This window comes from Hippopotamus amphibius, chromosome 9 (assembly GCF_030028045.1).
Source record: "Hippopotamus amphibius kiboko isolate mHipAmp2 chromosome 9, mHipAmp2.hap2, whole genome shotgun sequence".
Taxonomy (NCBI): Eukaryota; Metazoa; Chordata; class Mammalia; order Artiodactyla; family Hippopotamidae; genus Hippopotamus; species Hippopotamus amphibius.
This window is the reverse complement of record NC_080194.1, coordinates 40,572,927-40,645,015: the sequence shown is the minus strand read 5'-3', so window position 1 is coordinate 40,645,015 and position 72,089 is coordinate 40,572,927. Positions and strand designations below refer to the sequence as shown.

Here is a 72,089-nt window from a genome sequence, read left to right as displayed (position 1 = left end):
ATCTGCTCTTATCATTTTCCTCACCAGAATTTCCATGAGGATTTAATGAAATGATGTGCATAAATAACCCTACACAGCGTGCTATGTGGAGGCCACGTGAAAAGATTTAAGATTAATTTATTACCTGTGTCCACCTCTGAGCTCCAGTTCAGAATGAATTTGGCTTCTTTCCATTCCTGAGACTAGTAAACAGAGCACTTATGACGCCTCCCTGAACTTCTGGTGGTGTCTTAGCCATCACGATTCTACATGATTTCACAGTTCCTCTGCAGAAATCCCTTGAGGCGTGTTATGTAATGCCACCTGGGCTATTCCATCATGATTTCCCTAGAACTCCATACCCCTCCTTCATCTGTCAAATTGCCCTTTCTTCTGCCAACACTTATTTCAAATTTTCCTTCATTTTGATTTAATTTGTGTCCTTTCAGCCAAGTCTGAAGGAGAAGGGATTTGCTTCTTCTCCCAAACACACACACACACATTTTTTATAATATATATATATATTATATATATTATTGTTATATATATATATCATAACACTAAAGAAGTCCTAGGATTCTAGCCCAGTTTTGCCCTAGATCTTCTGACTCCAAAGCCAGTTTCGGTCTCAGCGCTAATACAGTGTTGTGATTTACCTTGAAACAGGGCTGAAGTCTACTGTTGTTTTGGATGGAGAGAAGAACTGCTTGGCCTCTCCATTAGGAGCAAAGAGGGCAGAGTTCTTTGAATTTGTTGGACTTCTTTGGTTTCCTGCATTGTTATTCCAATATCTCAAATACAATTTCATTTGTTTTTTTTATTATTATTTATTATTTTTTTGGGGGGTACACCAAGTTCAAGCATCGGTTTTTCATTTGTTTTAATGCAGTTTTCTGTCATATTTTTTTCATCAATGAGATAATTCTTAAAATTATAGAAACAGCTTGTTATTCCATCAGTGCATTTGTGGTCAGTCCTTAAAATGTCCACAGACCCTTTCCACCACCTCTTCATGTCCCCTTTTCTCCCATTTCTTTTCCTTCATAGGCATATTTACATTTTAACAGAAGAAAACAAAAGCCAGATAGAAATAATTCTTATGATGATGTTTTTTTTCAGGCATGACGAAGAATGTATGGCAGAAGTTTATTTTTAATTTCTAAACCCATTTCTTTCCAAATGTGTATTACAATCTTCAGGAGACCACCTATATCATAAATGTTAAGGATTAGTGTTTTATAATAAGTATTTCTGTATATTTTTTAATATGAATATGTGATTATGTCTAGAAATCTATGATTTTCCATATATTTATAGTTTTACATGATCCTATATGTGAGCTATATATGTAAGTATGTATGTGTGTATGTATATATATACTTCTATAGATGAGTTCTTGTTTTTTAAAAGCTATAAGCAACCCTTGCCATTAAGTGTAAGGAGTTAAAAGATGAAATCTTTGCCCTCAAGGAGTTTCTAATCTGTGAGAATGTTTAATGCTCCCCAATCTCTCTGAAGTGCTGTTAGAGACAGAAATAGGCATACACAAAATGCTTGATCTGAGTGTGTGACAGATGACTTGGGCTCCTCTGCAGACATCAGGACTTCCCTCATCCATATCTACAGAACCTGGTGCCCCCTTTACCATAACCTCACCCAGGAAGACCCCCAGATTTTTCTAACAAACATAATTTCCTATAATCTGGAGCCTTATGAAGTGTATGCCTTTTCAGATCCAAAATGGCAAAATTCCGCAGAAAGAGTAGAGTCTGTGAAATCAGATGCACCTTGCTTGAATTCACAGTTCTAATTTTTCAGCTGTTTGATCTTAGAGAAAGTCATAACTTTTCTTATTCATTCAACATTTCCTGGTTATCTATTATTAAACATCTACTGGTTAAATCCAGCTGTTCCCTCTCCTCTCCATCTGCACTGATGTAGCCCAATCCACTCAGAGGAAATCATACAACCATGTTGAGTACTGTACTCTTACCTTAAATGTATCACCAAAGACCTCATGTACTCCCTCAGAGCGTTCAGATAATCGTTTTTATGTCTCTTCTCCTACTTTCTACTATCTTACCGGTAAGATAGTACAGTTAGTCTTTAGTTCCAGGGTCGATTTGTTCTCTTTACTTTGAGGCTAGTTCTTGGAACTGTGGCAGCTTATATCATGGCTACAGTCTGATCATCATGTAATTAACTTCTTCCACCTGGTGGGGGTTACATTATCCATGAGACAGCTCAAAGGATAGACCTCAGAATATTATTTGTAGACCTTGAAAAAAAATGAAGATCCTTGAATTTGCTTAATGACTAAACTATTATTATTTGGTCTCATTTGACTGTTTTCCTTTGTTTCTGCATTTTTTCACTTCTCTGATTAAACTTATTCTTTGGCTAAAGTTTTTCTACCGACAAAAGGTAGGCTGAGGATATGGGGGGGCAAGGACCATAAGATCCTGCTCTGTTTCAGTAGGAAAGAAACCCAGTTTTGGCAGTTGAGTTTGCAAGCAGGGCATCAATGAGAAATTTAACAGGAGAAATCTGGCAATCAGAGTCATATAGGGTTAACTAAGCTTTATGTGCCTCCCTGGCTTTTGGAGAAACTATGTAAACATGTGGGGGAAACCGCAAAGATTCTGTTGGAAAGTGAAAATAAAGATTGATTTGAGAACTGGTTGATGTGAGTATAAAATGGTTCCACCACATTGGTAAATAGTTTGACATCCTCTTCAAAATTATGGTATGGTTATTGTGATTTATTGAAATTAACCAGCAAAAAAGAAAAGGTTTTAGTGTTGTTTACAGTATTCATCAAGCTAATTTTGAGTTTCCTATTTGATATCCAAGTGGAATTATCAAGTAGGAAGCTGATCTGGAGATCAAGGCAGAATTCAATAATCAGTGTATATAGATGGTACTTAAAGCAATGAGGCTTGATAATATCACTCAGTGGAAGAGTGGGATTAGATTAAAGTGTAGCACAAAAGACCAAATAAGAGATACACTAACATTTATTGATGTAGGAAGAAGATAAGCCATCAAAGTGTACTGAAGAGTGGACATTAAAGCCAGAGGAAAACATGGTGTCACAGAAAAACAAAGAAACAAACAAACCAGAGAGAGAGAGAGAGAGAACAAAATAGCAAACCAGAAAAGAAAGCAATTCAACATCGGGGCAATCTGCCACTGTATTGAATTTTGCTGAAAAGGAGAGTAAGATGAGGAATGTTTAGCAATAAGCAGGCCATTGATGACATCCACAAAGATAGTTGAAGTGGAGTTGGAAAGAACTCTCATTGAAGTCGACTGAGGAGAAAATGGGAAGTAAGTAGGAACAGGGACCACAGACCATAGTGTTGAAAGGCTTTACTGTGAAGCAGAGCAAAAAAAAAAAAAAAAAAGGATAGTATGTGGAAACAAGACTGAGCTCCACATTTTCGTTTTTCTTTCTTTCTTTTTGTTTTTTCTTTCTCTTTGTTTTTTCTTTCTCTTTCTCTTCCTTTCTTCCTTCCATCCATCCTTCCTTCCTTCCTCCCTCCCTTCCTCCCTCCCTTCCTTCTTTTCTCTCTCTCTCTCACTGCCCCCCTTCTCCCTCCTCTCTTTCTTTTTTTAGACAGAATTGTAAACATTAGGCACTAAAGTATATTTGTATTTTGATATAGCTGGTGAAGTACCATCCATATAGGGTTCAGATTGATTCTGTATTTGGATGTTTGCCATCACAGGCTTGCGTTAAAGAAAACTAGATCCAATATGCCCAGAAGCCTGAGTCTATATAGTCTTTGGCCCTGGAGGCATCTCCAGAAAGACTGATGCTCTTGTCTTCAGAGAATCACCCCAGAGGGGATTCTAGACTAGATGCTATTGGTGTTTAATCGCTGGCTGTACCGCTGTGGTTGTCAGCATCAGAAATAACTCCCATCTCCTAGACTGGGCTTTGGGTGAGTTGGAGAACAACCTGAGGCCTGGACAGTGCTTTTTCTAGGATGCTGTCACAGAATGGAGGGGACTGTAGTATGGACAGTTTTTAGCAAAATCTTTAGAGGTCAGTCTTGAGTGGTAGGAGTTAAGGAGGTCAGGTCTGTTGAGGCCAGTCTACTGTTTGTTCTGGAATTTGAATCTGATGACAAAAATTGTCCTTGTGGTTAAAAGCGAATCCTCTTTTTTAGAACCAAATAGAACTTATTTAAGCACAGTGATCAGAGCACTTCAGTTTAACTTTTAGTTTTGGGATTTGGGTCAAGTTAATTACTTATCTGACCCTATTTTTTACTCAAGCATACAGAGGCAATAATAAGCAGTAATTTTCTCATAAAATTTTCATGGTCATTTAATGAGGTAGCATATGGAAAATGGCTAAAAACAAATCCTGGAACATAAATACACACTTAATGTTTTAAATGTTTTTGTTATTAAAGGACTAAATTTAAAATGTCTGCCTATTATTCCTTCCATTGTCTATCTATGACATCATTTAAATCTATTGCTTGTGATTTCTATGTATCTATAAAGAGCCTAGAATCATCAAAGTCTCAGCAAGAATCAATTGTTCACCTCCTTCTCTTTCTTCATTAAAATAGAAATAACACTTCTATCTGTAGATGTGTTATTCTACCAAAGGCTAATTAGAGAAGCAAGAGCCCTGAAAATTTTGCTCTTCCCTCCTAAGTCCAAGCTCAAGGCAAGTAGCAAATATATTCCGTCTCCAAGTGAGAGACTAGTCTGTGGTTCCTACAGAGGACAAATCCAAAGGGCCAGAACTCTGCTTCAGCCTGCAGCACAGACACCTTAAGAGTATAGATTGCTCAGGCCAGTCCTTCAGAGAATAACCTTTCCGCCTGGCTGCCTGGCTGGAAAAGAGCATTGAATGGTACTTCTGTCATCCTCCACCTCCATCCCCATGTACTCATCTTAAGCCACAAAGCTTCTGTCCTTTTGCTGTGAGGAAAGTTTAGGTTTGATCTTCTCCATTGCCTGTCACTAGTACTGATGGGGACAGAATTAACCTGAGTTCAGCTGAGTGTACAAGTTGAAAGTATTGACCCCCCTGTAAAGCATGTCTTTATGCAAGCCCAGATACACGTTCCACGCCTCTTTCTGATCTTGTTTTTCATGGTTTCTTTGCTAAATGTCTTGGAAGGAAAAAAGTTGTTCCTTTTTTTTTTTTTTCTCCATTGTATATTTGTGCCCCCTTTATTGAGATTAACTGACCATATTTGCGTGGGTTTATTTCTGGGAAGTATTTGTTATTATTCTTTTTTTTTAAATTTTTTTATTTTTGGGGGGTACACCAAGTTCAATCATTAAAAGTTGTTCCTTTTGATCCTCTGATTATCATGACTTGTCTAGTACTTAGCAGGCATTCAACAAATACAGAGTCATTAATCAATAAATTAATTAAACGAAAGAATTTTCCTGAATTCAGTATATCTTAGGGAATTAAGAGCCTCATTTGCATCCTCATCTTGAATTCTGGAAGGGCTGTGTGAATCTTTGGGATGAAGCCTCTCAGATGGTCAGTATAGTGTTTCTTTTGTGTCCCTTGTCTCTCATAATCAATGTTCCTTACTCTTCTCTTCCTCTTACTGATTTTTGAGTACCCATGACTCCTACTAGCATATCATTCTTTCATCTCTGATTTATCTAGGACCTGCTTCCAATAAACCCTTTACAGTACAATTCATGATTAAGTGCAGAGTCACTGCGCACCGATCAGTAGAACCCACCATCTTGAGTGCTGCAACGACCATCACCTGCAAGCCACTGATACTTAGTGTTGGGCTAAATTGGCTGATGAACAGGGAGATTTAGGTAATATACAATTTGATAAAAATATATAAGGAATATTTGAGTAGGTAGATACACTTATCAGTATATAAATACATTTCATGGCCTGCTGATATTTTGAGAGAGAATTTTTAGTTAACCAAACATGACAAAGTTTATAGATAATAGATGATCATTGATTATAGCTAAACTTTATTGAGTGTTAATTATTTGCCTGGTGCTTAACTAAATGCTGTATCAATATCCCCAATGAATACTCTTAACTATCCCATGATATCTACTATTATTTTCATTTTAAAAAGGTGAGAAATAAAGCAGAGTTTGTTAAGCAATCTCTCCAGTGTCTTCAGTTTCAATGCTATTTTCCTACCCAGATTTCCAAAAAAGAGACAAAGACAGAAAGATATAGGTAAAGAGAGTCAGATATTATGCAGTATATGAGCGAAAGACACTCAAATCAACTTGGAGCTAAGATTTGTCAAGAGGTCAGCTAGAATGTTGGTATCCTCTAAATTTGTATTCTGCATGACCAATTTTTCAAATTTCAGTAGAATTTTCTGCAATGATGGAAATGTTCTACATCCACACTTTCCAATACAGTAGTCACTAGTCACATGCAGCTACTAAACACTTGAAACATGGCTAGTGCCACTAAAGTACTGATGTTTTAATCAGTTTAATTAATATAAATATAAATAGGCACGTGCATCTAGTGGCAACCAGATTGAACAGTGCAGCACTAAACTATTGACTCTTAAGAAACTTGGAGTAACTCTTTCCTGTCTGCACTTATTCCCAAGCATCCAGAGTTCTCTGCCCCTTGTGTTCATCCCTGGATTTTGTCTAGTGACTTTCCTTTTTCTGTGACTCAGGTTTCTGTTCCATTTTCTTTAACCTAGGTCCTGAAATGGGGTTCAATAATGTGTGTGTATATGTGAACATTTTTATTTGGGAAATTATGAGGTTCTCATAAGGGCCATAATACAAACAAGGTTAAGAGCCATTATAGCACTGCTCTTTCTTTTCATCCTGAACTCTTACCATTTGTGGCTAGACTGGCCCAAAAAAAGTGATATCTCAGCTGCACAAGTAATTGAAATAGAAGAGCTCTAATTGTACGGTGCGAAGATTTGAATATTGATCTTGGTCACTGCGAGTGTTAGGCGCTAATGTCTAGAATGGCTCATAAGTCCATCTAGGCCTTACTCAGAGTTACAGTAGGAAATAGAGTTGCTCGAAACTCAAGGAGGAGTTTACTAGAATAGCCCCATAGTAGTGGGGAATGCAGAAAATGAGAGATCTCTGTGCAAGAGCAGGGAACATAAGTCCAATTGAGTTCTCAACACCAGGATCAATGACTTCATCAATCTGAGCAATGTTTGAACCTGTCTTTTGGGAGATTCTCCAGAGATGGATTTCATCTGACTGAATCAGCTTTTAGCTGTAAAACTCTTTGCAAGTTCTATTTGGCATTCTGTTCTTTCAGGAATAACACAGAAATGGATCTCAGAATTCCTTTCCATGTACACCTTAGAACAAAGAAGTCTAATTGCCGTGAAGAAAAAGGACAGGGTCTAAGTAAATGAGAATGAGAAGACTTGGAATATTTCTGAAAAGGGGTTAAAGCAACTCTCTTCTGGCTCCTCTGGATATTAGTTTTCCACTCCTGCCACAACAAATTACCACAAATATAGTGGCTCAACATACATGTATTTATTTATTTATTTATTTATTTATCTGTTTTTTAAAAATTTTTCTTTTTCATTTGATATTTTTTTCTTATTAGTAATGTATATATGACAATCCCAATCTCACAATTCATCCCACCCCAACCCCCACCCCACCTGGCTTTCCCCCCTTGGTGTCCATATGTTTGTTCTCTATATCTATGTCTCTCTTTCTGCCTTGCAAACTGGTTGATCTGTACCATTTTTCTAGATTCCGCATATATGTGTTAATATACAATTTTTTTTCCACATGTATTTATTATAGTTCTGCAGGTCAGAAGAACAACATGGCTCTCACTGGGCTAAAATTAAGGTATCACCAAGTCTGCATTCCTTTCTGGGAATGCAGGGAAAATTCTACTTCCTTGCCTTTTCCAGGGTCTAGAGGCTACCTACATTCCTTGGCTCCTGGTCCCCCTCCTTCATCTTCACAAGTCCTGTTGAGTCTTTCTCATGCTGCTATCTCTCTGGTTTTTTGCAGCTGGGAAATTTTCCTCACTTTTAAGGGCTCCTATGCTTAGATTTGACCTAATTGGGTAATCCAGGATAAACTCCCCATCTAATGTTCTTAACTTTAATGACATCTTAAAAGTTTATTTTGCCATGCAAGCAAATATATTCATAGGTTTCAAGAATTAGGAGGTGAACATCTTTGGAGACCATTATTCTGTCTACCATAGTGGGTCCTTATAAAATTCCTTGGGAGCCTAAGTAATATCTCCCTCCATCACCTGCTGCAAGCTCAGGTCCTTTTAGTACCATACACGCCTAGGAATGCAGACAGTCAGAAATTTCGTTCCTAAAGACTATCTTTCTGACTCTGTCCCACAACATGCAAGTAGAAAACTTGAGTCTCAAAGAGGCTTTTGTCTGAATCACAATTTAATATTGTAATTAAGATACATACACATCTTCATATCTTTGTTTATGAACAGCCCTTATGTCTTGTTTGTGCCTGCTAACGTTTCATTTCTGGTCATGGCTCAGATAGATGTATCAGATTTTTCCTTAGGAAGGAGCAAGTCAGCGAACTCCTCGATGTTTCTAGATGAATTACTCTCCAATTAGGTGTAGGTGTTGATTGCAGTTTTTTTTTATTCTCCTAGATATTTTAGCACATGGTGGTCAGTAACAGAATTGCTTCACGGGGGTGGGGACATCAGCTTCTATGTCAGACTGTGAACATGAGTTAAAATATTTAAGTCACTCCCTCTTGTGGTTACCATCTCAGTCCTTACTGTCTGTGATTCTAACTGAAGCTGTTTGACTTGATGAGTTCTTCTCTTTTTGCCTAGTCAAATCTCCATTCCACTATGCTGCCATTCAACCAAACTACTGATAACCATCAGAACTTCATCTTGACTGGGATTCCAGGAATGCCAGAGAAGGACTTCTGGTTGGCCCTGCCCCTCTGTCTTCTTTAGAGTTTCACATTCCTGGGTAATGTCACCATCCTTGCTGTCATCAAAGTTGAGCGACAGCTACATGAGCCCATGTATTATTTTCTGGCAATGCTAGCTCCACTGACCTCAGCCTTTCATTGTCTTTCATGTCCACCATGCTCAGTGTTCACTGGTTCAACTGGCGCTCAGTAATACTTGATGCCTGTGTCACTCAAATGTTCTTTATGCACACCTTTGGGGGAGTGGAATCAGGTGTTCTGGTGGCCATGGCCTTTGATCGCTTTGTGGCTATTCGCTTCCCTTTGCACTATGCTACCATTCTCACTCATGAAGTCATCAGCAGGATTGGAGCAGCAGTCCTGCTGCGGAGTGTGGGGGCTGTGCTCCCTGTGCCTTTTCTCATCAAAAGGCTACCTTTCTGCTGCTCCAACATCCTCTCCCACACATACTGCCTCCATCAGGATGCCATGAGTCTTGCCTGTGCTGACACCCGTGTCAGTAGCATCCATGGCTTGCTGGCGGTGATCTTCATCATTGTGCTGGATGCCTTGATCCTTTTGGTCTCTTACTTTCTAATCCTCCAGGCAGTATTGGGCATTGCTTCTTGGGGAGAGAGACTCAAGGCTCTCAATACCTGCCTCTCTCATATCTGTGCAGTGCTGCTCTTCTATGTACCTCTTGTTGGCATGGCTCTCAGCCACCGCCTTGGGAAGCGTTTGTCACCAGTAGTGCATACAGTCATGGCCGATATCTACCTGCTGCTACCTCCTGTGCTCAATCCTGTTGTACACAGTGTTAGGACCAAGCGGATCCGGCAGTGGATTGTCCGAGTGTTCCGTGGGGGCAGGGTGGGCCCTTAGGGCTTTTAGGACTTCTGTGCAAATACAATCAAGTCAGAGAAGTGTATCAAGTATGGCACTGTCCAGCAGAAATTCCTGCAGAGATGCAAATGTTCTAAATCTCTGTTGTTTAATATAGTAACCACTAGCTTCATGTGGCTACTGAGCACTTGAAACTTGGCTAGTGTAATCAAGTAACTGAAGGAACTGAGTTTTTAAATTTTATTTAATTCTAATTAATTGAAATGAAGATTTAAAAAGTCACATGTGGCGGATAGCATCTAATGGGTTATTAGATGCCATTGCATAGTGGTTTTGATGAGAGCAAAACTTATCTTAGCTTGATAAAAATATGAAGTTTTCTTTCTCAAAATGGTGCATAACAACTTTTCAATATTTATATCCAATAAAATTCATTGTTTTTAGTATATAGTTCTATTAAGTTTTCACAGATTATAGACATGTAACCACTACTGATACCAAGATACAGAAGAATTATATCACTCCCCCAAATTACCCCATGCTGCCCCTTTGGAGTCAACCCTTCTATCCATACCCAACCCTGACAAGCTCTGAGTTTTTCCATGCCTATAGTTCTTCTTTTTGCAGAGTGTCATGGACCCTGCAGCTTGTCGTCGTCCATGTCTGGCTTCTCAATCTGCATTTGAGATTCACGCATGTTGTGTGTATTGGTAGTCTATTCCTTTTTATTGCTGGGTAGTATTCCATTGCATGCCATTCTTTAGCAACTTATTTAAGAAAAATTCCAAGATTGTTTTTGCTCCATTATAATCATGCTGGTATTTAATGCTGAACATAAGACATTTATCTTCTTTCATCTTTTGTGTTTATTTATATGTTCTTTGATTATATTTTATAAAAATAGCGTACGCGTATGTGATGGGTTGAAGGCAAGAGAGAACAATATTAAAAAGAAAATAGCAAGTGAAAAGTATGGGAGAATGGTGCATTCAGTGAGCTAGAAGAATAGAGAACTCTATAGAAATTTTAGATTTCAACTTCAACCTTATTTCTGTCCAGAAGACTTTTCTGACATGCCCTTTATTATGTTAGAGTTTCTCACGGTATATATACTATAATTACCTAACAGCATATCTTCCCTGTTATTCTATATACTTCATAAGAACAGAGACCCTTCTTATATTACATCTATCTATCAGCATGCACCTAATATAGTTCAGAAGATATGTCTTTCCTGAATAAATGAATGAGTGAAAACTGTATTTTATCAAGATTGATTTCATGCTTCCTAACTTCTCCATATCATTTAATATTAGTAAGTCTCATTTGAAATTTTCAGAGTCACTCATTTTTTCTGAGAAGAGCCAATGGAAAAGGATGGTATTTACATACAAATCTAAACATTACTTGCTGTAGAAGTTTGTGGTGTAACAATCTCCCTATATTCTCACTGGGATAGGTATCTACATCTTCGCTCAGCGTGTCTGATAAAGATATAATGAAATATGGATGGAAAAATATTTCAGGAGGATAAAAAGTCAGGGATTATTAGATAGGGTAAGAATTATTAATTTACTGCCTACTGTGGAGAGATGAATTCTGGTCAAAATGATGCTAAAACCAGATGTAAGGGTGTAGTTGAGAATTAAACAATTTATGGAATGGATAGATTGAGAACCATGTATTACCATCACATTTTCTGAAGATATGAGTGGAAGCAGTTGACCATAGAAAGTGGTATAGCATATTAAGATCTTTAAAGTAAGATAGACATGGGCTTGAATACCAGCTCTGTAACTTGCTAACTTTTACAGTTATTCAAAACCTCTTTTGAGTTTCAATTTCCTCATCTATGATATAATGGAGAATAATACTTAACCTGCAAGCATGATAATAAATAAATACAACAATGTGTTTCAAGGTTGTAGTGTGATTTTTGGCAAGTATTATGGGTTCATCAAATGCTAGTTTAATTATGCTTAGAAGGGTAGGTGGGCTGCAGATGTGACTCAGTTAATAAGATGGCTTCTTAGGGAAGTTTCCTGGGTAAGAGGAGGAACATGGGAATGGCAAGAGGGACAAAGAGATTTGTTAGAAAGAGTGCATATTGGAGCTGAGAACAAAGGGATGACTCTTTCTGCGCTCTCTTGATCCTGCTCTGACATCAGGGAGCTCCCCCGCTGAGAATCTGTAGCCTAAGGCGGGGTGAAGAGGAATGGTTGTAGCTATCTGACCCAGGCAGGCAGTTTTTGAAGATACCTATTACTGTCAGCCCCCAGGGCCAGGGCTTTGCTCACAGCCCCTGATGTATGGGGTTTGCTTGGGCCTGGGAGCAGGGTTTGAAGCTGTGTCAGGGAGATGTGTCTGAGCTGTCGTAGAGGAACATGCTCTTATGGGTCCCATAACTCTTGATCCAACCAACACACTCACTAATGAAGACAGCGCTCTGTTGCCTGGTGACTCTACTAAGCTTCTTATAAAGTCCCCACTCTTGGGAGCTGGCTTAGTCCCTGCTCTGTGGGGGGATTGAAGAGAAGTTGGTGGTATTTCCTGCTGACATGAGCAGGTAAGAAGAATGCGTAAATGGGAAGAACAGAAGGGGCTAGGGGTTAAAAAGTGAGAAATGCTAGGAGAAGGAGGGAAAGGAGAAGAGCAATGAAATGATGGAAGTTACAAATAAGGTGGGATGAAGAAATAGAGGGGTGTGATGGAGTCTGGAAGAAACTGAGACGGAGATGCAGGACATTAGGGAATGGGAAGAAGGAAGAGAAAAAGAGATAGAACTCAGAACTCTCTGCCTGTGGCCAAGATCATTCAGAAATCAGTGAACATTAATTAAAGATTTCTGTTATTCCAGATCCTCCTTTAGATAGCTAGCATTGAGAGAAGAAAATCAAGCATGCCCAAACCTTTAAGAAACTCACAGTCCAGGAAGAAAAAGGAGCTGGTGCTTGCATATGTAAATTACCAATACCAACCATGCCTTATTATTGAGTCAAATGAAATATCCAACCATAAAGTGGTGCAGAGATTTAGAAGTGGATGGAAAGTTTCAGGTTAATATGGCCTGGAGCTGTCACAGCAGGTTTCAGATCATGGAAAGAACAGATTTCTGTTGAGAAATGAGTAGAAGGTGGGGATTGGTAAATGAAGAAAAGGGGTCTATACCTTACTGATGCCAGTAAGCAGGGATGCTGACCTTTGGATCACTACATTATTGAGTTGGGTGGATCTTACCCATATCATTCAATCTAGCTTTCTGTATGTGAACTGATAGATGTTACCTTCTGCCTGGCCAGTCAGATGGAGTACTGGTGCTGTAAATCACTAGCCTATTCTTCTGGTTAGTGAGCAGTACAGAGAAAATCTTGACAAACCTAGGCACTAAATTTTGTCCTATAACTATTTCAAGTGTATATTGGCTTACTGGGCCTGGAGAGAAAGCCTTCTGCTCCTTCTCCTGCCTACATATCTATATTCCATAGGAAACATTTACTCCAGCAGCAAAATGAGTCAAAACAATTCCCCTTTCCTCCTAACCCCTCACATCATCCCATATCATCTTTTTGTCCTTTATGAAATACAGTTCAAAGAACAGAAGATAACTGATGTCTGATTTATGGTCATCTTATCTCTTGATTACTCTTCCAGTCTAAAACTCCTCTCTGTATCCACCAGCACATAGAGATATACACAATACAAACATATGTGGACATTCACACACATTTTTAAACACATATGGATTGACTCCACAAATATTCTTTTTTAAATAAACCATAAGGTATTGTTCTGTCATCTACTTATTTCTCATCTCTACACCTCCTCTAAGTTATATAGGTATACAACAGAATATAAACCATTCTTTCATTTTAAAGGAAGATATCGTACTGCTCAACTCTTCAACTTCTCTCATAAACCTAGCTTCTCTAATGGTCTATGGTTTAATGGACTTTGAGGTTAGTAAACTTGGTTTTGAATTTTGAATCTGTTTATAACTATTTTACCTTTAATGCACAATTTTACCTTGTCAGGTTCACTTCCTTTCTTTAAAATAGGAGAATAAACATCTATATCAATTTTCCTGGTATTATATAAAATTACATGTAAAGTGGCTAACAAATGGTGACATACAAAATACCTTAATTCTTTTCCTTTTCTCTTAACCTACCTTCCTTCTTCTACCAATCAATGAGAGGATCATTATTCTCCTTGTGTTTCCTGTGTCTAGGGAAACAATTTTCCCTCAAAACTTTGAGTCTCAATCTGTATTTCTGTCATCTAGTCCTTATCTATCTCTATTATCTATCCATCCATCCATCCATCCATCAATATATCTAACATAAGTTAGTTTGTCTGAGTTTTTATCACTGTGCTTGTCTCTGGAGGAAATATAAACACATATGTTTTACGCTTCCAGAGAGCTAGCATTTTAGAGGAAGAAATGTGATCAAGCAATAGAATATCAGTGCTATAAAAACATATGTAAAGCGCAGTTGAAAGAGAGTCAGCAGACTGAGTGATTACTGCAGAGATTCCAGGATGGTTATCACAGAGAAGGAATTCACTCTTAATATCTGTGTTTATCAAATTGAGAAGAAGAATGAAACAAAAAACTCACTAGCCTTCTGTTTTCCTGTCTGGTTAGTCTTCCCTTATTTCCCAAAGTAATAATAACCCTCTGTTGATATTTTTTCTTGGCTTCTCACATTATTCATTCCACCAGGTTGAGACAGTTTTGAACCCAGACACTGTTCTTTACTTATTTCTGCCTCCCTGGACATCAAACACTAACTGGCATTAAAATAGTCATTTAGAGTCTGAGTGGTTGATTTAATTCACCATATTTGTAATCCATATCTCATTTGGCACTAGTTTTTCTGATTCTTAGTGTTTTTTCTCAATCACATACAATATAATAATACTAAATCTTATAGGGGAAAAAGCAATTAGTCTTTTTTTTTTTCCTTTGGGGTAACAAGTGATTTTATATCTGTAACCGTCTATAGTAGACTGAATGAGGGGAAGAAAATAACTAACAATCCCTCATATTTATCCTTATATAACAACTGAAAGGGTCTGATACTAACAAATTCCTTGTACCTACTCTGGCACCGGTGCAGAAAGCCTAGACCACTGAAAAATAAGAATAAGAATATTATGGCTGGCTATATCCACACAACAACTAGGCTAGGTATATCATTCCTTTTTGGCTCTTTCTTGATGACTAAATGTCTTAAGCAAAAAATTAAAAATGAGTAATGACACTAGCACTCATTGAAAGAGTCCTGAATAGAACTGCAATGTCTGTCTTACATATAGCCTCCCTTATGACATCATCTGTGTTTTTTTGCAGCTGTTATTCTATGGACTTTCTCACCCAGTGAACTACTTGATATTCCAATTTGTGATGTCACCTCATCTTGTCTGTCCCTCAGTGATTCCCTTTTAGCTCTTAGTCCCTACTTCCATTCCATTCATGTTTTTTTCCAAAGTCATTCATCACATTTTGCTGAGGGCCTCCCATATCTTTTATATGGGTATTTTGTCTAGCCTTACCTACTATGCCTAGATTAGGATGCTTGAAATCATGTATTCTAGAATATTGTTTGTCATAGGATTCATTAGGGCAATCTACTCACAGTGAGTTGGTTAAAAGTCACATGGTAGATATCTATAGGAAGGAGTAGAAAGAAGTACCAAAGTGTAAGATGGAGAAAAGGAGGACAAGACCTTGTTATTTCAGTAGCCCTGGAAAAGTTCACAAACAGAATTAGAACACAAGATGAATCAAAGTCCCATATGTATGTGGAGTAGGGGAGAGAGGAATTAAGGAAACTATTCCATTATAGGAAACGAAAAAAGAAGCCCGGATACCAAAAGAGACTTCTAATAGAGTCTACTAGGAGAGAATGGCTAATAATTCAGGTATGAGGATATTTCTGGATACAAAATCCTAGCCCATCTTCCAGTAAGAACATTATGAAGTATGCTATCATAGGTGCCAAATGGCTCTTAAGCGCCTCTCCATTATTTCTGGAAACTTTTATAGCTAGGAAATTTAATGCAAAGACCCAACAGTTTTAACTGCAGTTGTTGTTTTGTTAGTGTGTGTGCATGTGTGTGACATAAGCCTATAAGCGCTTTCTACTTCAAGTCAGGGCTAGTCTGGCCAATAGGGTGGGGATGAACCTAGAGAGACTGATGGTTGTAATTGGATAACTGGGAGAGGGTAGAGGAAAACAAATGGGGCCAGGTCTGACAAGAAAAATTTAAGATACTGTAGAGTTGTGTGATAGGTACCATAATTAAAGTGCGGGTTTTGAATACAGAGACACACTGTGTAGTTTGGGAAGAGTTTATAAAAGAGGTAGTGCTTGAAAAAAGGGTCAACATGACAAACACAATTATCGTGGTCTCTCTTTTCAGGGTGCATCCTCAACCCAGCATGGTGATTTTCAATAACACCACATCCTCCCCCTCAACGTTCCTCCTTACCGCATTCCCTGGGCTGGAACTTGTTCATGTCTGGATGTCCATCCCTGTCTGCTGTCTCTACATCATTGCTCTCTTGGGAAATAGCATGATCCTGCTAGTCATCATTGTTGAGCGGCGTCTTCACAAGCCCATGTACTATTTCCTCTCCATGCTGTCAGCTGCTGATCTGTGTCTGACCATCTCCACCCTTCCCACTGTGCTTGGGGTTCTCTGGTTTCATGCCCGGGAAATCAGTTTTAAAGCTTGCCTCATTCAAATGTTCTTTGTACATGGCTTCTCCTTCCTGGAGTCCTCGGTGCTGGCAGCAATGGCCTTTGATCGCTTCATGGCTATCTGTAACCCACTGAAATATGCCACTGTCCTCAAAGACAAGAGGATCCTGGTGATTGGACTGTTCATCTGCATACGACAAGTGATTTTCATCTTTCCCATTGTTCTAGCCTTGAAGAGTGTATCTTTCCAGGGAGGGAAGGAACTTTCCCACCCATTTTGTTACCACCCAGATATAATCAGATACACATATTCCAACCCCTGGATCAACAGCTTTTGGGGCATGTTTCTTCAGCTCTACATGACTGGTACTGACTTATTGTTCATTCTTTTCTCCTACGTCCTGATTATCCGTACTGTCCTGAGCATCGTGGCCCCCAAGAAGCAACAAAAAGCTCTCAACACTTGTGTGTGTCACATCTGTGCTGTCACTGTTTTCTATGTGCCTATGATCAGCCTGTCCTTTACACACCGCCTCCTTAGCACCACTTCGAAGGTGATCTGTAGTGTTTTGGCCAATATTTATTTGCTCTTACCACCTGTACTGAACCCTATCATTTACAGCTTGAAGACCAAAACGATCCGCCAGGCTATGCTCCAGCTGCTTCACCCTAAAGGTTCACGGGGCCACAATGTGAGGGGTCTTAGAGGATCGTGGGAATGAAGGGGAGAAATTGTCAGTACATAAATTATATTTAAGTAGGCGAGCAACCTGTATCCATATCAACCTCAGACATTTTGGTTACTAAGACAATTTCATTTAAACTAAAGGAGTGGGAAGACAAGAATAATTTTCCCCTAAGGTTATCAGAGTTCAAACAGACAAACAACAATTCAAACCCAAATTAATTGTGTATAAGTCCCTCAAATATTTAAAATGACTATGTGGACTCCTGGGCACAGTAAGATTAAACACATACATACACATACACACACACACACACACACACACACACACACACAGAGTAAGATCATCTTATTCCAGTTAAACAATTTATCTGCTTAAAAACATGGTAATTCTTAGGCCCAAAACAAATGACAATAATTTTATCTTTGCATTCAGCTGAACAAAACCATTTATTTCTGTGGTCAAATATCCCAGGAGGAATGAAGATTCCTCCTTGAGCTGGTAAATGGAAGAGTTACGTGTGTGCACAGAGGGTAACACATAGAAATCTGTAATTTAAAACTGGGTAACTATTGCACACTGGCTTTTTTTCCTAGAGTCACCTCTAAACAGCCCTGCCTCCTTATGGATACACTCCCTGAACCTCTATTTTTTTCTTTAATCCTTTTCTTCCTTCACAAAAGTGAAACTTTTTTTAAGTTAATTTTTATTGGAGTATATTTGCTTTACAATGTTGTGTTAGTTTCTACTGTGCAGCAAAATGAATCAGCCATACATATACATATACCCCTTTTTTTGGATTTCCTTCTCATTTAGGCCACCGCAGTGCATTAAGTAGAGTTCCCTGGGCATACAGCAGTGGTCCCCAACCCCCGGGCTGCGGACCCATAGTGAGTCCCATAGGCAGGAAGTGAGTGGCAGGTGCGCAAGTGAGGGAAGCTTCATCTGCTCCTCCCTATCACTCCCCATCTCTCGCATTCCTGCCCGAACCATCCCCTCCACCCCCATCTGTGGAAAAACTGTCTTCTATGAAACAGGTCCCTTGTGCCAGAAAGGTTGGGGACCACTGCTATACAGTAGGTTCTCATTAGTTATCTATTTTATGCATAGTATCAATAGTGTATATGTGTCAATCCCAATCTCCCAATTCCTCCCACCCCACCCCACCCCCCGTCCCCCTTGGTATCCATACATTTGTTCTCAACATCTGTGTCTCTATTTCTGCTTTGGAAATAAGATCATCTATACCATTTTTCTAGATTCTAAATATATGTGTTAATATGTGATATTTGTTTTCCACTTTCTAACTTCCTTCACTCTGTATGACACTCCCTAGGTCCAGTTCTGATTGCTATTTGTTACAATTCCAATGAGTCCAATTTATAAAAACACACATTGCCTTTTATTATTTTTCCCACTGCTTAGACAGCCTAATACAGTTCTGATTCTTATTCCATACCCCTCTTCAGTGTCTACCCTACCTCAGGACTGTACCTTATCTTTATTCGCCCTGGTTTCTGGGGTTGTTCATTTTCTACCTAGCTGTTAGGCTCCTTGACCTTTTGGTGTGCTTGTTACCATAGAATTGTACAGTGATTTTGATGCTTTTTAATACAAAATCTTTGGATTACCTCTATAAACAATATTTATTTTGTGAAGAAGTAACCTCAGTACAGGGTTGATAGGATATTGGAATAATTCTCCTAATTTTTGTTTCACACACAGTTATGAAATTTTAGTTCCACTCAGAAATTCATGTCTGAGCTCAATGGACCAAACACATGTTCCGATCTGAGCTGCCTGTCTCCTCCCTCTATGCCAAGTTCCTATTCCTAGCAGACAGAGAATACCATTCCCAAATTTTGGTTTGTTTGCCTCAGCTTTCTTTTCAGTTCCCACACTGACAACTCTGTGACTCTGCTTTGCCCAAACCCCAACCCCCTTTGCTCTAATCATTAACAGTGATATCCACATATTGTTTACAGTGAACATTATTTGCATGGTTTTCTTTGTATACAGCATATTTAAGTTCTTTTGCTATCTCCTTGGGGTAACTTAACCATCACACAAATGTGTATGACAGAAGCCTGTATTTTAAGTGGAGAGAAACCAATGTATGGCCATACAGAAAGTAGCGCAATTGGAAATAACATTCGGTTTTTCAGGCTCCAAGGCCAGCATCACAGACAGAAGCTCTCTTGGCCTCATGCACTTTGTGGGAAACCTTTGTATTTCTTTATACTACAATTCAGTATTTCAGATTTCAATTTTCCATTCCCATGTTGCTGCCAAGTAAGTGTCTCTTTGGTTCTAACCCTTTCAACAGGATAAAATACAACTATTATGTGAAAGTTCAAGAGTCCCAAGATGCACCTAGCTATAGATGTAGAATATCTATTAATACATCTTGTTGCAGAAAAAGGATTAAGAATAGAAGACTTTTTTTTTATTAGTCAAGAAGCCTATTAGTGAGTCCAGAATAAAAAAATCTTAAGGAAAGAGACTTAAATAAGATAATTTGTGAATTTAGATAGGTGAATTTAGATAGGCGAATTTAGAGGAATAGAGGTGAGGCATAGAAAACTGTCAGAGAATTGGGCATGTTGTAGATGAGGTTACATGGTACTCTCTGAGGATTCCAGGGAATGACATAAAATGCCAAACAATATTTTTCAATATTTATGTTTTTGAGTCCAGACATTACTATGTCTGGAAAGAGGGCTTGTGTAGCAACTACGAAAGGCCAGTGGAGACGAAGAGCTATGAAACGGGAGAGAATAAAATTTTTCTCTTAAAGAGCATCATCCTACAGCAGAAGCCGTGACCCTGAAACCAGCCTGTGGCAGAGTAGACAGCCCAGGCCACACCCTAAGCTAACCATCCAAACATTTCCTCCCAGTTTTCACCAATATCAATGGCTTTTTAACTGCTTCTTTAAAGACCTTTCTAAAAATATTTGTGTGTGTGTGTGCATATCCACAACACTATTCACAATTCATAAATTTAGAAACACATGGAAAAAAAAACACTTTTTTAAAAATTTTATTGGAGTATACTTGATTTACAGTGTTGTGTTAGTTTCAGGTGTACAGCAAAATGAATCAGTTATACATATACATATATGTACTCCTTTTTTAGATTTTTTTCCCATATAGGCCATTATAGAGTATTGAGTAGAATTCCCTGTGCTATATTTATCCCTGTGCTTATTAATTATCTATTTTATATATAATAGTGTATATATGTCAATCCCAATCTCCCAATTTATCTCTCCCCACTTCTCCCTTGGTAACCATAAGTTTTTTGTTTTTTGTTTTTTTTCATTTTTGTAAGTCTGATACCAAAATGTGTTGGCAGCAAACAATAAAGTTAACATGAGCTATTGTGAATATACTTATGGCCATTATTTATCTCACAGTGAGTGACTATTAACATATTTCATTTCAGTAATATAGCTGGGTTAGAGTATAAGATAATGCCTCAAGAGTTATAGGGACTTTTTAAAGTATAAAGAATTCTTGAATTCCAAGAGTTTTCGATAAGCAATTATGGAAATGCATAATCGTTCTTCCAGTTTGATGATGGTCAGTATCTAAGGCAGTCTTCCATATGTGTTAATCTCTTACTTCCCCAAATGTACTTCTCATATCCGGCTCAAAATTCAACTGCTCAATATCAAAGTTGCCTGCTTAATGTTGAAAACATTTTCATCAGTGTACTTTATTGTAATTGTTATTAGGACTTGACTTTGCATTTTGGTGTTATTTCAAGCTATTTATTTAATATATTTGGGGTTTTTAAAATTATAAATGTCATATATATGTATATACCTATTCATATATAATTAAAATTGTGACTATTAAGAAATACAGAAAAATATTTAAAAGACCACAATAATCATTCACAATTTTACCAATGAGAAATAAATGATCTATGACCTAATCTTTTGTTTTTAATAAGCAAACGTAGTGCACACACAACATATATTTATAAACCAGGATAACAGTGTATATCTGAATGTATATCTTACTTGTCTGATGTTACTCACTATTTTCTATTAAATCATATTTTACATTAGACTCATCTTCCTCAAGGAAGCTTTCCTCTGATTCTTCACTAAAATAGGCAAATTGCCATTCTTTTATTTGTGCTTTCTTATATATGTGCTTAAACTTACCATACTTTACTCAGTGAATTTAATTATTTATTTGCTTGTTCTCGCCACCACCAGACTATAAGCTTGATGATAGGTCTATGTTTTATGTCTCATTTAATCCTCAACATCTAACATAGTGCTCAGCACATACCACTTTGTTAATACTGTGTTGCATGGGTGAATAATATTTAATATTATTTGTATATCATGGTTTATGTTACATTTCTTATTAGTTAACATTTCAGTAGTTTATGGTATTTTTATTGTAGCAAATAACTCTCAGAATATATTCTTCTAAATACATATTTGATCACACCTAGAATGTGAATGATTAAATTTAGTGGATAAGGTTGCAGGCTCTGGAAACATACTACCTGGGTTAGATTCCAGTTCCTGACACTACAGCTCTGTCCTTGTAAAAGTTAACTTCTCAAAGCTTTAAATTCTTAATCCCCAAAACAGAGAGAACTAATAAAATCTACCTTCCCATATTCTTGCAAAAATTAACAGAGTTAATATAGGTAAATATATAGCCCAATGTTTGGTACCTTACCATATTTTACTCAGTGAACATTGAATATATCATATTATTATCTTCTGAATGATAACTATTTAAATGTTATTCATATATCTAATTGCTTTTCAGTAGAAACATACAACAATTTTCCTTCCTGCTTTTACATATTTCTAATTTCCTTAGAAAATTGTTCCCATACAGAGATTAATTAATTTATATTTCAGTAGATTTAAAAAGTATCTTTGTACTTAATTCTGAATTTATTTTAGTTTATTTTTGTGTGTGATTAAAGGTCACACAAATATGTTTTTAAATAGGGTTAATTTTTTCTACCATAATTATTTGAATAATCAATCTATTTTCCATAATGTTCTGATATTCCTTAATCATATATTAAGTTTTCATATCATGTATGGTGTATTGCAGTGTGTTTATTTCCTTGTTTTTTCCATTGATTTATTGAGCAAACTACAAAGAATTTATAGCTGTGTCATAAATGTATCATAAATAGCCTTATTACAGTTTCTATTTATTATTATCTTATATTCTCTAGTTTACTCTTATAAATCTATTTTTGGAATTATTTTGGTAAATTCCTAAAAACATGCTACTGGAAGCTTGATTGGAAATGCATTAAACCTGTATAGTAATTGAGGAAAACAGAAAAATTGAAACCTATTCACTGTTTGGATCAAGAGATGACATTTGCTGACATCTCATGACTTGTAAAGATTTGAATTTCTGAGTTGAGGGTGAACACCAAAAAAAGAATAAGTATTCTCCCTCGTGCTTTTCTTGACAATGTATTTGCTTTTTCTTGTGGTTAAACAGGACGTGAACTGTTTTAGGGGGCAGCTTCCTTGACTTAAAATGTATAGTTACTCCTTACTGATTTTGTACTAGGTTTTCTATCATTTCAGATATTCTGGGTGCTTGTAATTTATCATCATATTCTGAACTGTCAAAATCTTTTAATGTTGTTGTTCTGATTGACTTTTTTTTTTTTTCAAAATGAGTTGGGAAATGTGTCAGACCGCTATCTAGATGTCATTTACATACACTGTACAAGTATTGGAAATATGCCAATCAATTCGATGTGTGCAGTTATTTTAAGGAAATAAAATACAAGTAAGAGAGACAGACATGTGAACTAATAAATGTAACAACTGGAAACCGTTGGGGGCCACAGAAAAAGAATTTATTAATACAAACTGCGAGGAGGTACAAAAAGTTGTCCCTCCTTTCCCTGATTAAACTGTGGACATTGAGACAACATTAGCTATTGAACAATAAGAACTCAGTTAAACTTACCTGGGGATATCAAATTTATATGACTATTTAGCCATCAGAGAACAACTTCTTCAAAATGGTTCTTTGGAACATACAATATAAATTATTTTTGAGTTCAACTCGGAAAGTAAAATATTGAAATTTATTAACAGTAAATTTTTTCCATTTCACAGTACAAATAGTTAAGGGTTGGTTGGCTCATTCTAAATTTTATGTTTTATGCTATTCTAAATTTTATGTTGTATACCTTTGTCCCCTACTAAATACTCACGAATAAAAGGTGAACAAGAAACAAATGAATTTTACAGGAAATAATTTGAGATAATCAGTCATCAATAGTTGGCTATTAATCTTTTTAAGAATGGAACTATATATGCATGAATATGATTTTATATTGCTTAATATATAGTCATTTTTTTCTGCTAGCTTAAAACTATTTCTAGCTTGTTTAGTGTAACTGAGTATGTTGAATACCAAAATACCAAGTTCCTATAAAAGCATGAAAACCATTATTTTAGAACACATATTTTAGAGTAGTTGACCAAGAATATCAGTGCTTTAAAAATTACTGTGTTACTAGCTTTCCTATTTCTTACCAGTAGCAGAATTGTCCCTCTGTTTTCTTTTTAGTAGCTATGACCTCTTGGAACCATTTGTAAGTTAGAGAAAAAGACCCGACCTGACTTAAAGAATGTTACGAAAGAGTTTATTGTCATAATTCAAGGCTATGAGACCTCTAAACTAAAAGAGAATTACTGGTTGTCACTACTTGATGGTTAGAAAAAGAGCAAAGAGAGAAATCTATAAGCAACACATACTTGACAATAGACTGTTTCACTTAAATGGGAAATCAAGAATTCAAATGAAATTGACTGAAGTCCCCTCAATAAATACACATCAGAAGCCTGCATAAAAGAAAATCAGTAACTGGTTTGGGCTAAAGGCCTTAGCCTCCAGCCAGCTCCTCTGATATTCATTCTCTACAATGGAACACAATACTTTGCTTAGAAAGGTATTGTTTTATTCCCCGACCCTGTGATCCTGCCTCACTTTTTCACATACCTTTACTTTAGACCCAATTTCCCCAGAACCTTCTCACGAATTTGCTGTGTCTTCACACAGTAGACGATGGGGTTCATCAGAGGTGGCGCTAGCAAGAAAACGTCCGCAATGAGGATTATGGCCACTGGGGACTTGAGCTTGCCAAAGCGGTGCATGGAGGCCAAAGCAATGATGGGTACGTAGAAGATGAGCACAGCACAGATATGGGAGACACAGGTGTTGAGCGCCTTGAGCCGCTCTTTTTGGGATCCAATTCCCATCACGGTCTTCAGGATGAATATGTAAGACACAGCAATGAACACACTGTCTGTCATCATACAGAGAGCAACAAAGAAGCCATAGAAAAAGTTGACTGTGTTGTCAGAGCAGGCAAGCTTCATGACATCCTGGTGGAGACAGTAAGAGTGAGAAAGCAGGCTTTTCCTACAATAGGTCAATCTTTTGAGAGTGAAAGGAAATGGGAGCACTAAGAGCATGCTTTTAATGAGAAATGCCAGGCCCATTTTGGCCACTCTGGCATTGGTGAGGATGGAGATATATCTCAGAGGGTTGCGAATGGCCAAAAAGCGGTCAAAAGACATGACCAGGAGCACTGAGGACTCCATATCTGTGAATCCGTGGATAAAGAATTCTTGAACAAAGCAGGCATCTGGGGAAATTCCTGTAGCATTGAAAGCAAAGACCCTCAGCATAGTGGGGAGAGATGAGAGGGACAGCCCCAGGTCAGAGACAGCCAACATGGAAAGGAAATAGTACATGGGTGCGTGGAGTGAGGGCTCCGTCCTGATCACAAAGAGGATGGTGCAATTGCCGAGGATGGCCACCAGGTACATGAGGCAGATGGGGACAGAGATCCAAATGTGAACATGCTCCAGTCCTGGTATTCTAATCAGGAAGAAGGTGTTGGTCTCCATTTTAGAGTAATTGAGAGTGTACATGATGATTTGATTGGAAAGTATCTATTCCCAGATCTGAAATGACACTTTCAACATAGGTCTATTTGCTCATCTCCCTCCTTTTAGCACTTTTGTCTGAGACATAAAAAGAGAAAATATCATTTTGAAAGGCTTCTCATATCAAAGAATAAAAGAATGAGGTATTTCTTCTGAATAGACTATTGATAATGTAATCAGATAATGTTAATTGACAAGGAGAACCAGGGATATCGCACTTCTCCATAAAGTCCTGAGAAAAAATACCCACATAAAGAGCATGTCCTGCAAATAAATTCCCCTTTTACTATTAGGCTTTGCCCCTCCCCATCCCTAACCTAATGAAACAATTGATACAGACAGGCTAAATTATAGGGTAGCTCTTTCTGCTTGATCCAAGGTGAGCTTAGAATTAAAAAAAATGAGGAAACTGAAAAATTGAGATTTTAGGATAACAGTAAGTGGTTTCTCCGATTTCTAGAGAGTTTTGCTTCACACATTTTTCAGGCCAGGCCTTGAGCTGACTTTACTTACAAGCTCTCTGTAGAGCTTGCTACCAAAGTTGGTAGCAAAATCCAGCAAGTAGAACCAGCTGTGACATAGTAAAGGTAAAGGTACATAATCAATACCTGCTCAGTCACATCAAGAAGCAAGTAAGAGAGAGATGGCTCTTAACAAGCTGGAAGCAGGAAAAAAGAGGAATAAATCTTTCAAAAAGAGAGAAAAAAGAAAACATTGGGAACTATTACTACGTGCTAGACATTGTGTTAGATACTTTTTACATGCAGATAGTTAAAAAATGTTTGTTCCATTTTTACGTGAACTTGAAAATAAATACTTATCTGTGAAGCCTCATATGCTTACTGATGAACAGGGAATAGTAAAATAGCAGAATTACTTTGAGGATACGAGATATGGTTGGCAAAGTCCTGACCAGTCTGAAACATAATTAGCCTCCTAATAGCAACAGTTATTATAAAAAGGGCACAGTGCATTTGGTTCTCAAGTACAATGACTTATGTGGAGAAATTACTCAAGAATTTCAAGTAAATTAAATGCCTTTTATTACTAAAAGGAATTACCCCAATGTTCATTGCAGCACTATTTATAATAGCCAGGTCATGGAAGCAACCTTAAGTGTCCATCGACAGATGAATGGATAAAGAAGAAGTGGTACATATATACAATGGGATATTACTCAGCCATAAAAAGCAACAAAATTGGGTCATTTGTAGAGACACAGATGGACCTAGAGACTGTCATACAGAGTAAAGTAAGTCAGGAAGAGAAAAACAAATCTATGTGGAATCTAGAAAAATGGTACAGATCAACCAGTTTGCAAGGCAGAAATAGAGACAGAGATGTAGAGAACAAGCATATGGACACCAAGAGGGGGAAGTGGGACTGGTGGTGGTGGTGGGATGAATTGGGAGATTGGGATTGACATATATACATTAATATGTATAAAATAGATGACTAATAAGAAAAAATCAAATCATACAATTTAAATATATGCAGTTTATTCTATGTCAATTATATCTCAATATGACTCTTTAAAAGAAAAAAACTAAAGGGAATTAAAATTCAGGGATGCTTTCTCTCAGATGAATGATATCTCAAACTCTTTACATATATTTTATTTAATTCTCAGAGAAAGCCCATGAAGCAGATACTATTATTATCTCTGTTTTATAATTTAGGAAAGAAAGAAATAGCTAATCATGGATAGACCTAGAATTCAAACCTAGCTGTGTCTTATTCTCTGGCTGAATGCCAAGTACTAACTTATGCTGCACCTTAAAGTAGTTTCTTTTTAATCACATGTGATTTATCTGGCATAGCTATGTTGTTCTCAGGTCCCTCTTCCAGTTAACTTGAGGTCTTAATGTCATCTCACCTGACCTTTCTTCCAAGACTAAATAAAGCCCTCTCCTCTGATTTGAGTCTTGTGGCTAAGATCCTGTTATCCATGGCCTGACTTCTGAATCTGGGATATCTGCCTTCCTAGTCTTTGCTTAGGCAGATACATTTTACCCTTTAACATCTGTCATTTCCCCCTTGGAAAGTGGGAGGCCCACAAAACACCATTGCTCCCTGTCTTCACTTCACTGCTGGCGAACCTCTGGGAGGAAAAGGGAGTTTTCTCAAAAGAAAAAGGGGTCTTGCAAGTCCTTGCTATGAGCTCATCCCACAACCCTCTTTTCCTAAAGAGCAAAGGAAACCTGACCACTGGTCTCCAAGTAAGGTGCTTCTTCTCCATGCAGCAAGGCAGGCAGCAGTTGCCTTGAGAGTTTAGTCAATCGAGTGTTTTCACACAAATGTGCCTTTCAGGAGGACGTGGACACTCACCTCCAACTCGTTTTCCATGGAGGATCACTATGTGCCAAAGGCCTCTTCTGGGGCTCCTGAGCAGCCTACACCCACAGCGGTCTTTAGGATCAGCTGTTTGTTATCAGACTGATCTGTCCGTTATCAGCACGGATCTCTTTGCTACATAGGTAGATCCCTGGCTTTCAAACAGGATCAGGAACACAGTTCAAGGTCCATCTTTTCGTCCCATGCGGGTCTGTTTTAGTGAGTGAGTTTTCCTATTTCCCAGTCCCTACCTCACATAGAGTTGTGACTCTATCCAGCATTTTGTCTAACTGTGCGTGAACAACCGGATGTTTTCTGAGATGAACCACAGGTAGGTGAACTGAATGGTGCCAATGGATGGCTAACAGGACTTTTAGTGCATCTTTTAATTTTCACTGCTTCTTCTGCAAATTTAAGTTAAAAGTATCCTCTTATCAGGTAAACCTAGAACCAAGAATCTCCCCCCATTTCTTCTACTGCAATTTCCTTTTAGCTTCTGAAAGCCTCCTATATCAAAAATTCACCCTTATTCATAGTCCTCTCTAAGTCCTAGTTCATAGAGTACACATGTTTTGGACACACCCCAAGACACAAAGCCATATTATAAAACAATATTATATTAGGGCCCTATTGCACTTACCATATAACCACATAGTGAAAGAGAAATGACTTTGGCTACAGGCTTCTTGGCCTCAGCGTAACACATCTGTTAACCAAGACCTTTATATGCAGATCACAGACTCTTTGAGGTGTCTTTTGAGTTTTGTACTTATGGTACAACAATTCCTCCAGCTCTGCTATCCTTGGTAAACACATGATTTCCCTGAGAAATTTCCTAGAAATTCCCAGAAGAGGGCCTGGCACAGGATTGTAGTTTTAACTCATTGGTTCCCACAAGGCCATGAAAAGTTCAGACTGGGATGTTCCACAGATTTTGGACACTTGAACATATCAAGGAGAGCCTGCCAGAGAGATTAGGGAAAGCAGTTGAAGCTACCAAGAAATCATTTAATTCCAAGTTAACTGATACAGTATTTTAGGTTCATCACTTCTTTTTTTTTAATTAATTAATTAATTAATTTTATTGGCTGTGTTGGGTCTTTTTTCTTTTTTTTTTTTTGCTGTGCCCAGGCTTTCTTTTTAGTTGCGGTGAGTGGGGGCTACTCTTCGTTGTGGTGCACGGGCTCCTCATTGCCGTGGCCTCTCTTGTTGTGGAGCATGGGCTCTAGGCGCATGGGCTTCAGTAGTTGCAGCACATGGGCTCAATAGTTGTGGCTCACGGGCTCTAAAGTTCAGGCTCAGTAGTTGTGGCGCACAGGTTTAGTTGCTCCGCGACAGGTGGGATCTTCCTGGAGCAGGGATCGGACCGTGTCCCCTGCATTGGCAGGTGGATTCTCAACCACCGTGCCACCTAGGAAGCCCCAGTTCATCACTTCTTAGTTTCTTTTTATTTTATTGTAGTTAATAAAGATGTTTTCCCTGTTTTACTACTGAAATATAATTTACATAGAGTAAGATGGAAACATCTGAAGTATACGGCCCAATTTTTTATCTACATATGCAACCAAGTAGCATAGAACCAGGGAAGTGCTAAAATCTCCAAATCTGATTATGAATTTGTCTTTTTTTAAGTCCTGTTACTTTTTCTTTGTGTATTTTGAAGCTTTCCTATTACATGTATAAACATGAAGACTGTTATGACTTCTTGATGAATTGACCCTTTTATTATTGCAAAATGTTTTCTTTATTCTTGGTGATATGTCTTGCTTTAAATTCCATGTGCTCTGGAATTTATGGCCACATTCACCATTTGTATTGGAAAGCATGACATATTTTTTCCATCCATTTACACTTAACCTATCTGTGTCTTTTTATTTCACATACAACTTTTGTAGTCAGCATGTTTTTAACCTAGTGTGACAAGGGCTCTTTTATAACTGGGGCCTTTAGCCCATTAGTTAATGTAATTATTAATACATTTGGTTTTATGTCTGCCATTATTTTTTCTTCTTCAATGTCTCATCTGTTTTTCTTCTCTGCACAACTTTACTCACTTCTTTTGAATCTTTAAATCAAATCAGCTCAAGTATGTTTCAGTACTCTATTTTATTTCCTCAATTGACTTTTTGGCTATACTTTTTTGTTTTTGTTTTTTATAGTTGCTTCTTGGATTGTGGTATGCAAACTTAACTTATCAGAGTCCACCATGAATTAATATTACACTACCCCATTGGTAGCATAAGGAACGTTTAGCAGTATACTTCCATTTATCTCATTTTGATCTGTGTGTAATTATTGCTGAGTATGTATTTCTACCTTTGTTACAAATCTCTCAATGGAGAGTAATTCTTTTACTTTAAAAAGTAAATTTTCTTTTACTTTAAAAAGTAAATTATCTTTTCTAGCAAATGAGAAAACATAAAAAATCTTTTATGGTTACTCACATATTCACCCCTTCTAATATTCTTCATTTTTTCCTGTTTGAGTTTCCATCTTGTATTACTTTACCTTAGCCTGGAATGCATACAATTTTGGAATACTTGGTTGGAAATCTAACAGGGGATGGCAGGACATGCCTATTTCAAGGCTCATCTAATCACATTTGACAAAGATGGGTCAAATATCAATAAATAAATGGAATCACTGATAAACTATTTTATTTATAAAGTGCTTTCTTAAACATTTGATATTTGTGTATTATTATTTCCCTTTTGTGGATTCTTAAACTGAGGTAAAAAAAAGATGACGGCGTGGCCTCAAATTGGAACTCAAATATTTTGATTACAAATAACCTGTTCTTTTAACTATATTGCCTAGTCTCTGTGACTGTCATATATCAAGCATCCTCCACTGATGTGATTTCTAGCATTTACCTCTCACTTGAGTAGTTTTCCAATTGTTTTGCCTCACAATTGGTCTCTAGCTCCTGTTGGGGTTCCTGTATTGTTGGAGTAATCATAAAAGATTTTTCATCTTTTCCCATTTGCTAGAAAAGATAATTTACTTTTTAAAGTAAAAAAATTAGCAAAGAGTTAATGTATTAGGTAAAACCCTTTCTATTTAAGTTTCCTGGGAGATTCCAGAGAGCAGACTGTTTTTTTATTCCTCCCAAGGGGCTACACCCCCAAGGGAAATATAAGTAGGCGTGTCTCAATAAAGTGGATGTTAAAGTTGAGAGTTCTTGCTGTTATCTTTCAGGGATATACTGAGCATTCAGTCTTGGTAAGTGCAAGTAGTTAAAAACTTTTTGGAAACCTAAAGCTAGGGCTTTGTTAAACAGTTCATATCTGAAGAAATGACTATGGGAAAGAAGTGGCTTGTGAGTGTGTGTGTGTGTGTAAATGGAGTGTGGATGGGGTTGCATGGTCTGAAGGTTAAAAATGATTTTATTAAATCTGATATTAGGAGAACCCCATCTATTTGATAATATAAGTAATAGTAAGCCTTATTGTCCATTAAATAAAGGAAGAATCTTCTTCGGCCAGTCTAGGACTTGATGTGAAGAAGAAATGGTTAGGAAATTCTTGTTGAAATAATTACTAGTAGTTGGTATTTACTAATATACAAGGATGAGTCAAAAATTATCCGCACTCCGGTTATATTAAAACTTCTATAAATTCTACAGCCAGAATGTGGATAATTTTTGACTAACCCTCATATTTATTATGTAAAGATTATATCAGCCTTTCTAAGATAACTACATGAGAGAGATGCTATTGTTTAAATATTTAACAAAAGAGTAAACATCTTCAGCTTACCCAGATTCACACAGATGGTAAGCTGCAGAGCTGGGGCTTATGCCCGGATGTTTTTACATCAGCCTTGAGGGCTGATTTCTTACCTTGAAGAATGGAGATTCTAAGAAATCTGGGCAATGTTTGATCTGATGACTATCCTCCTTGAAATACTCTCTTCCTCGGGCATGTACTACATTCCACTCTCCTAATTTTTCTCCCAGATCTCTGGATATTCTTGAGCAAGGTGCTCTCAGCAATCTTGCTGCTCTTCAGGGTTCTATCTGAGATTTACATTTTGTATTTTGCACATTTTTCCTAGGTGATCTCATCTACTTTGATGACCACAGATACCAACTATCATGTCAATATTTCTGCACTGACAGCTCTGTTGCGCTGTTTCTCCTGAAGTTCAGACTCCATATCGAAAAGCAGACTCTGTGTAAGAATGAGTTTACTATTGAAAATCTAGGTGAGTGGAGTGAGCATAAATATCCCTTGTTTACTACTACAAAAGAAAGGGAGATGGCACTAAGAAATTATTCTACGTCTTACATTTCTTCCACTCACATTTATTCTTTGCACATTTGCTGAGAACCTTTTATGTTCCAGAAACTACGTTGATGGCAGATACATGAAGACAAATAAAATCCCATCTATACCTTTCAGTACTTAGCAGTCACTGTATAAGGTGGTGATGGTGGGGTTGGGTTAGGTAGGTATACATGAAAACAGTACATTATAAAACAGTGTAGAAACAACCATAATAAAACATGCACAACACAAGAATTCCCTGAAAGACCAAAGTCAGTACCCCTCAGCCAAAGAGGAAAAGAAAAGGGTTAAGTGCTTTTTGGAAATGAGAACTTTTTCTTGGGGAGGAAGGATCAGACCAAAATCTGCTAAATAGATTACATACAGAATGAGTTTCACAGTATTTGAAAATTTACAACTGTCTCCCGAATGTACTTTCTTTGGGCTTGGCATTAGGCTCACTGCCATGGTGGGAGACAAGTAAGAATTGAACAACTGCTTAGAAGCTCCAAGTCTAGCAGATGAGGCTCATTAACAAGCTGACAAAACAGATCTGCATAGAAAGTACCCAGAAAATGTCAAATGTATTGATTAGGGCGGCTTGTTATTTATTGTGTTTTTCTTGGCTATCCTCTAAAGAATTACAAAACAAAATATCAATTCACAATCAATCTTCAATTTAGCTAAATAATTTCCAATGCCCCCTATGTTTTCCATTAAAGATTCATGATTTTTCATCTATTGCAATTTGAACATTAAAACAAATTCTTGAATGAGGTTAACACCTCATGGGAACACTAGGCTTCCTTTGTCTCTCTTTTCATTTTTGTGTCTTTGCCATTTTTTTGCAGTTGAAATTACTAATTTAATAATTTTAATTTATATATGCATGTATTCATCATGCTTGCTAAATATAAATGGGATTTATGACAGTTATCTTAGATTTGTGCATCTCTCCAGTAATTTATACCAATTATTCAATATTGGGATATCCTAAAGCTCAAAAAATTTGGATGTTGCAAGATTGTATATTTTACCTTTGAAAACATAATCTGTGAACTCTTTAATAGACTCTAACAATAAAATCAAAATTTAGTTTAATATGTAGGTGGACTTAAAATTTTTACATTAGAAAGATAAATGGAGTGATTTGGATATTTTTCATTTAGAATTTGACTAATTCAGTCATAGAGATAAAATATAAGATAATCAAGAGAAACAAGATGAACATGATACTACTGTATGGCTTCAACACTTTCTCTTGAAATAATAAAATAATAACCTGGAATGTGGCCCATAGGTGCTTGAGCTAGAAACTATCACATTTCGTGCAGGAGTACAAACGTGAAGGCAATAAGGATATATAACTCCTGAGGATGTATCCATGCTCCATTTCTCCTACTTCTTCATTTGGAAACCACTGTATAATCACTATTAATATTTTACAGATGCTTGTTCATGATTTTTTGAGCCTAGAGTGGTGTTTATACTTGTATAAAATGTGGATAATAAGCACCAAGCTCATAAACTTAAGGCTTAAATTAGTCTGTACATTTACTTTCTAGCATTTGATATTCACCATAGTGTAGATATTTTCAGGGATTTCTGTACAGGAGGACTACTGAAGATCATGTGGAAAAGCTGTAGAAAAGATTCTGAGTATTTCTCACTGACTCAATCAAAGCAGCTCTGCTCTGACATAATTTTCATAGTTGGCTAAAAATGTTGGAACACCATGACCTTAGAATAAATTGTTATAAAAAAATTCCCATGTTAGAGGACATGAGCAAGTTTGAGGGCTTTTGATAAATGTGGGAAGTTGCGTTTTATAAATGTTATGTCAAATATATGTTTCTGAGTATAGTACCTGAAAGAACTGCTCATCCTCCCATGTCCAGCACTGAGTTTTATCCAAAAGTGTTACTGCTTTTTGTTTATGTGATTTCAGATCTGGCTAAAAAGTTTATACTCCCACTTATCATGGTTGTTTGCAATAACTCTGAGGTCCAGCTTTTCCTTCTGACTGGAATTCCAGGACTGGAACATGCCCACATGTGGATCTCTATTCCCATCTGCCTCATGTATCTGGTTGCCATCACGGGCAACAGCACCATTGTCTTTATCATAAAGACAGAGCCCTCACTTCATGAGCCCATGTATTATTTCCTTGCCATGCTGGCTCTCTCTGACCTGGGCCTGTCCTTCTCCTCTCTTCCTACCATGCTGAGAATCTTCTTGTTCAATGCCATGGGAATTTCACCCAATGCCTGCTTTGCTCAAGAATTCTTCATCCATGGATTCACGCTCATGGAGTCCTCGGTGCTGTTAGTTATGTCTTTGGATCGCTTTCTTGCCATTCACAGTCCCCTGAGATACAGTTCTCTCCTCACTAGCAACAGAGTTGCTAAAATGGGACTGATTTTAGCCATCAGGAGCATTCTCTTAGTTCTTCCATTCCCTTTCACTCTAAGGAGATTAAAATACTGTCAGAAGAATCTCCTTTCTCACTCATACTGTTTTCATCAGGATACCATGAAGCTGGCCTGCTCTGACAACAAGGTCGATGTTATCTATGGTTTCTTTGTTGCTCTCTGTACTATGCTGGACTTGACTTTAATTGTTCTGTCTTATATGCTGATCCTGAAGACTGTACTCAGCATTGCATCTCTGGCAGAGAGACTCAAGGCCCTTAGTACCTGTGTCTCCCACATCTGTGCTGTACTCATTTTCTATGTACCCAACATCACCCTGGCTGCCATGCACCGCTTTGCCAAGCACAAAAGCCCCCCTTGCTGTAGTCCTTATAGCAGATATATTCTTGTTGTTGCCGCCCCTAATGAACCCCATTGTGTATTGTGTAAAGACTCAGCAAATCCGGGAGAAGGTCTTGGGGAAGTTGTTTAACATATGTAAGAGATAAGAACTGAAATATTGAGGTAATAAACTATCAACCAATAAGAACTTATTGGCACCTATGTGTTCAGTGCCACAGTGGTTGCTATCTGGAGAACTGGGGGGAGAGTGAAAAGCTGTGCAGTACAGAATTTGTAGTAAAGTCAAGAATATGACATGAAACAGGAAAGGTGAAATAACCATATGACGTGATATGACTCACAGAGGTTTAATTAATGCTTTAAGAGTAATTGAAACAAAACTCTATGTAATAGAACAGTTGGATTTGAGTCAGCCCTTAAAGAATTGATGAAATTTGGACAGATTGAGATTGTTACTCAAGTGGCATTTGTTAACTGTATATATATACATACACACGATGTAGACTCACTATACTAACAAGAAGAAGTAAACTAGAAGGGCATGTAGTAGTTAGGAAGGATGTTAGCTGACTGGAATAGAGCATTTAATTTGGAATAGTGAGAGATAATTTTAAATAATACGACAACCAGATTTTGGAGTACCTAGAAAAGACTTGAAAAGTCTTAATTCAGGAGGCACTGGTGAGACAATTCAATCTCTACAACAAACACCTAACAGGATAAATCAAATTTTAAGAATGGCATGTCTGAAAGCATGAGCAAGATGGGTTGAATTTGAGAAAGATAAAGAGGTCACCGAGAACCTGCTCCAATAATTCGACTATGTGGACTTCCCTGGTGGCACAGTGGTTAAGAATCCGCCTGCCAGTGCAGGGGACACAGGTTCAACCCCTGGTCTGGGAAGATCCCACATGCCACAGAGTAACTAAGCCTGTGTGCCACAACTACTGAGATGCGTTCTAGCGCCCGTGAGCCACAACTACTGAAGCCCATGTGCTCTACGGTCTGTGTGCCACAACGACTGAGCCTGCATGCTACAACTATTGAAGCCTGTGTACCTAGAGCCCATGCTCTGCAACAAGAGAAGCCACCACACTAAGAAGCCCACACACCACAACAAAGAGTAGCCCCCGCTCGCCACAACTACAGAAAGCCCACCTGCAGCAATGAAGACCCACCTGCAGACAAAAAAACAAACAAAACAAAACAAACAAAAAAATTCCAGTATGAAGCAGTGATTCTGGGAAAGGCAGAGAGAATAAAATCATTTAGGATTTTTGTTGTTGTTTCTTTTTTTAAAAAATAAATGTAATTGATAGGAAATTCACAAATTCCACTAACGAATATGTGACATATGTGACTGAACATTCAAAGACAGACATCTTGAAGACAGTTTGAAATAGGAGGTTGGCATGCTGCTTATCTGTCATGACTAGAAAAGTAGCATTGTCTTCATTTGCAAGACTATAGAACTTAGGTGTAGACATGGAAGTAAGTATATGTTTTAACCAAAGCTGGGTCATCAAGCTAGGAAGATCCTCCCTTACGAGATTTCACTAACATTGTTTTTCACCCATCGATTGTTACTGAAGCTGTTTTAGTTCAGATTTAAAACTTTCCCTGGATTATCCAATCATTCTGTACACTGAGATTAGCTACTTGAAAGATCTTTTTAAAATGTAACTGTAACTACACTCAGAATACTTCAATAGCTGTCCAATAAGTTACAAGATAATGGCAAGGCTCTGTATATGCACAAAGGGCTCTCCATCACTTAATGCTGGCTTTTCTCTATTACTTTATCTGTTAATACACTGCCTTGTGCTTCGTCAGTGTAACATAAATGCATCACCGTTACTTACACCTAAACCTTTGCTTATGGTGTGTTTTATGTCAGGAACACTGTATTAATTTTCTACTGTTGCATAACAAATTATCATAAACTTAGTGGCTTAAAACAACACAAATTTATTATCTTACAATTCTATGTGTTAGAGGTCTGACATGCGTCTTACTGGCTAAAATCAAGGTGTTGGCACGCCTGCATTTTTTTCTGGAGGCACCAGAGGAGAATCTGTTTCTTTGCCTTTTCCAGCTTCTGAGGCTGCCCTCATTTTTTGACTCATGGCTCGCTCCTTCCGTATTCAAGTCCAGCAATATTAGATCATTAATGGCTTATGTGATATGGTCACCACCACCTCTATTTCCTTATTCTTACTGTGTTCTCCTTTGCAACGGTGCCAGACACAGTGTCATTCTTAACACACCTTAAACATGAAGATGTGTTCCTATTTTGAACTTTTGTACATGCTCTTCTCTTTACATAGGATCCTTTCCCTAAGATGTCTTTGTGCTGCTTCATTACTTCCTAGAAACATCACCTTCTCAAGAAGAATATTTTCTTGAGATTAAAAAAAAATTACAACTTTCCAGAACACAGCTAATATCCATTTCCTACATTAATTTTTCTTCACAGCACTTTTCACCATCCAACTTACTATGTCTTTTATTTATTACTCATGTTATTGCTTGCCTACCTCTAATAACATCTGAGGCTCCTGTGGACAGTGTTCTTGTCTGTTCTTTCACTGTTCTATTCATACAGCCTGCTAAAACAGGTATTCAATAGGTACTGGTTGAATGAATTACTCCATCTATAGTCACTGTAAGTTCTGATCCCTGTGTATGTGTGGCTGCATCTCAAGACACTCTTCTCCTCTCACTCTACCATTTTGGTGGTTCTCAACAAGAATTATTTGTAGTTTCTAAACATGGAATGCCCTTTGTCATCTCTTGATTCTTTCACAAAATACTTGCTTTAGTAAAAAGGCGATTCTTTTCTCATCTTTACCTGGATAACTCTAATCTGGCATTTAGGACTCAATTTGTAGATCATGCTAAACACTAAAATATTCCAGATACCCCTACTGGACTATAAATTCCTTGAGGGTGGCAAATGTATCCTGTTTACCAATTTATTCCTGGTAACTGTTATAAAAGTCAATCATGAAGTGGTTTTTTTTTTTTTTAATTGGGGTATAGTTGCTTTACAATGTTGTGTTAGTTTCTGCTGTAAAACGAAGTGAATCAGCTATATGTGTACATATATCGCCTCCCTCTTGGACCTCCCTCCCACTCATCTAGGTCACCCCAGAGCACCAAGCTGAGCTCCTCGTGCTATACAGCCGGTTCCTGCTGGGTATCTGTTTTACACATGGTAGTGTATATATGCCAATCCCAACCTTCCAATTCATCCCACATCCTTCCCCTCCGCTGTGTCCACATGTCCATTCTCTAGGTCTGTGTCTCTATTCTTGCCCTGCAAATAGGTTCATCTGTGCCATTTTTTATTACATGCCTTAATAAACAATATTTGTTTTTCTCTTTCTGACTTATTTCACTCTGTATGACAGACTCTAGGTCCATCCAGGTCTCTTCAAATGACCCAATTTTGTTCCTTTTTATGGGCTGAGTAATATTTCATTGTATATATGTACCACATCTTCTTTATCCATTCATCTGTCAATGGACATTTAGGTTGCTTCCATGTCCTGGCTATTGTAAATAGTGCTGCAGTGAACATTGGGATGCATGTATCATTTTGAATTATGGTTTTCTCAGGGTATATGCCCAGTAGTGGAATTGCTGGGTCACATGGTAGTTCTATTTTTAGTTTTTTTAAGGAATCTCCATATTGTTCTCCGCAGTGGCTGTATGAATTTACATTCTCACCAACAGTGCATGGGGGTTCCCTATTCTCCACACCCTCTCCAGCATTTACTATTTGTAGATTTTTTGGCGATGGCCATTCTGAGAGTGAATGAATGAATGAAGGAGGTTGGTTCCACATTCACGCATAAAGGCTGTCCTCTAGGCTTTGCTGCAGTCCCATAGCCTGTTACAAGGATTGCCTTTCTTTTTAACAAGGTCATCAGAGGAGTTTGGGCCTCAGAATTCTCACAGGAGGGTGCAATTCATTCCTTCCCTTTCTCAGCAGTTCTGGGTTACATACACTGCAAAGTTTAACAATTATGATCTTAGATACACAGGGTTTGATCCTAGGTCCCTCAGAGCATTTTAAAGTATTTCTTATGGTCACATTTCAATTTCACACATCAAGGAGTCTTTCTGACAGTGACCTTTAAACATCAGCTTTGCCTAGCACTCCTCTCTCCTGTTTTTAATATCAATTGATTACTTGCTAATTTTCCACCAATTAACGTAGCTGCTTGCTCACTTAGCTCTAGCCATACTGGTCCTTCTGCTTTTCCTACAATATTCTAGGTTTGGTTTTTTTTTTGTTTGTTTTTTTCCACCTCAGGCCCTTGACACTTGTTCTGCCTTTTTGGAATGCTCGTTCTTTAAATCTTTTCATATCTCACTCTGTCACATAATTTAGAAGTTTGCTTGAAAACTCCCTCCTTACAGAGGCCTTCCCTGCTCACACATTCTTGCATCCCTTTCTACCTGTTATCCCACTTTGTTTCCTTCAGAGCCCTTAGCACTGTCTGAAATGCTTACTCATTGACTTTTCTATTGTCTGTCTCTCCCACCAAAATGTAAGTCAATGGCACATTCTTTCATTATTATTGTTTTTTTTTCTACTATATTACTGGAATGCAGACTCTGCCTAGAGAATAGCACACTCAGCAACTATTTGTAGAATGAGGGAATGTTCCTCCACCCACACAGTTCTGTCCATTTAACTTCTGCTTGTTCTTTAAGCTAAGAATATTCCCTCTGGAAAATTATCCGTGGTTCTCCTTCCTCTCAGGGCTGTTTCAGGGCTTCCTCTCTGACTTATCATACATTCTCCATGATATGTTTTTTCTGTGTTATTAGCTTTTATTTTAAGAATGAAAATAACTAAAATTTATTTTGAGCTGAAAAACATGCTAAGATTTATTTTGAAACTTCATATACATCATATATTTAAATTAGAAAGCCTTTCGGGATAGATATTGTTAGATCCATTCTAATAGAAAATTGAGCTCATGTAAATAAAATAATTTTCTTAAGTCACACAGTTAAAAAGTAGAACTTTCCAAGCCTGACTCCAAGTATAGTATACTAAGTATATCCCAATAACTCTTTAATTCATTATAAGATATAAGAGAACATGACTCCCATTGGAAGACTGAAATTGCATGTACATGGCATAGATATAGATTCTAGCTGTGGAATTTTACACAAGCTTCAGAATTTGCAGTGGCTTTATGGCTTTTTTGAAGTTTTGTGTGTACAAAGACACACAAGACATAAACCACCCTTGACACTCAGGCATCTATTCTATTTTATTCTATTTGCTGTGATTAAGTAATCTTTCACATGATGTCACCTAAGGTTCCATGATTGCAGACAGCTTTCTTATGCCAGACAGGATGAGGCGCTGGTTGGAGATGGGGGTGGGGGTGGGGCATGACCCATCAAGAGTTAAATGTCAAATATGCTAGGCAGCCTTGAATGAAACTAACTTCAAGTGAGAACTGGCTCCACATAAAGGTCATAGTAGAGGAAGCTGTCCTTGGCCCTCTGCCCCTCCCTTTCTTGACCCTGCACTAAAATTATGCAGGAACATGGCATCCTCATGCTTCCCTCTAGATGTTTAAAGATCTCCTCGGCAGCATCTTATCCAGGTCTGCTTTCCTTGCAGGTACCTCCAAGTCAAAATTACAAATACTATATTGACCAGTATTATTCAAAATATATGTATTTTTAATCTGGACCGATGCGGGTGTACAGTTGTAATGCACAGATAAGACGGTATAAGGAATTCTCTCTTTTTGGTTCATTGGCTTATGACATTCTGATAGGGTCAGTGCCTTAACCTCTTTCCACTTACCACCACCCACCCCCATGTTCTCTACTCTTCCCTGACTTGCTAGGGAACAACAATGACAACAAAAACAACTTCCGATATTTCCCTAAAAACAGTGTCCTCTCTCTCACCTATGCCTCAGTTTTGCACATGTTGTTCTTCCAGGCTGGACCATAACTTTCCAGTTTGACTGTCTAACTCCTATACATCCCTTAAAGCTGGCTACTATGCCAACTCAGGGAAACCTTTCATGACACTCTCTTTCCCCAGCTGGAGGAAAATATCTTTCTTTTAGCTCCCATATCAATTTCTTTTTACTTTAACAGTTAACATATCTTTGTATAATAAACCATCCCAAACTGTAGTGCCTTAAAAAAGCAAGCATTTCTTTAGCCTACAAATCTGCAGTTTGGGCTAGGCTCAGAGTACATGGACCCTTTCTTTCACTGGGTGCTAACAGGAGAGACTGGAAGCATGGGGGTTGGGACAATTTGAAGATTTGCTGACTCACTAGTAGTTGATAATGACCCAGCTAAGGCTGAGACCTCAGCTGGGTCTACTGGCTGAAACACCTAAATGTGGCCTCTCCATGTGGTTTGGGCTTCTGCTTAGTGTGGTGGCTGTGTTTGAAAGCAAGCACTGCGTGAGATAAATAGAGATATAGATGCACATAGAAATAGAGTTAGAGAAAAAGAGAGAGAGAAAGAAAGAGAGAGAGAGTGAGTACCAGTGAATAACATATCAGCTTTCATGACCTAGCCTTGGAAGATCTTATAGCATCACTACCTAACATTCAATTCATTGAGACAGTTACAAAGTCCAACCCAGTTACAGAGGGAGAAGAAATAGATTCTACCACCTGATGGAGAAGTGACAAGTTTTTGGAAGAGGATGGGAGATCAGAAATGTTTCTGTGGTCATTTTTTGAAAAAGCAATCTGCCACATCGTAACTGCAGTGTATTTTCCCCCCACCAGAGTGAGGGTTCTGTGAGAGCTGTGACTTCTTGTTTGTTGAGTAAATAAATAACAGTATCCTCCACTTCATGCACATTAGATATTATAAAGAATAGAGGAGTAAGGGTACCGTTAAGAAAAGAGTGCCTCCAAGATTAGACCCAGCTAGGAACAAAAGGCGTGGGTCACACGATCACGGATTTGTTTGGTCTTCACACTGTAGACAATGGGATTCATCAGGGGAGGGAAGAGAAGATACACAAAGCCCATGATGACCTGGACCAGATGAGGTGCCTGCTTCCCAAAGCGGTGGATGACAGACAGGCCGATCATGGGAGTGTAGAAAAGGAGCACAGCACAGATGTGGGAAACACAGGTGTTAAGAGCTTTGAGTCTCTCAACCTTGGATGCAATGGACAGCACAGTGTGCAGGATCCGGGCATAGGAGAAGAGAATGAGCAGTGAGTCTATACCCACTGTGGAAACAATGACAAACATGCCATAGACGCTGTTGGCTCTGCTGTCTGTACAGGCCAGTTTCATCACTTCCTGGTGGAGGCAGTAGGAATGTGAGAGGACTGGGGAGCCACAATACGGGAATCTTTTGAGCATAAAAGGCAATGGGAAAATGAGAGCTACACTGCGGCCCAAGGAAGCCAGGCCAATCCTGCCTATGACTGTGGTGGTGAGAACGGAAGCATAGTGCAAGGGGCGACAAATGGCCACAAAGCGGTCAAAGGCCATGGACAGTAACACAGAGGACTCCAGGAAGGACAAGCAGTGAATGAAAAAGAGCTGGGCAAAACAGGCATCATGACCAATATCTCGTGCCCCAACCCAAAAGATGCCCAGCACTGTAGGGAGGGTGCAAAGAGACAGACCCAGGTCAGTCACAGCCAGCATGGACAGGAAGAGGTACATAGGCTCATGGAGTGAGGGCTCTGTTTTAATGATGAAAAGTACAGTGCAGTTGCTCAGGATGGAGACCAGGTATATGAAGCACAGTGGGATGGAGATCCAGGTGTGCACGTGCTCCAGCCCAGGAATGCCACTCAGCAGGAAGGTGGAGGACATGCTGCTGCTGTTCTCCAGGGACCTCAGTGTCATTGTGTGTGGAGGGAAGCGGGGAGCAGGAGTCCCTCCAAACTCCTGAAATGAATTGAGAAAAAGCTAGTGATTGCACCTAGGAAGAGATTTCAAAAGGGAAATAACAAGAAAGGTTAGAATCAAGTCGACTTAGCTCCTCCAGAGGTCATTTCCTTCTGATTCCTGGTTCCCTCTAAACATTTTTTTTTTTTTTAGAGAAAATATTTTCTTTGAAATTTTTTTTCCTTGCTTCTTCAGGCTAAGAGGTGCAGAACATCTTCTCTATAGCGCTTATACTTCACTATAGCAGATATATAAGTTGGTTATATTTAACTTCGTCTACTTCGTATGAGTGGAAGCACTCCTCACATGCCTCTTTCCTGCCAGGACTCTCACTAATGTTTCAACCTTTCTTCCAACTTATCTTATTTTCCCTTGTCTTTTCCCTTTCCTTCCCTATTGCTTTATCTTTTTTTCTTCCTTTCTTCCTTCCCTCCTTCCTCCCTTCCTTCCTTCCTTTCTTCCTTCTTTCTTTCTATTTTTGCTTAACTTCATCAGCCACAAGTAACTGCTAACCTTAGACACCTTCTCACCTTCTCCTCTGATCTTCCTGCTAGAGAAGCCTAGCTCCACGCATAAATGCTACTCAGCTCACAGAAGTCCAGAGAGAACTAGACAGTGCATGAATGGCTCTCTGTAAAGTTATTCTTGACTGCTGGAGAAAGAAATCAAAGCTCTGATACACATATCAGGCAGAAACTGCCATTCCTTAGAAGTCTAGGAATTCAACTGCTATGAACTAGGTGGGAGGAGAGACTGAAGTACCATCAACCATGGCTACAACTCCAATCACAAGGCAGAGTCTATGGGCATCCACAGAACAAAAGGCAGCAGTGCTGGTAGGGCTCATTCTTCTGTCAGTGAAGAGATGAAGGCTCAGAAGAGGGCAGTTATTGGGCAGAAGTCATATGCCAATTTAAACCTCCTAACTTCCAGGGCAGTGATCTCCCCACTCCCCTTAATAAGCCCATTATGATATGAACTCAAAGAGGGTGAAGGCTTTGCTTTGTTGACTTCTGTAAAGACAGTGCTTAGAATGTGCCTTAGTATATAGTAAGTGCCCAGCATTTTTTTTTTAATGCATGGATAAGTGTTAAATTTTAGTTAGCTGTTACTAACTTCATGTATGTTTTATCTCCTTAAAAATTTCTGTGAATAAAGTCTTATTAACAGTACAATTTATAGATGAGGAAACAGAGGCTTAGAAAAAATTGACATTTCTAAGATCAAAGTCAAAGTCAAATGGCCAAAAGGAGATTAGAAGAAAGATCTGATTTTTCTCTAGATTCCAGGCTCTACACAATGGTTACACTTTCTTCCCACCCAGATGACAAGTTACTATCAACTATCAGCAGCTAACGTAAAATTAAGGGCTTAATGGGCCTTCAAAAAAAGTGCTGACTCTCAAAAAAAAAAAATGGTACTGATGAACCCAGGGACAGGGCAAGAATAAAGATGTAGATATAGAGAATGGACTTGAGGATACAGGGTGGTGAGGGGGCAAAGAGGAAGCTGGGACGAAGTGAGAGAGTATCATTGACATATATGCACTACCAAATGTAAAACAGATAGCTCATGGGATGTTCCTGCATAACATAGGCGATAACCTCAATGATGGGTGATGACTTAGAGGGCCAGTATACGGAGGGTGGGAGGGAGTCATGGGAGGGAGGGGATTTGGAGATATATGTATATATACAGCTGATTCACTTTGGTGTACCTCAAAAATTGGCACAAGAGTGTAAAGCAATTATATTCCAATAAAGAGCTTTTTTAAAAAAATAGCTAGTGGGAGATGCTGTATACACACGGAGATTACTAAATACTTTGTGATGACCTAGAGAGATGGGATAGGGAGGGTGGGAGGGAGGCTCAAGAGGGAAGGGATATATGTATATATATAGCTTACTCACTTTGTTTTACAGCAGAAACTAACACACTATTTCAAAGCAATTATACTCCAATAAAGATGAAAAAATTACTCAGTAAATCTACAAAATAAAATATTAAGAAATATAAAAAAAAGTGCTGACTCTTTAGCTAATTTAATAAATAAACATCCTAAAGAAATACAAACAATTATATCCATAGATATTTTCTTCCTTCTCCAAATACCAAAGAAATTAATAGCCAGTGTCATGAACTCACTGTCCCCCTGAAGGTCAGATCAACTCTCATGCAGTGTTCCTCAGCTTCCACTCTGGCCATGAGCAATGCTTGCCACGTTCTTCTTCAAAGTGAATTCAGAAGAGTCGTGATAAACGTACATGTTTGGGATAGGCAAGCTATGTGGTGGTTAACAATATAGCTCAAAATCTAAGGCAGAAAATATTTATGACATGAAAATGAGGTAGGATGGTGAAGAAGAAAGAACTGTAAAGTTGATGGACATCTACTGTTTGCCAGGCACTGTACCAAGAATGTGGCAAAAGAAATGACACTTAGACCTTAGAAAAGCCTTGCAAGTCAATATTGTCACCTCAATTGGCAAATAAGGTGAGAGAAGCTTAGAGAACTTGACAATGTGCCTAATGTGTTAGAGCCCATCGGCAGCAGAGCTGGAATTCAAACATAAATCTCTGGAGCTCCAAGGCACGGTCTGGAAATGTGGAAACATTTAGATTTACAAATCTAGGCAGTTTTAAAAGTTGAGACAGCATGAAATGGGTGGAGATTAAATGACAAATGATAAAGAGAAATATCAAAAGTCTCGGTTCCTACCTTCTTTTAGCTCTCAGCTCAAAACAGATTCTTTGGAATCAAAGCTTGTGCTTCACATTTTAAGGGAGTAGAGCAGACTAGGAATCAGAAAGAGGATTTATGAGGAAAAATTGAAGGAGGAAAAGAAAATCGAGAAATAGTGAAGCCAGGAGATGTCTGCTTGGGAAAGCTCACCTTTAGCCTGTTGACCAAAGAGAAGTTAGTAAGATAACCATTTTAAGCTTTTCTTATTTAAAGGTCTTTAGAGTATCCACCCTCAGGTTTGGTGAGAATTTCATTGTTCGTGACCAGGACGAAAAGCAGTTGTCCAGGGTAGAGGTGGGTGGCAAATTTAACAAATGGTCTTTCTGCCCCAGTTGCTCTGCTTGAAGATCTTTCCTAAAGGGACTTAAACAAGTGCAGCACTTGCTTCTAATTCCATTAGTCATACACTGTGGTCACTCTGGGGGATGTCCTTTCATATCACAGTCTAGCTTTTCTCCAGAGGATCACAGTACTTCCTACCCCTCTGTCTCTTTGCTGTTTGGAAACAACTCCTGACTGTAACCTTGTGTTGAGGCTAAGCAGTAGACACGGAACCCACAGTAACTTAGCTTACCTCATTCCTGCACCTCAGTTTTGTCCGCCTAACTTGTCTGTCTCCCTGGGTCTCAGCAATATTTCTACTGTTACCACGTGTGATACAACTCTCTGAGCAGAAAACTAAGGAAGTGAGTAGATTTGAGCGAGCTGTTGTCTCTTTTCTGGGCGAGTGCTCAAACCAGACCTGAGATCCCACGAAGTCTCGGCAAGGTCTGACAGCAGCAGTCACCGCCTCGGGCAGGCGCCCTCTACAGCCTTTCCTGTGCCTCACAGTCCCTTCTCTTCCCTCCCTCTCCAAAGCTCAGCCTGAGCCTTTGGGGACCTCTTCTTGGTCCCACAATTCAGCATCAAATATCTGCTCACTGTATTGACTCCTTATGTACCAAGGCTAGGTCCAGAGGCTCTAGGCCTTACAGCAGGGGAGAAGGAAGTCTAAAACTAGAGGCTCTGGGGGATGTGGTGAGACTAGAGCGTGGATGCTTACATTCTTGATTTTATGAAACTGCCTGAGGTCCCCACTGAGACCCTTTCAAGGATCTGTAATCAATTCCCTGCTAAGATCGACTGCCTCGCCCTCATTACCTCATACTCTGAGGATAAGAGAGAGAAGAGATTGGTCCTATGAGCTACCTACATGGGAAGCCCAGAGGATATTATGCACTGTTGACGACTTTGTTAAGGTCTGGTGAAAGCTGTGAACAGCCCCCACAACTTTAGGGAAGCAGAGTGGGTGTAGATGGTAGTGTTTCATGAATTATACATCCTAACTGTATATTTATGCCCATCGGATGCGACAGTCTGCATGTTGGGTATAGATAACCACACGCAGCATTAAAAGAGGAGTTTTAATTGAATCTTTTCCTATCACTGAAGGGGAAGAAAGAAGTCAGGCCAAGTTCTTGGAAATATTGTGATAGTGTTGATGCTTATTTTTGGGGTCCCAAGTAACCCTGTATGACTCCTGCCTACACTCAGGGACTCCATCTCCTTTTCCTGCCTCTGATCCACCCAGAACTTAATCCTCTGTTTCTACACATCAAGGAACTAATTGGAGAAACTAATCTATTCTTTTTTTTCCTTTTAAAAAGAATTTTATTGAGATATAATTGACATACGATAAACTGCATATATTTAAAGTGTACAATTTGATTTTTTTATTTCTCATCTATTTTATACATATTAATGTATATATGGCAATCCCAATCTCCCAATTCATCCAAAACTAATCTATTCTTGTACCCTGTGGGCAACATGAGTTCCTGAATGGGTAGTTAAACCTGAGGAGCAGTTTTATGTGTTAGTACAGGGTTATGAAGATTTAATCATCTGTGTTTGGACACTGAAAGCTGATGGAGAAGACATTTTAGAGAAATGACTGGAGGGTCATTTCAGTGCTTTCATTACCCACCTAATTAGCATCCACATACTGGATCTCTTTTGGGAGTATAAAGGTATAAATATTAAGGACTGCCCCAGAATCCCCAAACCACTCATAGGAGATTATTCCAATTCATTGGCCCTTTTGGAATATGATGGTCTTCCTCTTGCAGTCACATTCCATTGATTTTTCATCAGGTACATTGTCGACACATCTGAGTGTTATAAAGCAGTGATTTTCAAATCATAGTCCCCAGATAATCAGGATCTGAATCACTTGCGCTGCTTGTTAAAATGCCGATTTCTGGGCCTCACCCCTGTTGCACAGAGTCAGAAATGAACATTTGTGACAACCACAGAGGTTTAGGAGTTTTTATATATTCTTGTCCCTATGATTTGTTTTCAACTTTGATTCCAAGTTTTTCTATTCCTTCTATAATTAAAAGTGCATCTTCACTATCAACATGGAATTCATTCCAAAACACAGTTACACCTCTTTTTTTCTTTTTTTCTTTTTAGTTTTCTAAGGCTGCCGTATGAAAAGACTACAGACAGAGTGGTTTTAAAAGCAGAAATTTATATTCTAACAGTTCTGGAGGTTAAAAATCCAAGATCAAGGTGTCAGCAGGCCTGGTTTCTTCTCCTCTCCCCTTGCCTTGCAGATGACCACCTTCTCTCTGTGTCCTCACTCGGCTTTTCCTCTAGGGATGAGAATCCTTGGTGTCTCTTCCTCTTCTTATAAGGGCACCAGCCATAAGGGATCAGGGACCACCTAAAAGTCTCATTTTAACTTAATTACTTCTTTAAAGACCTTATCTTTGAACACAATTACATTCTGAGGTACTGGGGGTTGGGACTTCAACATATAAGTTTCGGGGGGAGACACAACGTAGCTTATAGTACCTGTTTATGCATACATCCTACCACTCATTTTCTCATCTAGGTAAATATTTTATAACAGAAATAATACCCCCCATACACAGTAATATTTATTTATAGCCTCTGAATCCAAGCACTGGGAAGAGAGAGATAGTATTAGATGTATTTTGGCAGAAAATATATTTGAATCTCAGATGTTATGGAGAGAAAGAAATATTGAGCTAGAGATAGAGGTAAAGAGATAGAGAAAGGCAGGAAGAGAGAGAGACTGGATTGATCTTTCAATAGCTTTGATTAGAAGAATCATAGAGTTTGATCATAGTACAGGGAAGACAATCCTGTCTGCTGTAAAAATCTCAAATATTCAGTTTCTGTAAAGGAAACACAGGATATGATGTGTTGAGAGACAAAACAAAACCGCGTATCTTTTAGCCCAGAAAAGAGTGTGGAGTGGGGGAAGGTGGAGAGAGGAGGCAGGAGCCAGGGGATGTCTCGTACCCAAAAATACTACCTTGAGGAGAGATAGAACTTGGAGACATTTCAGGGTCCTAAAGGGAATATTATTGAGATAAGACAAACTGATGCTAAAATGAATGTTTTTTTTAAAAATAAGTATTAGTTTTTTAGTTGTTATTGAACAATGAGAAAATAAACAATCAGATTAAAGAATGGGTCAAAGATCTTAAAAGGCACTTCACCAAGGAAAACATTCAAAAAGCAAATAAGCATATGACAAGATTCTCCACATCATATGTCATCAAGGACATTCAAATTAAAACAATGATATATCACTATGTACCTATTTAAATGGCCAAAAGCAGAAACACTGACAATACTAAATGCTGGTGAGAATGTAGAGCAGCAGGAACTCTCATACATTGTTGGAGGAAATGCAAAATGGTGCAATGACTTTGGAAGATAGTTTGACTAAACATGCTCTTAGCATAAAATCCAAAACTTGGAAGCAATCAAGATGTTACTCAGGAGGTAAATGGATAAACACGGTACATCCAGACAATGGAATACTATTCAGTATTAAAAGGAAATGAGCTATCAAGTCATGAAAACATGGAGGATATTTAAATGCATAATACTAAGTGAAAGAAGTCAATCTGAAAAGGCTACATACTATGTTTCCAAATATATCATATTCTGGGAAAAGTAAAGCTAAAGAGACAGTAAAAAGCTTAATGGTTTCCAAAGGTTGGGGGTGGGAAGAGGAATGAATAAGCAGATACAAAGGAATTTTAGAACAGTGAAAATACCCTGTATGATACAATAATAATGGATATATGTCATTATACATTTGTCTAAAAGCATAGAATGTGCAACACCAAGAGTGATCGCTGAGGTAAACTATGGACTTTGGGTGATAATGATGTGTCAATATAGGTTCATCAAATGTAAAAAATACACCACTCTGGGCGATGTGGATAGTGGGGGAGGCTTTGCATGTGTGGAGTCAGAGGGTGTAAGGGAAATCTCTATACCTTCCTTTCAATTTTGCTGTGTATGAATCTAAACTCGCTCTTAAAAAAACCCTGAAAAAAATATAGCCATTTAAGGACTTCCTATGTGGCACAGTGGTTAAGAATCCTCCTGTCAATGCAGGGGACATGGGTTCGATCCCTGCCCTAGGAAGATACCACGTGCCACAGAGCAACTAAGCCTGTGCACCACAACTATTGAGCCCATGTGCTGCAACTACAGAAGCCCTCGTGCCTAGAGCCCATGCTTCGCAACAAGAGGAGAAGCCACCACAATGAGGAGCCTGTGCACCACAATGAAGAGTAGCCCCCGCTCATCGCAACTAGAGAAAGCCCGTGTGCGGCAATGAAGACCCAACGTAGCCAATAAAAAAATAAATAAATAAATAAATTTATTAAAAAATATATATAGCCATTTAAAACAAATTTGCGTGCATTATGATGAGGGCATTAATGAATCAAGTTGTTTGGGGAATGAAAAAAGACACTGTCTGATGAGGACAAGCCTTACCTACCACTTCCCATGATATTCAGATAAACTCCCTAGTTTCAGACAGTAAGTATGTGCTTTTGACATATTTTTGGCAGAGAGCCAGGGGTGGGGAGGTAAGATGTAGGAGATGCTGAGGACTAGAGAAGGCAGAATAAGAAGTCAGAACATGGGGAAAAGAAAAGATCTGAGGGAGAGGCTTTGAAATGGATTATCCGATCCAAAGGATGACAGATCTTGCTAAAGGAGCAAAAATAAAGGGACATTACCACTTTTTGGCAGTGAAACCCTTTCCTTATTGAAATATCACATAAAATGTGGATGTGGTGATCTAGTTGAAGAGAGCTCCTAAGCCCCATTAACTGTTCATATCTGTTACACTCACCTTCTTATGCACAGCAATTGTTAAAATCCCTTCTCATGGTCCCAGAACAGCCTAGAAAAGTTTTAAAAACCGATGGCTAGATGATCCTATTTGCAAAGCAGAAATAGAGACACAGATGTAGAGAACAAATGTATGGATACCAAGGGGGAAAGAAGGGGTTATAGCAATTGGGAGATTGGGATTGACATATACACTACTGATACTATGTATAAAATAGATAACTAATGACAGTATACTGTATAGCACAGGGAACTCTACTTAATGCACTGTGGTGACCTGAATGGGAAGGAAGTCCAAAAGGGAGGGGACATATGTATACGTATGGCTGATTCATTTTGCTGTACCGTAGAAACTAACACAACATTGTAAAGCAACTATACTCCAAAAAAAATTAATTTAAAAAAAATAATGGCTAGGGAAACAGTTTCACCGAGTTTGGGATGGCTAAAAGTAATGTAGAATAAATGGTTGAAAATTTTCAGTGAGTGACTCTATGATTCAAACCAGTGTAGACATTCCTCCCATAGGGGCATTTAATTCAAAATGAGAACTAGACAGGTACTTCATATGGAATACTTAGTAAATGTTTTCAGATTTGATTTTTTCAAGTCATAAAATGCAAAAATATGAAGAATTTTCACTTTATACTCTTGCACTCAGAATAGCCAGTAGTGAGGGAGAAAATCAGGACATGCATTCTGTGGGGTGGCACCCAGGGTCAGAGGGAGCATAAAAATACCTTTATCTGATCTGGAGGCAACCGGCTGACTGACCATTGTCTAAAGGAACATAGATTCAGTGTCCAAGGATGGAGTTTACAAACCCATTTGTTTCAATTTCAGTAGAAGGACTTCTGTGATTACACGGATAGCGAAAGTAGGAAGAAACAGGGCAAGTCAAGCTCTATAGGAACAGAAAGGCTGTCCTACTTCTCCCTCTTGCAATGCTCAGATTCAATGAAAGATTACATACAAATGGTGACATAGCCTTTCTATGGGTAATCTGTCTGAGAAAGAACTTGCTCGGGAAGGGTTTGGACAGCACAAAAAATCTGCCTGGAGAATTAATATACTCAATCAATATATTAAAATGTGGTTTTTTGGCAACAATAAATTGTTGGTGATAATCCAGAGAAACTGGTCATCATACATTGTTGGCCAGGATGTAGAACTGTGTAGATATTCTGGAAAAGAGTTTGACAGTTTCTTATATAACAAAACATGCAATTACCATACAACCCAGTGATTGCACTTTTGGGCATTTACCTCAGAGAAATGAAGACTTATGTTCACACAAAAAACCTTTGCGCAAATGTTCATGTAACAGCCCCAAACTGGAATTAGCCAAGATGTCCTTCAACAGGTGAATGGTTAAATAAACAGTGGTATATACATAACATGGACTATTAATCAGAAATAAAAAGGAACAAAGTATTGATATAAGCAACAAGCTGAATGAATCCAAGGGAATTATACTGAGTGATAAAATCCAATCCTAGCAGGTCACATACTATATAATTCTATTTATGTAACACTTTTTTAATGGTAAACTCTTAGGAATGGAGGACAGATTATTGGTGGCCACATCTTAGGTACAAAGGACAGCAGGAGTGGGAGGGAGGTGGGGTGTTGATAACAGGGCAAAACAGGGAATTGTGGTGTTGGAACTGTTCAGTATCTTGGGGAAGACACACACCTACACAGGTGATAAAATAGTATGGACTTTGCACACACACACACGAACAGGTAAAAGTGCAAAGGTCTGAATAAGATCAGTGGACATTCTCAATGTCAACATCTTGCTAGTGATAGTATATTATAGTTTTGCAAAATGTTACCACTGGGGGAAACTGGAAAAAGTGTACAAAAGATCTCTCTGTATTACATCTTGTAACAGCATCTTAATCTATAATTTTCTAATAAAATTTTAAATAAAAATATATTTTTGTGAGGACTAGTGACAGGATCCCTTTTTTATGTTATTTTAAAAAGTTAATTATATGTGTTCAATCCCAGTAATTTTTCTATCACAGCTACAAAATCAATTAAATGATACACATTGATGAAAATAAAGGCAATTATGAAAAATATTTGCTTTTCCAGGAACTGCATTCCTTATTCATAGAATAATATTGTACCTTTCCTAGGAACTTTTTCTTTTCACTCAGGAGCTTATCTACACTGCTTGCAAACAGCTTTAGTGTGTTGTACCTTCTTAAGATCCAGGCTGGTCTAACACTATAAACTATGGGATTGAGCAGAGGAGGCTCCAGGTAGCCACATAACCCAGAACCAGGTGCATTATAGGAAACAGTTTTTCCAGATTAGTGGAGATCTGACAGTTGATCTGACAGTTCTACTACGGACATATAGAAGACAAGAACAATGCAGAAGGAAGAAACACAGGTGTCCTGTTACTATAGCCAGCTCCCAGGTACTGGCATGCAGGCCACTAATGCAAGAAAGGGTGTAGGAGGTGAGATGAGGACAGTATCCACGCTTAAGCCTGAAGCCAGTGGCTTTACTCCATAAATCAACAGGTCAGGTTCATATTATCCTGATGCGTACAGAGGGATGGGTCAGAGTGTCTGCCTATAATAAAGGAAGAAGGATGGGGAAAGGACAAGAGTCAGGCTCCTGGTGAAAGACAACAAACAGTTCTGCCTGTTGGACTCTGGAAATAATGAGCACTGAGGTTTACCTCAGTGAGTGAGAAGTGACATCCTAGCAGCTAAGGCCATGGTAAGAAACTGAAGACTCCAAGAAGGAGAAACCATAGATAAATTGCTGAGTAAAGTGGGCATCTATAACAACATAACAGTGATTAAACCATAACAGCCAGGGTACTAAGGAGAGTGGAAAAGGCCAAACCCAACTCAGGTTTACACATGAGCTCATGGAGGTGATAGCTGTAATTAAAAATGTGCAGTATCATCGGGTTACCTAGGGAACAGAAAAGATGGGAAGGACAAGACAGGCAGATAATTTCTCTGGAATGCCCATTTGAATGGAGGTGATGGGTTATGTGCTGCCAGGCATGGAAGACTCCATGCTTTTGGCTCTGGAGAGAAATCCAAGATCCATCAGCTCAGCAAAGGGAAGTATTGTCTGGACTCTACACTGGAGCATGGAAACAAACAAATGTGAAATTGAATGGCGATGGGAAAATGGTCTGGAAAAAAGTTATATGTATATAATATTCTGTCATTACTATCATGGACGTTATTTAGCTACACCTTCAGAACACATCTCCTGCCCAATTCTGAAGACCCTAACCACTCCTCTGTTTGTTTTTCTTATTATTTCTGGTTGTTTGTTACTATGTGATTCTCATGTCCTTTATAATCCTAGAATATGGACTTAGTCCATTTGAGCTGCTGTAACAGACTGGGTGTCTTAAAGAATAAACATTTATTTCTCAAAGTTCTGGAGACTGGAAAGTCAAAGATCAAGGTATGGGCTGACTGGGCTCTTGGTGAGGGTTCCTGTTCTGGTTTGCACATAGCTGTCTTCTCTCTGTGTCCTCACATGGTGGAGAGAGATCATCTTTCTCATGTATCTTCTTATAAGGGCATTAATCCTATTCATGAGAGCTCCACCATCATGACCCAATTTCCTCCCAAAGGCCCCACCTCAAAATACCATCACACTGGAGATTAGGCTTCAACATATAAATTCTCTTTGGTGGTGGGTGGGAGCACAAACATTCAGTTCCCAGCATAGACTTTCGTTTTTCTTCTGTTTTCTGGCAACGGATTGTCCTACATCTTACTTGTTGTAGGAAAGAGAAAAGAACGGAGGGAAGCACACAAAAATGAAGAGAAACAATCTTTCAGAAAAAATCTTAGCTAGAAAGATGAGACTGCATTGATTGATGTACTCATTGGTTCTTTCATGTGTTGATTTATTCAATTCATATATATATTCAAGCTTTTTTGCAATTCTGTGTGTGTGTCTCTGTGTGTGTGTGTGTGTGTGTGTGTGTGTGTGTTGTTCGATATGGCTGGGCACAGATATGAGAAAAATATCTTGCAAAACCCACAAAATATGCATGTGTTTCTCTCACTTTTCACCTCAGTAATGTGCAGGAAAACTAAAGAAAGAAATCAAGTCCCTTGACTAGTTATTCAGATGATGAATGATTACCCTAAACCTCAATTACCTTCTATGAGGCTCGACTATGTTTATTGTTTTGTTGTTGTTCTAATCAGACAACTTCCCTCAAGCTCCCAGAGTAACTTCTTTTTCTTAGCTTTGTAGGTATGTGCTTAGGAAGTAACCTCATGAAAGGTCATTAATTGGGGTATGGGTATGTGTATGTTAGCAAATCTGTGGCACATGAATAAAAATGATAATATAAGTAACATAAAATAATTCAAATATAAATTTAAACACAGACACCTCTGATCAAATTCCACTGCCTAGAGGAATAAAAGATGAAACGTGTGTACTCTTTTGGATTATTTTTTCAAATGATAATAGTTAATATTTGTTGAGAATTGATATGTGTCAGGCACCGTGCTAGAGATTTAGATGAAATATCTCATTTAATCTTCACAATATCCCTATGAGAAAGGTATTATAATTATTTCCATTTTCATTCTGCAGTTGAGGTAACTAAAGAACAGAGAGGAAGAGTAATTTCCCCAAGGTTACACAGGCAGTATGTTTGCATAGTTAATTCTCTTTTTATTGATAACTGGGAGTTTGCTATTTTTCCACAGTATAGCTGAAACCAAAAATATCTATGGGCTTTATGCCCCAAAATTCTTCCCTTTAACCCACCTAATGCTGCTGAAAACACCTAAGTGATTTTACAAACTCCAACTTCTTAGCGATGCGTTGGCGAATTTGCTTGGTCTTCACGCTGTAAACAATGGGGTTCATGAGAGGTGGGACCAGCAGATACACATAAGACATGAGGAGGTGTACAATGCGGGGCAGATGTTCACCAAAGCGGTGCACGAGAGACAAGCCGATCATGGGGATGTAGAAAAGAAGCACAGCACAGATATGGGAGACACAGGTGTTGAGGGCCCGAAGTCGCTCCTGGCGGGAGGCGATGCTTAGCACAGTGCGGAGGATAAGGGCATAAAGAGAGGAAAATGAGCAGTGAGTCCACACCTACGGTGCAGGCCACAACAAAGAGCCCATAGATGTGATTGATGATGATGCTAGAGCAGGCCAGCTTCATGATCTCTAGGTGCAGACAATAGGCATGGGCCAGCACATGCGAGCGGCAGTACCGGAAGCGCTGCAAGAGGAATGGCAGGGGGAGGATGAGCAGCACACTTCTAAACACTGAGCTCAGCCCCATCCTGACAATATGTGCAGGTGTCAAGACTGTAGAGTAACGCAGTGGGTTGCAGATGGCCACATAGCGGTCAATGGACATGGACAACAGAACTGAAGACTCCACTAGGGACAAGGTATGGATGAAGAAAAGCTGAGTGAAGCAGGCAGGGATACCAATTTCTCTGACATCAAACCAGAAGATGCCCATCACAGTGGGCAGTGTAGAAAGGCAAAGGCCTAGGTCTGTGAGGGCCAGCATGGCCAAGAAATAATACATGGGTTCATGGAGGGTGACATCAGTATAGATGATGTGGAGGATGGTAAGGTTTCCCACAATAACTGTCAAATAGATGGAGCAGAAAGGAATAGAGATCCAGCCATGGAGATCTTCCAGGCCTTGGAAACCTGTCAGGAAGAAAGTGGCTTTTTGGAGGCTGCTATTATAAAGGATTGCCATGGCTTTAAAACCTTGAATACACCAACCTGCAATATAGAATGGGATTCCTGGAGAGTGAAAGGGCTGAATTCTCACTCATCTAAGTGTCTTGGGATCAGTGAGTCAGGAAGGGTCTGCAGATGAAATGGGAAAGAATTGGGGCACCTGATCTATTAGCCTTTTCTGGAGGGTCTAGGAAGGGGACTGTTATAGGTGATTTCTATAGTTCATGAATGCTGTGTGATTTAGGCTTACAGTGGTATGTCCATCTGTATCGGACTCTCAGTGGTTTAATGAGGTCACCTCAGATGGCACTTTTTCCACGCGTTCCTCCCTGAAAAAAAATCTCCAGTTCAATCACCAAAGCATTTAGAAGCTGCATCATCTATATGGGGAATTGGTAGTACACACCATTCTGCATATTCGTCTCCTAGAATCAGTTGCATATCAAGAGACTTCAAACATATTTGTAATCTGGCCGGGGAATGTGTTTCATTCACACAGTACCTAGCCTGCAGGGGAATGCACAGGAAGCATTGAGTAAATATGTGTTGGACTCCTTAAACTTGTAACTTGTGACCAGAGTGATGCCTTTCCTGAATCTACATAAAAGCCTTTGCTGGTTGAAGAGGCAAATGGTGACGTGCAAATCTGAAGTCTGGAACTGAGAAATGTCTGAACAGGCAGGGTCTTCAGAAAGCAAATAATTCTAGGACAGGGTGCTTCAGGGCTTAGTTCTGAGAGATGTTAGGAGAGATGTGTGTTTCTGTCATCACGGTGATTAAGCTGGGGCTAGATGTAGAGATGGAGAAACAGAGGAGGGAATGCATCAGTTCTGAAACAGTAATAACAAAGAAAAACCTGAAATGGTCAGGGAAAGCCTCTAATCTTTAGCTTACAAAGGAGAGTAAGTATCTTCCCTTCCTTCCTTCCTCCCTTCCTTCCTTCCTTTTTTTCTTTCTCTCAACATAGATATTTTATTTTACCTTTCTAAAGCCATGCATTGTTCATTCTTTAAAGTTAATTTTTATTGGACTATAGTTGCTTTATAATATTGTGTTAGTTTCTACTGTAGGAAAGTAAATCTGAAGGCTCTCAGAGTGAGTTGTACCTCTGGGGCGTGGATCAATATGACACAGAGGTATAGGTCTGTCCCTGTACTACCTGAAGCCAGGCTCTCTTCCACTTTTGCCTTCTGAACTTTTATTCAATTACATTTATTGCAATCCACACTATAATGTGTTCTATGCATATTAATATAGTGTGACTAGTATATTATTTATCACATGCATAGAAAGCTTAAAATAGCTAACACATTGAATATGTTATCTTCCTGACACCTTCCTAAGTGACTAGTGTTTATGACACCATTCAACTCTCACAACCATCATATCACATTGGTTCCATTCTAAGGAGCATATTACAGGTGAGGAAACTGTGGCCCAGAGAGGTGAAATGATCTGGGTAAAGTTACAAAGCAAGTAAGGGTTGAGGATGGAATTCAAACTCTTGACAGTATACTCCAGAGTCTACAGTATTGTTTTACATCATATTTCCTACTACAACTACATAGCACTTTAACTCTTACAAAAGTCAGATGATTAAAAAATAAATCAATCAAGAAACAAAACAAGAAACTGTACCTTGGTACATGTGTGGACATGTACTTGTATATTATATATTATATTTTAGATGTGGGTAAGAGGCAAGTGTACCACATACAGGGAGGCCAAATAAAGATCAAAGCAAGCCATAACTAGTACCAGAAAGATGGAACTGCTGTATCACTAGAGCCTTGTAACCCTGGCACAGACTCGGAACCTAATAACTTTTGCTGAATAAATGCATGCATGAATGAATAAGAAATGGGATGGTATGTAATAGGGATCAAACAGAATAGTTTTTTGTGCAGAGACGCTACATTTCCTTCTCAAAGGTACTCACCTCCAGAATGATGGGTCAGAGAAGTGTCAGCTTATTCTTCCACTAGACTACATCATACACCCTTGAACCTCCCTTCAGCTCTAATTTATTGGGGGAAAGGGATGTCATCCTAGGGTCTGTAGCAGAAACAGAGAAGATATGGGTTGAACAGAGAGTTCAATGACACCTGACTCCCTCTGACTCATTCTTAATATAACTGCACACAACAGTGTTTATGAGTATCAACATCTGTGTTGGTGACAGTCTGCAAAATTACTCCCAAGGACAATTAGGACCTCATATTAGTGTAAAGTTTGAATGTTACAAAGCACTGTCAAGTCCATTTTAATATTTAAGTATCATAATACAGTTTTAAGGTAAGCAAGGTACGGTTTACAATTTTAATTTTAAAGATAAAAGAACTAATACTCCTAATGAGGAGAAAAGAGATGAGAGGCAGCAAGGATTAAACTGGACAATGAAGATGACTTTTATAGGGTCACACACAGTGGCAGAGAGGGGACTAAAACTGCGGGCCCTCTTTCCCCAGTTCATCTGCCTCTCAAAACTTCTTTGACTAATCTGATGTGGGGATTCAGAAGTAGCTAAGACTGAGAGCTCAATGTATGGTTCTGGTTATACATGTTCCAGTTATCCTGTGATTCTTCCTGCATTACATACCTGAGCACCAACAGCGGGAGAGAAAAGTGTCTGGGGTGCATACTTCCCATCAGAACTCAGGAGGGATGGTAGCTCAGCTACAAGAATATTTCCTGCTTGAAACTCAGGCTCTTTTTGAAGAGCCCAGCAGCTTCTCCCTGGGGGCCTCAGCTGAGGCTGAAAATTCCCTAAGAGTTCTCAGGGCTCTTGGCTAGAGATGGAGGCTGTGAGAGGCTGAGAAACCCCAATCCTGGATGTAGGCAAGGATACCTTCAACATTAACAACATTTCTACTAATGAATTTCATTCCTGAAATTGTATAAGAAAGCCCTAGCTCTCCCTGAAGAAAAGTATTGCACAAAATAGTGTTTTGATTTAGATTCAGATAAAAGATAAAGCTGATTCCAACCTTATCTCTGATAGTTTCTAGCCAGTAACCTAGGACATATTACTTAACCTCTAGGGTTGTTATTTCCTTATATCTTAAAAAAGGAACCTCTTCCCTCTTTTTTTTTTTTTTTTTTTTTTTAACAGTCCCTGGTACTGTTAGACATTCTCACATGTTTTAGAGTCAACTGCTAATGTAATTTGGTTTGCATTTAGGGAAAAGGAAGGTCCTTATTAGCCTTCAGTTTTAAACTATATGTTTCTTAATTTCCGTTGGCCAGGTTCTTTTAGATTGATTTAAACCACTGGAGGAAATACTTGAAGAGAATAGCTGACACAATGGATTTTCAGTAAGCATCATTACTATGATAACTGGTAGAGTGACTGTGAGTCTAGTTTGCCAAAAATGGGCCTAATTTACAGTATTATCTTGGTTTCTCAACCAGTTTGGATTTGCATTTCCCTGGTGATTAGTGACGAACATTTTTTCCTGTGCATTTGGAGAAATGTTTATTCAGTTCCTCTGCTCATTATTTAATCAAGTTGATTTTTTTTTATTATTGAATTGTATGAGTTCCTTACATATTTTGGATATTAATCACATTAGATATATGTTTTGCAAATATTTTCTCCCCCATTATATAGGCTATCTTTTCATTTTGTTGATTGTTTATTTTGCTGTGCAGAAGTTTTTAACTTGATGTAGTCCCACCTCCTGATGTTTGCTTTTTTTGGCCAGCTGGGAAGATCTTCAGGTGATACTTTCCCATTGGCTTATGGGCAGACTTCCTGATGGAGTTCACTATGTAGTCAGCAGAGACCACAAGCCTTTAATGATTTCTGAGAATTTTATCAGCCCAATTCCTGATACCTTTCCTCTTTTCAACCATGGAACTTATAGTTTAGTGCTCTGGATGCTACAAGAGAAATGAGTCTTTCTTGATATGTCCTGCACAGCTGAGGAAGCTGTGTGCTCACTCAACCATGCTCCTTTTCCCCTGCAGGCGAAATCAGGAGGCTGAGAAGGTCTCATTTCACCCTAAAGTTTGCTGCCTTGGGAAGCGGTGATTCAGAGAAAGTCTAGCTGTTCCTCTTATGTACTCCAGTGCATTGAAACTTATATATATATTGTTGCTCCAATGGTATGCTGGAACTTTTCTGGAAATCTGGATCACACAAAGCTTTCTCATTCATGGGTATCCATCCCAATTGGTGTTTTCCAAGTGCTAAAGGATCAAGGCTCAGGGGGACTGGAAACTGGTTTATAGCTCTCGTGGAAACTATACCCAATATCAAGGTCTGTCTGCCTATTATCAGGTGCATAGGTGTGTGCGACCCCTCCCAGGTTTCTTGACATATAGTACTGGATCCCACAAAGGCAATTTTGTTCATGGATGGATGCTTAATTTTTGTTGTTGTTAGAGGGAGAACAAATGAGAGACATGCTGTCATGATGCTGAAGTCACTCTGAAAATCAATTAATTGTGTAAGTTGTTTAAACAATGTTATTCCGATTCATGATTCAAAGTAAAGTTTTTGAACATGTATTCTGTTCAAATTTTATTCTGTAAAGCATGTGGTCCTATTGTGAATGCTAATATGAATTCAGTTAAGGAGCTCAAAATTAGATACACATTTTTTAAAATGGAGATATGATATAAATGCATATTTGTTACAGGACAGCAGTGTGGTAAAAACAATGTTCTTGTGAAATCATGAAACTTTTTGTTCAGAAATGTTCTTGGTATAGTTGTGATGTAAACATAATACATGATTACATGCAGGCAATTCTTCCAGTTTATTTTCTTTCCACATACATATTTAGAGTAACTGAATTAGGAAAATTTCAAGACAAAGCTGATATTCAATTTAGAAAAAAAAAAGCTTTAGCATTATAGTAAAAGAATAATCAGCATTTTCTTTTACTGATTACCTTCAATCAGATTTAAAGATAGGTGAGCCTCTGAAGGAATGTTTGGTAAACCAGCCAAATTGGGGGTTACAGATGTAAACAGACACTTTTGAGATCCCACTTGGAGAAATAATTTGTTGTCCAGTTGTAAGGAGTGTGGCTAGCTGAAGAATGCTTCAGAGTCTACCATAGGTTTCCAGCAGAAGGCACAATCTTCTTTGGATGACCCGATGATGAATGAGCAAACAGTGGTCTAAGTACTTGGCCCTTTCTGATGAATGGGGGACTCCTCCCATCAGTCTTTACTCTGGAGCTCCCATTAGCCTGGCAAAAACTTTATTACATCTGAAACATGGTCTAATAGCTTCCCCTACCCAATTCTAATTTTGGCCCGTCTCCTTCACATGTTTAAACTCTGCATATTAATTCTGTCTCAGCATCTGCTTCCCAGAGAAACCATCCTCTAAACAATTTTTATATATTTTGTTCAAAGTAGGTTAGACATCTTTAACCAAAGCATTGAAAAATTGGAGTATCAAAAAATGTAGCTTTGATTTCTTTTAGACAACATAAATCATTTACTAATTCAAAGCTTGCACACAGAGCTTGTTTGCAAGGATACAAGGATAGAGATTGCTTTACTTTTATTTTATTTTTAAATTTTATTTCTTTATTTTTATTGGCTGTGTTGGGTTTTCGTTGCTGAGCTCAGGCTTTCTCTAGTTGTGGTGAGCAGGGGCTACTCTTCGTTGCAGTGCGTGGGCTTCTCCTTATAGTGGCTTCTCCTGTGCAGCACAGGCTCTAGGTGAGTGGCCTTCAGTAGTTGTGGCACTCAGGCTCAGTAGTTGTGGCTCTCGGGCTTAGTTGCTCCATGACATGTGGGATCTTCCCAGACCAGGGCTCAATCCCGTGTCCCCTGCATTGGCTGGCAGATTCTTAACCACTGTGCCATCAGGGAAGTCCTGAAATTGCTTTACTTTTAGAGAAAATTTTATACTTGAAATAGTTTTTGTTTAAAATGATTCGACTGGCCAATCAATATTCTAAAAATATTTGCCAATGAATGCATATTGTATATTATTTATATATGAAATTGCATAGTTCATATAAAATATGTATGTATAATTATGAAATGTGTATATGATAATTATGAAATGTGCATATGAATATGATTACAAAATATGCAAATATATAAAATATGGATGTATGACTTTATATATACAATTTCATTTTTGATTATTCTCAAGTCTAATTATTAACTTTAAATGTTTTAAATATTAAATAAAATACATTTTAAGAAATAAGAAAAACTACCACAAAGTATGTTTAGACAAAATTAGAGGTAATTTGTAAAGTTGAAGGTGATTAATATTATTTAAGAAAACACTCAGTAAAAAGATAAATGCATACATATTGCATAAATGCCCCAAAGAGAGACTACTGCAAACAGTTATTTTAGAGATCCAAATCTTGTTCAGTAGCAGAAATTCCATCAACATACACATGTCATTCTGTGATTGTGTGAGTATGGAGAGAAAGGATTCCCAACCATTGCTGAGGGTCTGGATGAACTATTGGCACTTAATTCTGGAGTTGTTAAACTTTCTGCGGTAAGCACAACATTCCCATCTGGCATTTTCCTGACTCAAATGTAGGTAGTGCAGTCTTTTCAAAAACACTGTTACCTATTAATACTAGTTGCTTGAAGGGCTACAGTGATTTACACATGTCTGGTGGACAGAGTAGGTGGAGGAAGAGGAAAAGAAGAGCCAAGGAAGAAAAAAAAAGTCACATGCATTCATATTAAATGTATTTGTGGGGTATGTGTGTGTATATTTATTTATTTATTTATTTATTTATTTATTTATGTGGCACACGGGCTCCGCGGCATGTGGGATCTTCCTGGAGCTGGGATCGAACCCGTGACCTCTGCATTGGCAGGCGGATTCTTAACCACTGCGCCACCTAGGAAGCCCTATGTGTGTGTATATATACACATATGTATGTATATATACGCATGTGTATGTATATATACACACAGATTCTTAAGTCAGTGAATATGTATAGGGTGCTTTGGAGTTCAGGAATTAGACATATCAACTATTGCATTATCATAAACTTCAAGAGAAAAGGAAGAACATTTTAGTCTTTCTTTTAATAGACTTTTTTTAAAGCTCTTTATTGGAATATAATTGCTTTACACTATTGTGCCAGTTTTTGCTGTACACCAAAGTGAATCAGCTGTATTTATACATATATTTCCATATCCCCTCTCTCCCGAGACTCCCTCCCACCCTCCCTGTCCCAGCCCTTTAAGTCATCACCCATCATCGAGTTGATCTCCCTATGTTATGCAGCAACTTCCCACAAGCTATCTATTTTACAGTTGGTAGTGTATATATGTCAATGCTACTCTCTCACTTCATCCCAGCTTCCCCTTGCCACCCCCCCCCCCAACCCCGTGTCCTCAAGTACGTTCTCTACATCTGCATCTTTATTCTTGCCTTGTCACTGGGTTCATCAGTACCATTTTTTTAGATTCCATTAGCTAGGAAAGTGAAAGAAAGTATAGAAACTATGCTTTTTTTCTTTTAACACAGGCATTGACATAGGTAAGTTTTCTTATTTTATTAGCATATGTTCTAAAAAGCAGGAAATAGAGGCTTCCAGTCGTCATTGAAGACTTGAATTTTTAGATGTTCAATCTGAGACTCAGAGAAGGAAGTAAATTTCTCAAGCTCACAGGGCCATTCAGGGTACTAAGCATACTTAATATGAAAAGCCATTTACTCTATGAGCTCTGACTATAAACCCAAGGCCATTCTTCTATATCGTGCTTTCCCCCAGCTACACATTCAGTTTATTTAGCCATCACTTATAAATTTATTCCCTTTCTCATTCCTTTGATGAACTTCTTTTTGGACAAAGTTTCCCCATAACCCTTTCTCGGTTTGATGGGTCTTCACACAGTACACGATGGGATTCATCAGGGGCGGCACCAGTAGGAAAACATCAGCCACGAGAACGTGGATTATAGGAGACACATTCCTGGCAAAACGGTGGAGCATGGCCACACTCAGCATGGGCACACAGAAGATAAGCACAGCACAGATATGAGAGATGCAGGTGTTGAGGGCCTTCAGCTGCTCTCTGGGCGTTGCAATGCCCAATACTGTCTTTAAGATCATCACATAGGAGAAAATAATAAACAACAAACCCAGAATAGTAGAAAGGGCAGCACAGAGTCCATAGACAACATTGACTTTGTTGTCAGAGCAGGCCAGCTTCATGACATCCTGGTGGAGACAGTAAGAGTGTGAGAGCCGGTTTTGATGACAGAATGTCAGCCATTGCAACAGAAAGGGCAGCGGAAGAATCAAAATAACATTCTTGGAAGTCAGTAAGATCCCTGTTTTGATGACTCGGGAGCTGGTTAAGATTGCACTCTATCTAAGAGGGTTGTGGATGGCCACATATCGGTCAAATGCCATTGTAGATAGCACAGAGGCTTCAGTGACTGTGAATAGATGGATAAAGAACTCCTGGGCAAAGCATGCAGCTGCATGAATTTCACGGACACCAAACAAGAACAGTCCTAAAGTGGTAGGTAAGGAAGAAAGGGACAATCCTAGATCAGAGATGGAGAGTATGGAAAGGAAATAGTACATGGGTTCATGGAGGCTTGGCTCTGTTTTGATAAAGAAAAGGATGGTGAAGGTACCCAGGAGAGAAAGAAGGTACACGGATGAGAAAGGAATGGATATCCAGATGTGACTCTTCTCCAGTCCAGGGATTCCGATAAGGAAGAATCTAAGAACTTCAATGTTTGTGTCATTAAGAGGAGACATGACACATGGAAAAGAAACTTAAACAGGTGCCTGCCTTAGTGGAGTTGGAAATTTCCTAAATAAAGTTATGGCAGAAGATGTTCCTTTTTGGTACAATGTAGGTCATAGATTCTTAGAGGACTATTAGAAACTTAAGGTAAATAGTCTGTATTTCTACCATCATTTCAGACTGTAAGAAAAGTCAAACACAGAAACAATGAGAAGAATCTGACTTACTTCTTTATCCAGCTATTTGTTTCTATTTTGTTAAAACATCAGTTAATTTGGACTTTGCACAAGTAAAAATCCCAGAAAATCCTTTGACCACTAGCAGCTACCCATGGCTGAATTTCATAAAACCAGGTCTCCAATTTTATGATTCTCTTATCTCAGTTTTGTAAAAACAAAACCTTGAAGGGAAATCAAAGTTTACTATGGATGGGGGGGGGAGGGGCGAAGATTCATAAATTATCTCATATCTATATTCAAACCTATACATCTCTAATAGGATAAACAGCTTAAGTAATGGCAGAACTGAAAGTTCATTATGCACTTAGAGTTAAAAGGGTCCTTTAGAAAATACGTAGTCTTACTCTCCTGCCTATACAGAACCACTTTAAATCAATAGGTCACCATCAATTAACATGCTCTAGCTTATTCCCAGTATTAGTATATTAACTGCTACCTCAAGCCTTCTGCTTCATGGTTGAATACTCAGATATTTTCTTCCTTGAATTAAGTTGATAAATGTTTCTAAAAGTTTCCTTCTTTTTTTTTTTTTCTCTGAAGGTACAGAATCTAGTCCCACTTACACAAAATAGCTTCTTTGTGATTTCCTTTATTATTCCTTGGTTGATCTCTGTCTTCTCCCACTACTAGACTATAAGAGTAGGGAATCATGGTCACTCTGTTCACTACTGCGTTTCCAGAGCCTAGCATAGTAAGTGTAATACAGTTGATAAATGGAATATTTATAAATGGATTATTTCCTGTCATATCAATAAAGGATGTCACAGATATCAATGATTGCAGCCCTCCAATGTGAGCTGGTGAGCCATTAGGAAACTCAGGGCTGAAAAGAATACCTGCCATTTAGCAGCCATCAGACTACAGGCACTCCCTATGTGAGCCCTGAGGAAAGTCAGGATGTGAAAATATAGGATACCGGCCCCAGATAGCTGAGGTGCACATCAAAGGAATGATTTCAGTGAGCCAGACTCCTGTCTCTTCCCATACATAGAAAAGCACTAAATTCCTTAATTTGCGATATCTGATTTTCTTTGACTAGCAGTAATCTTTTGATGTTCCCAATTATCTGCTCTTTGTTGTAAAACTCCTGTGTATCCTGGTTCCTCCCCTCATCTCCTTGGAACAGTTTCTCAGAGTTATATGAAACCGTGTCTCCCGGGCTGCAGTCCTCATTGTGCCCCAAATAAAACTTAACTCACAACTCTTACATTGTGCATATATTTTTTAAGTCAACAAGTTGTAGCTTCATAATTGTTTGTTTAACTGAATGTTATTTCCTGAAGTGGAGGGCAGCGATGATTTCTTCCATTAGCTATCTTTTATCAGACTAAACATCATGTATTCTATCAAATAACATTTACACAAATTTTGATTACTTGCTTTTCATTAGATTTCCCACTTGGTGCTCCTTAAACAACAAAAAATATTGGTTCTTCTTATCATGTGAAAACCTGGTTCCTTGCAAGTTTGTCCAAAAGAGTGTCTATCTTTTCCAAAGTCATTACCTTTATAGTTTTCTTTTCCATTTTTTTAATGATCTGGGAATTACTGACACTCCATTTCAATCATTCACATAACCTCCTTCATCTTAAATTACCTGTCAGGGTTGACTCTTTGACATTTATAAGAATATTGAGGGTATGGAAGAAACTTGGCTTTTAAGAAAATATAATCTTTTAATGTTTCTGTATCTTACTAGCTGCTTCTTTGCTGTATTTTGCTCTTCTCCTCAACCTCTAAATGGGTAAATGTGCAGAGTACTGTCCAAGGACCTGGTTTTGTTGGGGACCTGCAGCTTAAGAATAAATGTTTAGAACTTAAGAGAAAGTCCAAGGCTGCAGATAAGTCCATGATATCTGCCACATTATGAGTTTACCCAACTTCTGAAACTCCTTATCTGAGCCACAGAACTTGCTTTTCTAACTGTGTTAGATATGGCCAAAATTATCCTACGTCAGTAGACTGGTCATTTGTGCTCCGGATTTTTCTCACTATTGCTGGAAGACTGCATTGTTTTTAGAGGTAGTCACTATTGAGATTTAATTTAAATGTACAGGATAAGCACAAATAGAACTATTTTATTTTACATTTATTCTTATTTTAAATTTTCTATAGAAATATATAAAAAGCTGACCCTCAGTACAAGGCCTAATATAGAGACAGAAATGAAGGCTCCCAGGCCCAGAGTAGGCTGCAAACTGGGGGAAGGAAAGGGAGTATTTGCAGTCATTTCATCTTTAGAAGTAAGGGGAAAACTGGACCCTTTTCCACTACTATGGTTCTATACGGTACTTCACTGTTGTGCTCTATTGCTAAACGACTCATATAGATTTTATCATTTATGTTCTTATGTGATTATTTTATTCACTTTATAGATTAGAAAACAGGTCTTAAGAAAGGCATAATAATTTGTCTAAGGTCATGCATCAACCTGCCAGGAGACACAAAGAAAATGAATCATGTGATGTTTCACACACATCATCCAGACTGGGAATTTCTAAAACATCTCTGGACACACGCCCCCAATACATTCTATTTCTCCTTGGTAGTTCTATGAGATTCTCAATCTCTGTCGGCAACTTCTGATTTACCTTTTTTGTTCTTTTTGTCACCTAGCCCATCTCTTTAGGACCCAAAGAGACAGAAAATAGAATGCAAGTTATATTACATATTCTGAAAGACTAGAATTACCTTACCTTTTTTGTGATTTTTTTTTTTTTTTGACCAATGTGACATTTCACCCTAAAGTAAGAAAGAGAGATTAGAAACTGGGAAGCATCCTTCAGATTCTGCTTTTCTGCTTTACAAGCACTGTCTTATAAAGCCTAGAGAGCCCTTGGGGTTGACTACAAGCAAGAGCTGCCGGATGATAATACCACGTTTATGGAAAATCTTCTAAGGGATTGACTCAAGGGACAGGAATGTGTGGCTGAGCTCATAATGCAGGCTCAGACTGTGGTAATCGAGTATGATACGATATTGGAGGCCATGTTAAGATTCGTTCATCAACTCTTGCTCTTGGCTCATTTGCAAACATATCTTGGAACAAATTAGCTAGGTATTTAGAATATTAAGTACTGAAAGAGATCAGGCTATCAATATTGTATATTAATTTTCTTCTAGCATGAAACTATACTTTATTCATATGTCTATAGGTCATTTGTACTTCCTCTTTTTGAAGCATCTGTTGAAGCTTTCTGTCCATTTTCTATTGGATTATCTGTCTCTCACTAATTGATTTGCAGTGTTTTTTTTTTTTAATAATAAATGCAGGCTAAGCCATTTGTTGATGATGTATGACATATATGTTCTCCTACTTGATAGCTTACATCTTTAGTCTTTTATTCAATCCTATTTATTCAATTGATGGAGTCAGCCAGGTTAGGCTACATAGATTTATACTACACTTACTTCATAGGGAGGAAATTCTCTTTGGAACAAATATGAGCAAAGCATAAGCCAGCAATTGCATGTAGCCAGCCTGTCTTTGCAGTATGAATCATATCTAATGTTTCAAATATAATAATTTTATAATCTAATTAGAAATGTGGAAATTAGAGAGAGAGAAATTCACGGTGGCTTTTCACTTTTTGTTTATAGTCCTTTCAAGCCTTCTAAACTCCATTAATACACAATCATACATAAGTTCTCATACATTTGGCAACACAGAAGTGCTCTAGTGAAGTGCCTCAAACTTTAATGTGAAGATGAATGACCTGAAAATTTTGTTAAAATGAATATTTTGATTCAATATACTTTGAGCAGATCATAAGTTATTATATGTTTCACAAGCTCCCAGGTGATGCTTATGTTGGTGGTCCAAGTGTTGCAGAACTTGATCCCAGGAGAAACCAAGCACTACACTCAGAGAGTTGGAGAACTCAGGTTTATTGAGCCGGCAGCACCAGACAAGCTAACGCTCCAAAAATTCTGGGTACGGTTTCGGACCAGTTTTCTTCTTTTATAGATTAAGACATATAACTACAGTTGGTACTAACTGATTGGTTACACAGTTTCTATAAATTACAGGTGGTTACAGAATGCGGGGGTTGCTAAGGGTTACAGGATGTGGGAGTTCAGACAAAGGTGAGCAGAGGCAGGAACAGTACATTTTATACTTATATCAATCATTCCTATGCAATTATTAACAGGCAGGGTTCACATAGCAGGCCTCTAACTATAGATTTCAAATCTTCCTCATCACAAGGACCACACTTTGAGACATGAGTCTCCTACTACATGATTTTGGTAGATGGAAGCAAATCTGTCAATCATGTTGGATTTTCTTGGGAGTAATTAGTCATGTCTAGGAAAAAGGAAAAACATAAAGATAATAATCAAGTAAATGTGACTGATGAAAATTGTCTATCTTCAATTAGGCTGACTGAGCACTTCTATTGTGTTAAAATCGATGTCATCTTTCTTACATTGTAAAATGTATTATTTGTCAATCCCAATCTCCCAATTCCTCCCACTTCCACCCCCAACCCCCGCCCTGGTATCTACATGTTTGTTCTCTATGCCTGTGTCTCTATTTCTGCTTTGCAAATAAGATCATCTATACCATTTTTCTAGATTCCACACATATGTGTGAGTACAATATTTTTCTCCTTCTGACTTACTCCATTCTGTATGACACTCTCTAGGTCCACCCACGTCTCTACAAATGACCCAATTTTGTTTCCTTTAATGACTGAGTAATATTCCATTGTATATATGTACCATGTCTTCTTTATCCATTCATCTGTCGATGGACATTTAGCTTATTGATATTATATATAAAACAGACAACTAATGAGAACTACTGTACGGCACAGGGAACTCTATAAGTAATGTGGTCACCTAAATGGGAAGGAAATCCAAAAAAGAGGGGATAAATGTATATGTATAGCTGATTCATTTTGCTGTATAGTAGAAACTAACACAACATTGTAAAGCAACTATACTCCAATAAAAGTTAATTTAAAAAACAACAAAAAATGTATTACTATTTTTCTTTTGACTTATGCCACATTTACTCATTCTCTTATTTATTTATTCATTTTTTATCCTGGATTCTTTTCAGGAATTCTTGTATGTCTACTCTAACTTCCATTGTGTTTATTTTCTCACTCATCTTAATGTTCTAAGGCCTGAATCAAAATTGAATATAGATAATAATATAGGGCATGTTGGTATTTTCTTGACTTTTGAAGGTATGCTTTAATATTTTTGTCATTGACTTTTAGGTTTACTGTTTGTTTTGAGGGAGGGGTTTAATCTTCACTTTTTAACATTAAGTCAGTTGTCTTCTACTCCTTGCTTTCTTAGTCTTTTAAAGTCATATTTTATTGAATTTTTTTTTTTACTTTTATTGCAGTGATGTCTTTTTAGTTTATTCTTACTATAAAAGATTTAAATGTGTATTTTAAAAAATTCTGATATATTTTAAGAATGGCAATGATCTAAGAAAATCAATAGAGGAAATCTTTCAGGCTTATATATGTCAGAAGCACTCACACTGGGAAAAGTCACGGATAAACACACATAAACACACACATGCATTAGATATATTACACGTTTAATACGTGGTACATGATATTGTAGGATTTCAAATTACTGAGAAAGGACTTTCTTGGTGGCGCAGAGGTTAAGAATCCACCTGCCAATGCAGGGGACACAGGTTCGATCCCTGGTCCAGGAAGATCTCACGTGCTGCAGAGCAACTAAGCCCGTACACCACAACTACTGAGCCTGCACTCTAGAGTCCGCGAGCCACAACTACTGAGCCCATGTGCCACAGCTACCGAAGCCCATGCGCCTAGAGCCTGTGCTCCGCAGCAAGAGAAGCCATGGCAATGAGAAGCCTGCACACCACAATGAAGAGTAGCCCCTGCTCACCACAACTAAAGAAAGCCCACACACAGCAACGAAGACACAACACAGCCAATAAAATAAAGAAATAAATAATAGTTTTTTAAAAAAATTACTGAGAGATAATAAGGCATTCAATTATTGTTTTGTGATGGCCTCAGCCCAGCGATAATCAATTTTTGTGCCTGGACTGGCCTTTGTAGTTCTTATTATGATTGCAAGATGCCCTCAGCAATAACCACCAGGAAACTTTGAAAAAAAATTTATTATTTACAAGTCCTAGAAAGTATGTAGCATACCTGGGGCCACACGGTGAAAGCACTGGGGGACAGAGAATGAGAGAGAGAGAGAGAGAGAGAGAGAGAGAGAGAAGGAAACAGACCTGGGGTTCTGCTTTTATTGACGTTGAGGATGGCGGCTTACAATTTTGTAGAATCACTTTTTAATGGTGAATTTAAAACATAAGAGCGGGAATTAAAACTGCAGGAGCAGAAAAAACAAGGACCAAAAATGGACAGTTATTGAAATCAACCAAGATTTCTAAAACGGAGACTGGTGAGGGTAGGTGAACTGGCTTTTTTTCTAGTTATGTGGCTGGCAAATGTGCCCATTAGAGACATCCCTCTTGATTACCAAGATGTCTCTTGGTAATCAAAGCTTAAGTCAGGCACTTGAATTACAAAAAGAAAAACCAAATGTCAGGGCTTATGCTGCAGTTTAAATTCCCTGGGTTGATTATATTCAATTAGTTAAAATGTTATATCATATTTTCTCATGGCATTAATCACTTTTTCGTAAGCATGTAGGAAAGTGGCTGGAACAAAGTAGATATTTAACAAATAGCTTTTGAAGAAACTAATGGCACACAATTAAATATGCATGTCTTCAACAAGCATTCAAATAGGTGCTTTATAATGAGAATCTCTGCACAGTCACTGGGATCAACAATTTACCAAAGAGTTTGAGATGGCAAAAAGGAAATTGTAGGAAAACATCTCCAACTGAAAATTAAGAATATCATGGGAAAAACTGAGAAACAGTCATACAGAAATAGAAACAGCGTGTGTGTGAGGAGCAAAAAAGAAAAAGAAGAAAGAACAATGCAAAGAAACTGTTTTCTAAATGTGTGCAAGAAATGGAGGCATTTATTTCTGTCTCTTGCCAACGATGAACTTAAGGTTTATTAGGACCCTTACCTATATGGGAAAAGAATCTGAAAAAGAATGGATGGATGGATG

The 72,089-nt window shown here is 38.3% G+C and overlaps 5 protein-coding genes and 2 pseudogenes across 5 annotated transcripts; 3 read left to right on the top strand and 4 right to left on the bottom strand.

The window, feature by feature from the left end:
* The first annotated feature begins 8,812 nt into the window (after positions 1–8,812).
* Positions 8,813–9,762, top strand: LOC130860849 (olfactory receptor 51H1-like; annotated as a pseudogene).
* Positions 9,763–16,150: 6,388 nt separating this feature from the next.
* On the top strand, positions 16,151–17,152 carry LOC130859916 (olfactory receptor 51T1). Its single transcript, XM_057747471.1, has one exon. The coding sequence runs from the start codon at positions 16,169–16,171 to the stop codon at positions 17,150–17,152; it is 984 nt and encodes a 327-aa protein (XP_057603454.1). The 5' UTR covers positions 16,151–16,168.
* A 6,991-nt stretch (positions 17,153–24,143) lies between these two features.
* On the bottom strand, positions 24,144–25,079 carry LOC130828962 (olfactory receptor 51A7-like). Its single transcript, XM_057695016.1, has one exon. The coding sequence runs from the start codon at positions 25,077–25,079 to the stop codon at positions 24,144–24,146; it is 936 nt and encodes a 311-aa protein (XP_057550999.1).
* An 8,597-nt stretch (positions 25,080–33,676) lies between these two features.
* Positions 33,677–34,616, top strand: LOC130861697 (olfactory receptor 51A7). Its single transcript, XM_057750805.1, is given in 2 exon segments — positions 33,677–34,480; positions 34,482–34,616. Coding segments are annotated over 2 exon segments (939 nt in total).
* A 6,792-nt stretch (positions 34,617–41,408) lies between these two features.
* LOC130861504 (olfactory receptor 51G2) lies at positions 41,409–42,350 on the bottom strand. Its single transcript, XM_057750440.1, has one exon. The coding sequence runs from the start codon at positions 42,348–42,350 to the stop codon at positions 41,409–41,411; it is 942 nt and encodes a 313-aa protein (XP_057606423.1).
* A 12,744-nt stretch (positions 42,351–55,094) lies between these two features.
* On the bottom strand, positions 55,095–56,061 carry LOC130860848 (olfactory receptor 51G1). The gene is given in 2 exon segments (XM_057749396.1): positions 55,095–55,403; positions 55,405–56,061. Coding segments are annotated over 2 exon segments (966 nt in total).
* Positions 56,062–63,817: 7,756 nt separating this feature from the next.
* Positions 63,818–64,770, bottom strand: LOC130829107 (olfactory receptor 51A4-like; annotated as a pseudogene).
* Between the last annotated feature and the right edge of the window lie 7,319 nt (positions 64,771–72,089).

What these genes read in the sequence shown, in the direction of transcription:
- LOC130859916 (XM_057747471.1), top strand. Translation starts at nt 16,169, where the DNA reads ATGGTGATTTTCAATAACACCACATCCTCCCCCTCAACGTTCCTCCTT.
- LOC130828962 (XM_057695016.1), bottom strand. Translation starts at nt 25,079, where the DNA reads ATGTACACTCTCAATTACTCTAAAATGGAGACCAACACCTTCTTCCTG.
- LOC130861504 (XM_057750440.1), bottom strand. Translation starts at nt 42,350, where the DNA reads ATGACACTGAGGTCCCTGGAGAACAGCAGCAGCATGTCCTCCACCTTC.